Source organism: Chlorocebus sabaeus, chromosome 23 (genome assembly GCF_047675955.1).
Source record: "Chlorocebus sabaeus isolate Y175 chromosome 23, mChlSab1.0.hap1, whole genome shotgun sequence".
NCBI lineage: Eukaryota > Metazoa > Chordata > Mammalia > Primates > Cercopithecidae > Chlorocebus > Chlorocebus sabaeus.
The window spans coordinates 26,640,745-26,712,833 of record NC_132926.1 but is presented as its reverse complement, the minus strand read 5'-3'; positions in this window follow the sequence as shown (position 1 = coordinate 26,712,833).

Here is a 72,089-nt window from a genome sequence, read left to right as displayed (position 1 = left end):
AAGTACTTAACATGTGTCATTTCATTTTTATCTTCAGAATATCCTGAGATAAGCATCATTATTGTTCCCATTTTATAGGTCAGGAAACAGACGCTTAGAGAGGTGGTGACTTTCCTAGATATTATAGCAACTTAGTGGTAGAACCAAAACTATGCTACACTACCTATCTCTCCCTGTCCACAAACAAAGTAGGTCAGGATTTACTCAAGGTACAGAATATATGGAACATATAGCAGCTCCATAAATTCACCCATTCATAACATTTGTTGCTTTGTGACAGAGCCATATAACTAATATGTTCCCTGGACATGTCTTCGTGCAAGATCTTTTCCATAGCAGCCTTTTATGATTGAATAGTTACTGGACTAGCTAACTGAGGCATGTTGGATCAGTCACACTTGGAAATAAGACACTGAAGGACTGGATTCAAGGCACTGTCTTGTTTAGAATCTCAAAAATGCTTTGTTTTAGTAATTATGAGAATCTGTTTCTCTCGTCATTTCCCAACTTCTCATAAGCAATATTGTATAAAGAAGAACTAAAAAAAAATACAATTTAGCCAAAGACAATTGGCCAGCAAAACGGGAGGCCTTCATAGCACTAAATATATAAATGTATCTACATATTCATTTGTTCATTCATCCATACCACCCATAGCTATTTTCCAGTTTTCAACTATGTGTACCTGTAATGTACCCAGCCTGTGCCTTATTTCTCTTACTTTTGATGGATGTATCATCAAAAAGTATACCATCCTTTCTTTTTCCTTGCCTCCTACAGCCTGGCACTAGGCTGGACATGTGTCTTCAGTGGAAGCTGAGCTCTAGGTATGACCATCAACTATACAGAGAGACTGTCAACTATACAGAGAGTCTGTCCTTGTCAATCTATCTCCAGGTTTATCTCTAGGTATCCTACTGAGCTTGGGGTCCCTTGGAGGCAGTACAGTATAGAGGTTATATGAATGAGCTCTATTATCAGGCAGCCTGGGTTCAAATTCTGGTATGTTTCTAACTTCATGATTTTAGATCTGACCCTTAACTTCTCTGAGTCTCACTGTTTCCATCTGAAAATAAAGGAATAAAATTTGATAGAATTCTTGGGAGAATTAAATGAGGTTATTAATATCAAACCTCCAGCATAGAACCTGGTCCATATTATGTGTACAAGAAAAACATTTGTTTCGATTTTTGCCGGTTTTTTTTTTAAAATTGCTATCCACATACTCAGATTGACATTTTGAATCTAATATTATATTGACTGTATGCAGTTTACTTTGCTGATTTTGCCTTCAATGCATTTGCATATACTTTCTGTCATTCTGTGCCCTCAAGATCTCTTTTACAAAGACTGGCTAGATAATTAATCCTGATTTTATGCATGAAGAAATACCCAAGCAGTGATGACCAGTGCCTCCACAGAAACAACCTAGTGCTTTTTTTTAAAAAGAAATTTTAAATACTGACTTCCCAGCTACAGAATTGCAAAAAGAGATGGGGTAGAAATTGCCTGGGCCTTGTTACAGAGAGTGTTTGTCAACTACAGTTGCGGTATTGGTCAGTCATTTTGGGTGCAAATGTTCTTCCTTCTGATCTACAATACGGTAGAATGATCTTGGTTTAAACATAGAGTGAGTAACCACAGAGGAGGTGACTTCTTCTTTTGCTATGGAAATCATAGTCCACTCTAAGACCACTTGACTCATAATACTTCTTTAACCTCACACTTCCTTGCTCACCACACTGCAATGGATTATCACTGTGTTCAACCCACACTTGTCTTTCCCTAGCTAAGGTTCAAGAAGCTCATCTGCCTATTCTACCTTCCATGTGATTTTAAGTCTCACTGAAGATCATCAGCCTGCCCCGCTAAGCTTTCCCAGCATGCCCTGCTTATCAGGCTTTGGGGGTCTCGGTTTATGGTGTTGCTAAAAGTTGGTGCAAAAGTTGTTGCAGTTTTTGCCATTGCTCTAAGGCACCAACCTAATATCTAGGATGCTCTTCCTCTCTTGCCTCTTCATTATTCAGATTACACATCCTATATATTACATTGAATTAGAGATGTCTAGAAATACTTAGTGGATTGCTGCATACCTTTTCCTTAAGACTCACCTCCTCTTTTCCTAATAAATCCAACTTACATGAATCTCTCCTTCCTTTCATCTCATACAAGAAAATTATTGCAAGTGCTGAATTGTAGATGAAAAGCATTGGTGATGGTTTTTTCTATTCTTTTGTCTCTGTCAAAATTGGAGGCATTCTTGCCTAAGCATAGCACAACTTCTCAACCCTTTCTCAATCCATTCTTTCAACTGCCTCCAGAGTTTACTTTTAAGGAAAATAAGACCCTGTTTTTTCTCTAATTGAAAAACCTTCTATGACTCCACCGCTGCCTACAAGATAAAGTCCAAATGCCTTAGCCCAACATTTAGAGTCTCCCAATGACTGGCTTTCATCTGTCTCTCCAACAGTTTGTCTTCTAAATCCACCATTTGCACTTTCTGTTAAAATCTTACTGGAATAGGCAATGGTCTCTGAATAAGCACCATTTATTGTTTTTTATTGTCTTACCATCTCTTTCTTTTTTAGTTATGTTATTCTTTTACTTGAATGTCTTCTTCATTCCATCACTTTTCTCCTCATCAGGATCATATTCACTTTAAGGATGCAAATATATTTTACTTTTTCATGAACCTTTCTAATCTCACAGAGTTACCACTTCTTTTGCCCATTCTTTGATTACACTGTGTACCTCGTTGTAGTCTTTTGCTCACGCATTAGATTGGAAACATCTTTAGGATCTCGACTCTGTCTTATTTCTATTTGTGTTACTTAAAGCACTAGGATAATCCTTGATTAAGTTTCTAGTGGTAGGAGAACTCTTGAAGGAAGGAAATTCCTACAATCGATGCCATTCAGACTGTGAACAGTGAACAGACATGAGATGTGGGTAGCTACCGATTAGATCCGCAAGCAACAGGCTACATGGGCCCTTTTATGTCTCCATAGAAATACGCATTTGTTAACCGTGCCCTTCAAAAAAGTGTAAACTTCAGAGAGTTCTCAGTGAATATTTACAAGACACACACCAGAACCCAGAGGAGTTACTTAAATCCTCTGCTACTTTTCTCTCACCTATCCTCTTCCCCCTCCCGGCTGCCTGCTGCACCCCAACCTCCCCAACCCATGGGGCAGCCATGGGCAGGCAGGAGACATCAAAAACCTGATGAATCAAGTAGTTTTTCAGCTCTTGTTAGGGAAGATCCTGGAGGGAAGTGTTTTGTGTTACAAACAATTAGAACGTTCATGTAGCCTTGCAAATTAGCACAGGCTGGCCTCAGCTAAATCTGGTCTTGAAGTAGTTGGGCAGAAAATGGATGAAGAAAGAGCCATGAAAATGAAAAATGAATCTTCTTATCTAATCACCATGTGGAGCCCAGCAGGAAAACTCACAGTTGTTGTAGAAGTCTTTTATATAGATTGATATTTACAACAAAGAATAGTGGAAAAGTTTAGGATGTGGGCAGGATGACATATTTGTAACCTGTTGTTACGGTGGATAATTTGAAGTGTTTTCCCAGAGCATAAGTCAATGACCTGTGGTTGTTTGTATCTGGGAACTGTTCCTTCTTCTGATCAATATGAGAGAGGTCCAAATCCATGTTGGTGAGTTCCTAGCAGTCATTTTGTACCATATGACCATCCGCCTCCCATCCCCTGCCCTGGCAGAGTTGAAAGGACTCAGAGTGGGCATCTGATTCAAGTTAGACCAGTCAGAATTCATTCTCCTGGTAAGCTGACATCAAGATTTAGCTAGAGTCAATCCCTCTAGGGGCTAACCATAGAATGTGAAGGGCATTAATGGCTATAAGCTTCGGTGTGGCCTAAGGACCAGAGGAAGATATTCTACAGCAAGAGAAGGATGAAGATGACACTCAGAGAGGGGCAAAAATGAGGGAGAAGCGCTTCCTAGAGCGTCCTGATACTCTTACTTCCTTCCCCAAGTTTTGCCTATGGTTTGACTGCAATTGTGATGAATATTTCCACCACTGGTGGCTCCTTGTTTAACATTCAAGCTAGAATCCTTTTTCAATAAGGTCACATATTTTCCACCTCATTTTGTCTAACATTAAAGAAATTACAGTGATCAGAAGAAAGTTATGTAGCCATTTAAAAAGATGCTTACAAAAGTTTTCTAATATCTGGAGAATACTTACGTTATAATGTCAAATAAAAATATTCAGACAAAACATTGTATATTTATAGTATGAACTTAACCACATTAAACCTTCCATAAAATTGTGTGTAAAAATGCTTACAAAAATAACCTCCAAATATTAACACGGGCTGTCTCCCTGTTCTTTTATACTTTTCGAAATTTTTTCCAGTAAGTTTATGTTTCTTTTTACAATAGAAAAGCCCAATTTTATTTGGAGACATATTTTTATAGTGTCTTGCTTTATGCATTATCAGCTAAGCTTGGAATTTAAAACAAAATTAACTAGAAGATCACAGAATGCTAATATTGTAAGAAATATTAGGAATTCTTGTCTAGGGTTTAAAAATATTTATTTGGGGTCACAGATCTTTTGAGAATATGATAGAAACTCTGACCTTCTTTTCAGAAAAAAATACACGTATATGTGTATATATGTCTCTTTGGATGCTTGGTTGTAAGATACAGAGAAACCTGTGTACAGGCTCAAACTATAAAGGAAATTTATTGATTCAAGTAATCAAAAAGTCCAGGAGGATCTGACTCCAGGTGAGGGTTGATCAGGTAACTCAACAATGTCACAGAGGCTCAGGTATTTCTTCTCCATTTCTGTTTTTCTTTCCCCAAGTTTAACTTCATTCTAAGGCTGATTCACCTTTGAGTCTCAGGATGGTTTTCATAAGCTCCTGGAATTTTGCGCTTACTCATTTATACCCAGCAGAAAAGAAGAGTCTTTGTTTCAGCAACCCCAGTAAATATTGTCTGATTCTCAACCTGACTGGTCAAGCTGAGGTTAAGGCCCATCACTGTGACTAGAAAACAGAAAGTGCTTAGCGTAGATCATGCATTCCACCCAGCTTCCCCACCCCAGATTCATCCCCTGAATCTGTAGAAACTGGGCTTAGTGTCAAGGTGTTCTAGTTCATGCCGCGCTGGGATCTCAGGCTAGATTTTTGTCTATTCTAAGGACAATGGAAAGGCACGGAAGATTTGTAATCCTTCTAAATCACTCCCAGTGACACCCAGGTGGATGGATGAATGGAGTTCTCAAAGTTTTGTGAAATGATTTTTGTGACCGTGAAAAATGAGCTCTGCTGAAGGTTAAGGACAGCAAAACCTTAGCAAGAAGCTCACCTCTGATGTTCTGGCTCCTAAAACCATTTATCTGGATGAAGCTCTGATTTGTCATCAAGCCAACCCCATTGTCTGCCAATATGTTCACATGTACATCTTCTGAAGAGATGGAGCCCCTAATTTTTTAAATACATAAAAATAGCAACAAACATCTTAACAATGTTGATAGTGATGATGACGATGATGATGATGATAAATGTATTAGCTCGGGCTGCTTTGACTCTAGTAACAGAAACCCTGCTCAAACTTGCTTAAGAAGAAAATCAGATGTATTGGCTCAGTTATCTGCAAAGTCCAGTTATAGCCAGCCCCAAGGTTCTGCATTTTTAGCTCTCCTATGGCTCTACACACAGACGATGCATGATTATCATCAGCAGGTCAAAATTCATGCTTCTAACTTAATTACCTCTGTGAACGGTGGAACTGTTCACAGGGATAGAGGACCCGGTTTGGGTAGATGATCATGAATTTAAATTTGCACATATTAACTTAGTGATGCCTTAGAGACCTCAGGGAAAGCTTAATGTCTCTCCAAGGAAGAGATATTTAAGACAATATTTGAAAGACGAGCTGACCAAGTGCAGGAGCAGCCAGGGGAGTAGGAGAAGGCAAAGGCCTCAGTCAAGAAAGGACTTATGACACCTGAGGACCTGAAAGAAGGCCTGTGTAGCTAGAGGACAGGGGACAAGGAGGAGAGTGGCACAAATTGACATAGCAGGGGTCAGCAGGACCCAGTTTCTGCAGAAACATTTAGGACTTCACAGCCACTGTAGAAAGAGAACCTCTTCCCTGGAAGCTCGAGTGGACAGTGATAAAAGAAAAACTACAGGCAAATTAAATTTAACAGAGTTTAATGGAACAAAAAATGATCCATAGGTCAGGCAGCCCCTGAGCCAGAGTTGTCTGAGAGAGACTCCAGCAAGGCCATGTGGTAGAAGAAGATTTATGGACAGAAAAGGGAAAGTGACATACCAGAAATGGAAGTGAGGTACAGAAACAGCTGGATTGGTTATAGCTCAGCATTTGCCTTATTTGAATGCTGTTTGAACAGTTGCTCCCTGCTACTTGATTGGCCCAAACTAGGTGATTGGCATAAGAGTAGCTTACAGTCTGTTACACGTCCACTTAGGTTACAGTTCAACATGTACGGTAACACCTTTAGGACAAACTTAAAATATGTAAGGAGGCAGCCGAAGGTTAAACTTAATTTAAAAAGAGGATGACCATAGTTAGCCCCATCAGGACATGTCACTATCCCTGATGATACAGGAAATGGAAGCTTTTTTTTTTTTAAATTTATTTATTATTATTAAACTTCAAGTTGTAGGGTACATGTGCACAACGTGCAGGTTTGCTACATATGTATACTTGTGCCATGTTGGTGTGCTGCACCCATCAACTCGTCATTTACATCAGGTATAACTCCCAATGCAATCCCTCCCCCCACCCCCCTTCCCATGATAGGCCCCAGTGTGTGATGTTCCCCTTCCCGAGTCCAAGTGATCTCATTGTTCAGTTCCCACCTACGAGTGAGAACATGCGGTGTTTGGTTTTCTGTTCTTGTGATAGTTTGCTAAGAATGATGGTTTCCAGCTGCATCCATGTCCCTACAAAGGACACAAACTCATCCTTTTTTATGGCTGCATAGTATTCCATGGTGTATATGTGCCACATTTTCTTAATCCAATCTGTCACTGATGGACATTTGGGTTGATTCCAAGTCTTTGCTATTGTGAATAGTGCTGCAATAAACATACGTGTGCATGTGTCCTTATAGCAGCATAATTTATAATCCTTTGGGTATATACCCAGTAATGGGATGGCTGGGTCATATGGTACATCTAGTTCTAGATCCTTGAGGAATCGCCATACTGTTTTCCATAATGGTTGAACTAGTTTACAATCCCACCAACAGTGTAAAAGTGTTCCTATTTCTCCACATCCTCTCCAGCACCTGTTGTTTCCTGACTTTTGAATGATCGCCATTCTAACTGGTGTGAGATGGTATCTCATTGTGGTTTTGATTTGCATTTCTCTGATGGCCAGTGATGATGAGCATTTTTTCATGTGTCTGTTGGCTGTATGAATGTCTTCTTTTGAGAAATGTCTGTTCATATCCTTTGCCCACTTTTGGATGGGGTTGTTTGTTTTTTTCTTGTAAATTTGTTTGAGTTCTTTGTAGGTTCTGGATATTAGCCCTTTGTCAGATGAGTAGATTGCAAAAATTTTCTCCCATTCTGTAGGTTGCCTGCTCACTCTGATGGTAGTTTCTTTTGCTGTGCAGAAGCTCTTTAGTTTGATGAGATCCCATTTGTCAATTTTGGCTTTTGTTGCCGTTGCTTTTGGTGTTTTAGACATGAAGTCTTTGCCCATGCCTATGTCCTGAATGGTACTACCTAGGTTTTCCTCTAGGATTTTTATGGTATTAGGTCTAACATTTAAGTCTCTAATCCATCTTGAATTAATTTTCGTATAAGGAGTAAGGAAAGGATCCAGTTTCAGCTTTCTACTTATGGCTAGCCAGTTTTCCCAGCACCATTTATTAAATAGGGAATCCTTTCCCCATTTCTTGTTTCTCTCAGGTTTGTCAAAGATCAGATGGCTGTAGATGTGTGGTATTATTTCTGAGGACTCTGTTCTGTTCCATTGGTCTATATCTCTGTTTTGGTACCAGTACCATGCTGTTTTGGTTACTGTAGCCTTGTAGTATAGTTTGAAGTCAGGTAGCGTGATGCCTCCAGCTTTGTTCTTTTGACTTAGGATTGTCTTGGAGATGCGGGCTCTTTTTTGGTTCCATATGAACTTTAAAGCAGTTTTTTCCAATTCTGTGAAGAAGCTCATTGGTAGCTTGATGGGGATGGCATTGAATCTATAAATTACCTTGGGCAGTATGGCCATTTTCACGATCTTGATTCTTCCTATCCATGAGCATGGTATGTTCTTCCATTTGTTTGTGTCCTCTTTGATTTCACTGAGCAGTGGTTTGTAGTTCTCCTTGAAGAGGTCCTTTACATCCCTTGTAAGTTGGATTCCTAGGAAAAGAAGAAGTCAAATTGTCCCTGTTTGCAGACGACATGATTGTATATTTAGAAAACCCCATTGTCTCAGCCCAAAATCTCCTTAAGCTGATCAGCAACTTCAGCAAAGTCTCAGGATACAAAATTAATGTGCAAAAATCACAAGCATTCTTATACACCAGTGACAGTCAAACAGAGAGCCAAATCAGGAATGAACTTCCATTCACAATTGCTTCAAAGAGAAGGAAATGGAAGCTTTTAATGAGCTATCTCTAAGATTTGCAGCTATCCCAGGGATGGGCAGGTGGTGAGGGACTCATCACCACTCTGCAGGAAAGACTAGCTTCATTATTTAAAAAAGGGAGGAGGGGAGCTAAGCAATGTGGGTCTGGCAAAACAACCTAAGTAAACCTCGAAAGTGATAATATCATTAATAATTAATAATATCAATTGATAATATCAATAATAATGATAATGGTATAATAGCCATGCATCATAGTTTTTTGTTTGATAGTATGTGCCAGAAACTATGCTGAGTGCTTTTCTTACATTATTTTATTTAAAACCACAGTGACCTTTTGAGGTAGGTGTTGTTATCCCCATTATACAAAAGAATAAACTGAGGTCCAAAGAGTTTTATTAGCTGCTTGAGATTACACAGTTGGTAAGTAACAGAGGAAGAACTAACACTCATGTCTAGTCTATTGATTTAGATTAGCCTCTGATTTTGGAGGCTAGGCTCTTAACCACTATGTATATGGTAACTTTCTTAGAAAGATTCCAAAATCTTTATAGCTTAACTTTCAGCAAGACATTAATGATATAAGCAAGACTAGATGTGGAAGCAGTGAAAAGGTACCTCTCCTTTCTCTGTTTCTCTCAGCTGCCATGTTCTGAAAGCCATCACTACATTAGAGCTAAAGTCATACTTCCCATGTGCTGCTCCCAGCCAATGACTGAACTTGGCAAAAACACTAAGACCAGCCTATTCCTGGGAGATGTGGGACTTGTCTTATGGGTTCAAGAACTTTGTTTCAAGGACCTCCTTTCAGATTTGCTAAGCTTTCTTAGAATTAGAGTGCAATCAAAGACTCTCCCACTTAAATTTCCTTCCTTTTCTGGTTCATAAAGGACAGACCTGCATGGAACTCTGATGGGATTCCCATCCTCCTTTGATGCCAGCCCCATTTTTCGACACAGGTGTCTTCTCTAATTAATCTCTTGCCGGTCTAATCCACTGAATTACCTTCTTAGGGCTGCTTTAAAAACTACCACAAACTGCGTGGCTTAAACAAAAAGAAATGTATTGCTTGCAATTCTGAAGGCTAGAAGTTCAAGATCTAGGTGTCTGCAGGCTTGGGTCCTTCTGAGGGCTGTTTCATGCCTCTCTTCTAGTTTCCATAGCCTTAGATGTTTCTTAGATTGTAGGTGATGTTCTCCTTCTGTCTTTACATCATCTGCCCTTTGTATGTGTTTGTCTCTGTGTCCAGATTTCCCCTTTTTATAAGGGCACAGTCACATTGAATTAGGGCTTACTTTAATGACCTCATGTTAACTTGATCATCTGCAAAAAATCCTACTTGCAGATTAGATCACATTCACAAGTACTGAAGGATTAGGACTTCAACAGTTTTTCTGGGGATACAATTCAACCCACACTATCCATTTTAATGTGTCTTTCTTAGAGGACCTGAGCTAACATACAGGGGAATTCAGGGATTTCAATAAGTCTATTTATATTTTAAACAGGGATTACCTCTAAAGTCACCATTTGGTCCAGGTGTATATATGTATTTGACATATATATATTTGCACTGTGTCACCCAGGCTGAAGTAGGATCACAGCTCACTGCAGCCTTGTCCTCCCAGGCTCAATCAGTTCTCTCAACTCAGCCCCCATGAGTAGTTGGGACTACAGGTACATGCCACTACACCTGGCTAAGTTTTGTATTTGTGGTAGAGATGAAGTTTTGTCATGGTGCCAAGGTTGGTCTCAAACTCCAGGTCTCAAGCAATTCTTCTGCTTTGTTCTCTCAAAGTGCTGGGATTACAAGCATGAGCCACTGTGCCCAGTCTGGCCCAGGTATATTTTTGAGGATGAAAAATTCCATATTCATTCTAGAAATGCTAGACATATTTAAATTGATCTAATTGAACATTATTATGCCAATTGCTACATTTAATAATTTCATCAGAAATATTCCCACAACTTTTTTTGATTTTTAATTTTTATGTGTACATAGTAGGTATATATATTTATGGGTTATATGAAATATTTTGATACAGGCATGCAATGCATAATAATCACATCAGGGTAAGTGGAGTATCCATCATCTCAAACATTTATCCTTTGTGTTGCAAACAATTCAATTATACTCTTTTACTTATTTTAAAATGTATAATTAAAGTATTTTGACTGTAGTCATGCTGTTGTGCAAGCAAATATGAGGTTTTATTCATTCTATTTTTTTGTACCCATTCACCATTCCCACTTCCCTCCCATCCACACCCACTATCCTTCCCAGCTTTTGATAACCATCCTTCTACTCTCTATCTCCATGAGATTAAAAATTAAAAATTGTTTTAATTTTTAGCTCTCACAAATAAGTGAGAACATGCTTAGTTTGTCTTTCTGTGCCTGGCTTATTTCATTTAACATAATGATCTCCAGTTCCATCCATGTTGCAAATGACAGGATCTCATTCTTTTTATGACTGAATAGTACCCCATTGTGTATATATACCACATTTTCTTTATCCATTCATCTGTTGATGGATGCATACGTTGCTTCCAAATCTTTACTATTGTGAATAGTGCTGCAATAAACATGGAAATGCAGATATCTCTTCAATATACCAATTTTCTTTCTTTTTGGATACATACCTAGAAGTAGGATTGCTGGACCGTATGGTACCTCTATTTTTTAAAATTTTGAGGAATCTCCAAACTGCTCTCCATAGTGGTTGTAGTTACACTAATTTATATTCCCACTAACAGTATATGAGAGTTTCCTTTTCTCCACATTCTTGACAGCATTTGTTATTGCCTGTGTTTTGGATAAAAGCCATTTTAATGTGAGTCAGATGATATCTCATTGTAGTTTTGATTCGCATTTCTCTGACGATCAAAGATGTTGAGATATTTTGATACAGGCATGCAATGCATAATGATCACATCAGGGTAAGTGGAGTATCCATCATCTCAAGCATTTATCCTTTGGGTTGCAAACAGTTCAATTATACTCTTTTACTTATTTTAAAATGTACAGTTAAACTATTTTTGACTATAGTCATTTCATTTAACATAATGATCTCCAGTTCCATCCATGTTTTCATATACCTGTTTGTCATTGTATGTCTTCTTTTATGAAATGTCTATTCAGATATTTTGCCCATTTTAAAATCAGATTTTAGATGTTTTCCTGTAGAGTTGTTTGAGCTCCTTATATATACTGATTATTAATCTCTTGTCAGTGGGTAGTTCACAAATATTTTTTCCCATTCTATCAGTTGTCTCTTCACTTTGTTGATAGTTTCCTTTGCTGTGCAGAAGCTTTTTAACTTGATGTGATCCCATTTGTCCATTTTTGCTTTAGTTGCCTTTGCTTGTAGGGTGTTACTCAAGACATCTTTGCCCACTCTAATTTCCTGGGGGAGTTTCCCCGATGCTTTCTTTTAGTAGTTTCATAGTTTGAGGTCTTAGATTTAAGTCTTTATTTTGATTTGATTTTTGCATATGGCAAGAGGTAGGGGTCTACTTTAATTTTTCTGCATATCGAGATCCAATTTTCCCTGCACCATTTATTGAAGAGACTGTCCTTTCCCCAATGCATGTTCTTGGTACCTTTGTCAAAAATAAGTTCATTGTAGATGAGTGGATTTATCTCTGGGTTCTCTATTCTGTTCTACTGATCTATGTGTCTGTTTGCATGCCAATACCATGCCATTTTGGTTACTATAGAACTTTAGTAAAATTTAAAGTCAGGTAATGTGATTTATCCTGCTTTGTTCTTTTGGTTTAGGATAGTTTTGGCTATTCTGGGTCTTTTGTGGTTCCATATAAATTTTAGGAATTTTTTTTTGTATTTCTGTGAAGAATGTCATTGGTATTTTTGTAGAGATTACATTAAATCTGTAGATTTGCTCTGGGTAGTATGGACATTTTAACAATATTCATTCTTCCAAGCCATGAACATGAAATATTTTTCTATTTTTTGGTGTCTTCTTCAATTTTTTGCATCAATGTTTTATAGTTTTCATTGTAAAGATCTTTCACTTCTTTGGTTAATTCCTAGGTATTTTATTTTATTTGTAGCTATTGTAAATGAGATTACTTTCTTGATTTCTTTTTTTAGATTATTTGCTGTTGGCATATAGAAATGCTACTGATCTTTGCATGTTGATTTAGTATCCTGTACCTTTACTGAATTAATCAGTTCCAATAGTTTTTTTGGTGGAATCTTTAGATTTTTCCAAATATAAGATCATATCATCTGCAAACAAGGATAATTTGACTTCTTCCTTTACAATTTGGATGCCTTTTATTTCTTTCTTGTGTCTCATATATGGCTTTTATTGTGTTGAGTATGATCCTTCAAAACCCAATTTTTTGAGAGTTTTTATTATGAAGGGATGTTGAATTTTATCAAATTCTTTTTCAGCATCAATTGAAATGATCATATGGTTTTTGTCCTTCATTCTGTTGATATGATGTACCACAAGGATTGATTTGTGTATGTTGAACCATCCTTGCATCCTTGCATCCTTGGAATAAATCCTACTTGGTCATGATGAATGATCTTTCTGTGCTGCTGAATTCTGTTTGATAGTATTTTGTTTAGGATTTTTGCATAAATATTCATCAGGGACATTGGTCTATAGTTTTCTTTTTATTTTGATGCGTTTTGGTCTGGTTTTCATATAAGAGTAATATTGGCTTGGTGGAACGAGTTTAAAAGTATTCCCTCCTCCTTTATTTTTTGGAATACTTTGAGTAGGATTCATATTAGTTCTTTAAATGTTTGGTAAAATTCAGCAGTAAAGTCATCAGGTCATGGGTTTTTCTCTAGTGGGAACACTTTTTATTATAGCTTTGATCTCATTACTTGTTATTTGTCTGCTCAGCTTTTGGGTGTCTTCATGGCTCAATCTTGGTAGGATGTATGTCTAGGAATTTATTCATTTCTTCTAGATTTTCCAATGTATTGGCGTATAGTTGCTCATAGTAACCACTAATGATCCTTAGAATTTCTGCCATGTAGTTTATAATGTCTCCTTTTTTATCTCTGATTTTATTTATTTGGGACTTCTCTCTTTTTTTCTTAGTTTATCTGGCTAAAGGTTTGTCAACTTTATCTTTTCAAAAAACCAACTTTTTGTTTTGTTGATTTTTAGTATTGTTTTCTTTGTTTTAATTTCACTTAATGTCTCCTCTGTTTCTTCTACTAATTTTGGGTTTGGTGTGCTCTTGCCTTTCTAGTTCTTTAAGATGTATTAAGTAGTTTAAAGGTTTTCTTTTTTGATGAGGCATTTACAGCTATAAACTTCCATCTTAGTACTGCTTTCACTGTATCCTATAGGTTTTGGTATGCTGTGTTTCCATTATCATTTATTTCAAGAAATTTTTCAGTTTCTCTCTTAAATTCTTCATTGACCCACTGGTCATTCAGGAGCATATTGTTTAATTTCCATGTATTTTTATAGTTTCCCAAATTCCTGTTGTTATTGATTTCTAGTTTTATTCTGTTGAGATCAGAGAAGATGCTTGGTATTATTTAAATTTTTTGAATGTTTTAAGACCTATTTTGTGACCCAACATATGGTCTATCCTTGAAAATGATCCATGTGCTGAGGAAAAGAATGAATATTCTGCAGTCATTGGATGAAATATTCTGTAAATATCTATTAGATTCATTTGGTCTATAATGCAGATTAAGTCTGATGTTTCTTTGTTGATTTTCTGTCTGGAATATCTTTCGTGCTAAAAGTGGGTTGTTGAAATCTCTAGATATTTTTGTATTGGAGTCCCTCTCTTTAGCTCTAATATTTATCTTATATATCTGGGTGCTCCAGTGTTGAATGCATATATATTTACAATGGTTATATTCTCTCCTGAATTGACCCCAATATCATTATATAATAGCCTTCCCTGTCTCTTCTTAGAGTTTTTGTCTTGAAATCTATTTTGTCTCAGAAAGTGTAGCCACTCCTGCTCTTTTTTGTTTCCATTTGCATGGAATATCTTTTTCAATCCTTCTATTTTCACTCTATGGGTGTCTTGACAGGTGAAGTATGTCTCTTATAAGCAGCAGATCAATGATTCTTTTTTTTTTTTTTTTAAATCCATTCACCCACTGTATGTCTTTCTATTGAAGTGTTTAGTCCACTTACATTTGATGTTATTATTGATAAGCAAGGACTTACTCCTACCATTTTGTTATTTGTTTTCTTGTAGTTTTGTGTTCTTCAATTCCTTCTTTCCTTCCTTCCTGTCTTCTTTTTAGTGAAGGTCATTTTCTCTGGTGATATGATTTAATTTCTTGCTTTTTATTTTTTGTGTATCTGTCATATATGATTTTGGTTTGAGGTCATCATGAGGCTTGCAAATACTATCTAAAAACCCATTATTTTAAGCTGATAACAAATTAACACTGTTTGCATAAACAAAAGAGCAAAAAGAAAACTAATAAAAACTGTACACTTTAACTTCATTCCCACAATTTTTAACTTTTTGTTGTTTCTATTTTTATCTTATAAACAGGTCTTGGGTAATATGCAGAATTCTCTAGATTACCAGGCAGAGACTTTTGTTCTGTTCTCTTCTTTTACTTCCAAAAAAATGGAGTCTCTCTCTGTGTGCTGAGCCACCTGGAGCTGCAGATAGGGTGACACAAGCACCCCTGTGACCACCACCTCTTATACTGTTCTGGGTTAGACCTGAAGCCAACTGGACTGGATCTTATCCAAGGGCCACTGTAACCCCTATCTGGCTACCACCTGTTTGCTCAAGGCTCAAGGGCTCTACAATCAGCAGGTGGTGAAATCAGCCAGACTTGTATCCTTCCCTTCAGGGCAGTGAGTTCCCCCCAGGCCTCCGGCTGGTCCAGAGGTGCTGTCCAGGAGCCAGGGAATAGAGTAAAAAAAAATAATAAAACCTTAGAAATGTACATGGTGTTCCATTATACTACGGTTGAGCTGGCATTTGAACCATAAAACAGTTCTTTCCACTCTTGCTTCCCTTTTCTGCAGGCAGATGAGACTCATCCCTTGGCCACCACCACAGGCCCACAGGGAGTACCTCCAGACTACAACCAATGTTCACTTAAGGCCAAGGACTCTTCAGTCAGCTTGTGGTGAATGCTGACAGGTCAGGGACTCATCCTTCAGGTGTGTAGGTTCCCCTTTGGGCCAGGGCAGGTCCAGAAATGCCATCCAAGAGCTGAGGCCTGTAATCAGGGATTGTAAGAGCCTTCTTGGTACTCTGTCCACTGTGGCCAAGCTGATGCCTGAAGCCAGCATGTCTCAGAGTCTCACCCAAGGCCCATGACCTACTACCTGGGCAGCACTGATGGTTATTCAGGGCCCAAGAGCTCTTTAATCTGCAGGTGATGGATTCTGGCAGAACTAGATCTTTACAGTGGGTTCCCTTCTGGCCCAGATGCATCTAGAAATGTTATCTGGGAGCTAGGGCCTGAGATGGGCCCTCACAACTCTGACTGATACCCTATCCTACTGTGGCTGAGCTGGTATCCAAGATGTAAGACAAAGTCCTCTTTACTCTTCCCTCTCCTCTCCTCAAGTGAAAGGAAGAGGTCTCTTTTAGAGCCATGAGCTGTGCTTCCTGAGATTGGTGGAGGGTTGGTGCAAGCACTCCCTTAGCCACCTTGGCTGGTGTCCCTGTAGGTTGGATGCTTCCCAAGTCCACTGGCTCTGGGCTTAGTTCAGCACTAGGATTCAACCTAGGAGTTCCAGTCTTTGTGGTTTAGACTGCCTTTTGAGTTAATTTAGGGCCCCATGGTACTTTATCCCATGGTGATGAGGCTTGCTGGAACTGGGATAGGTGGTTCCCCTATGGATAGGGCTTGTCTAATTGCTCCCTCAGTGGGCATGCATCAAATGAGTGCAGGTTGATTTTGCTTTCCACTGTGACAGGGCAACATTGAGTTGAATGCAAAGTCTCACAGTCACTGTGCCATCTCCCTCCCAAGCGCACAGGTTCTCCCTCTGTGCCACTTGGCCACTGCTGGGGGAAGGGGGAGGACTTGCATTGCATTGGCGATTCAAGACTTTTTCCTACCCTCTTCAGTGCCTCTTTCAGTGATATTAAGTTAAAACCAGGTAATGTGAGTGCTCACCTGATTTTTGGTTCTTAAGAAGGTGATTTCTTGTGTAGATAGTTGTTAAATTCAGGGTTCCTGTGGAGGGGAATGATCAGTGGCGCTTCCTATTCAGCTATCTTGCTCTGCCTCTCTCTACCCCTGACAATATTAATTTTAATGCACAGCTATTCTAAGATAGGCCAGAAATAATATAATTTAAATTTTCTTTTCTTTTGAGTAATATTGAGACTTTATTTGGTTTAGTTTTGCTTTTCACAAACTGTTTTCTGTGGAATACAAACTTTCCTTGACCTATAATAGATATTTCTAAGAGTGTCTTGTATGGCCAGATTTCTTTAGAACATGCTAGGTCTACTTGGAGATTCATTCATTTATTTGATACATTTCCCGGGCATCTGTAGTTGTTGGAGATTGTGTTAAGTAAAGAGTACTTAGCACTGAGTAAGATATGCACTGTCTGGCTGGGCATGGTGGCTCAAGCCTGTAATCCCAGCACTTTGGGAGGACGAGGGAGGTGGATCACCTGAGGTCAGGAGTTCAAGACTAGCCTGGGCAACATGGTGAAACTCCATCTCTACTAAAAATAAGAAAATTAGCCAGGTGTGGTGGCAGACGCCTGTAATCCCAGCTACCCAGAAGGCTGAGGCAGGAGAATTGCTGGAACCCGGAAGGCAGAGGCTGCAGTGAGCTGAGATCATGCCACTGCACTCCAGCCTGGGCAACAGAACAAGATTCTGTCTGAAAAAAAAAGATAGGCACTGTCCTTGTCCTTCTGGGGTAATATGTTAAGGACAACTGGGATGGGCAAGATGTGATTTAGATGGGGAGGTGAGGATGGCTTGATGAAGGAATTGACATTTCAGTTGAGGCCTGACAGGTGAAAGGCAGGAGTCAGTCATGGGAAGAGCTGAGCGAACAGGGAGCTGCAAGGGCTGAGACAGACTCTGAGGCAGTGAAGTCTGGCTGAGGGGAAGAAATGAAGATGGGGTGTCTGGTTAGAGCATGGGATTAGATGTGAGTGTCATGGTTTGAATATGGAAAGGAGGCAGAAGCCAGGTGATGCGTCTGGTAAATGCTGGAGTTTGCATTTTACTTTAAGGGCAACCCGTATTGGCATATCTGAGGCTCTGTGGGGTGCCATAGTAGAGCAACCTGTTTGCCCTGGCTTGTCTTCAAGTTTCTAAAACATAATTGATCAAATTGCTTGTCAATAAATACCTGACAGAAGAATGGCATTTCATGGAAGACAGATTTCCATGGAGCTAACTGGGTGAATTTAAGCTAGTTGCCACTTAGAGACACCAGTGTCTCATGAAAGTGAGTCAGTGGGACACCATTGGGTGCAATAAAGGTGGATTCAAAAACTGTTTACATTCACTGTCTTTGAAGTCAGAGTTCACATCTCAACTCCCCTATTTAATAATTGTTTCTGGGCAAAGTGTGGTGCCTCACACCTGTAATCCCAGCACTTTGGGAGGCTGAGGCGGACGGACTGCTTGAGCTCAGGGGTTTGAGACCAGCCTAGGCAACCTGGCAGAATCCCATCTCCACAAAAAATACAAAATATTATCTAGGCATGGTGGTGCATGCCTGTAGTCCCAACTACTTGTGAAGCTGAGGTGAGAGAATCACCTGAGCATAGGAGGTCGAGGCTGCAGTGAGCCACGATTGTGTCATTGCACCCCAGCCTGGGTGACAGAGTGAGACCCTGTCTCAAAAAATAAAATTATATTCTTATAGGTAAAATACTTAATCTGTCTGTGCCTCAGTTTTCCTACGTTTAAATGGAAGACAATATTCATTATTTCAAATGGTTGTTAGGAAGATTGGGAAAATACATGTGAAGTTCATTGAACATGATAAATACTCAATAAATATTATTGTTATTTAGCACTATTAACCTAAAATAGTCACTATTTTCCCCCCAGGGTTTTCAGGCATTATTTCTTGATATTAATGAGCTCATACAGAAGAAATAAAATGTGTGGGGATGAGTTTCTTATTGAGCAAGCTTATAAAAACAAACACATGTATGTACAACATTAACAGAATAATGTCTCATTCACACTCTAGAGTAAAATGAGTAAATGTCATTTAATAATCAATTTCTGGATTCCCTACCTCTGTTTTCCTTTTCCTTGCAAAACTATCAAACTTAAAACCTAACCAAATTAGGAAGTTATTTGCTCATTCAACACTCATTTGCCAATCAGTAATCAAGTGTCAACCCTGTTCTGGGAATGGATACAGGGGTTTTTCTTTTTTTCTTTTTTTTTTGAGATAGAGTCTCGCTCTGTCGCCCAGGCTGGAGTGCAGTGGTGTGATCTTGGCTCAGTGCAACCTCTGCCTCCTGGGTTCAAGCAATTCTCCTGCCTCAACCTCCCTAGTAGCTGGGATTACAGATGCCTGCCACCATGCCCGGCTAATTTTTGCATTTTTAGTAGACGCAGGGTTTCAGTATGTTGGCCAGACTGGTCTCAAACTCCTGACCTTGTGATCTGCTTGCCTCGGCCTCCCAAAGTGCTGGGATTACAGGCGTGAGTCACCATGCCCGGTCACGGATGCTTTTCTTTAAGAGACTTTTTGAAACCCTGATTGTTCTGCTATCAGCAATTGCTAGCAAGCATGTTCTCTTTATTGATCCCTTATGGAGGATGTTTAGGACTTCTGAGCTCTGCCCTTTGGCGCTGATTGGCTGCACTGAACTAAACGAGCCCCACTTGAGAGAAGGTAGGACCTAACCTGGCTGATGGCATAGGTAAGAAAACCTCCAAAGTATATGAAAATGAAAGGAAAATTAGTCAAATAACCATGATTTCTGTTTTTAAACTGAAGCTGAGAATTATTGACATGATACTGGCCCATTAAAGTTTTTCTGTTTTTAAAACCTGCCTTGCCTAAGTGGATTTAATATGTTTTGGTGTTTTATTCCTCCTGACACCAGCTTGGGAAAAAAGAAAACTTAATTGCTACATTTATGCATAACTTCTGGGTGCTGAATGCTTGAGGAATTTTTACTTTCCAGACACATCAAAACAGCAACAAAATCATATCATAATCAACACTTCTGGATGAAATGAGAGATCCTCTCCAACATCCTGTGGGTGGGCACTTTGGATTTAATTGCTTTGCCACTTCATTTGTCATTTTCTAAAATAGGCCTCCAGAGAAATTATGTTCAAACAAGACTCTTCCATAGTCAGAGGTATATGGTGCATGAGTCGAAGGAATAAAATCAATCTCTAATCCAATCTTGTGTGCCACATAACGGTTTGTGTCTTGCTCTCAAAAAGCTTACATTTGGGGAATAAGACTATTAATGCATTTGAAATACCTGTGGAATGATACAAGAGATTTGAGATGGTTGAGTGTTTCCTAATGTAGCAAAAACTCTAGGTATTCATTGATTTCTAAAGAAGGATTTCTAATAGAGCTGAAGTAAATGGATTGGGAAATAGTATGCTCCACATAACTGTAGTTTTCAGTTAGGATTCATTATCATAGCATGGCTGAGATGATAGAAGACAGGATCCAGGCTGGTGGTCCATGGTCCTGACAGGGTTCTATCAGCCAACAGTTTGGCTGTTGTGTGTGTGTGTGTGTGTGTGTGTGTGTGTAATATTTCAGAAAACACGAAAACTCAGCGAGTCCTACATTCAATATGTACTTTAGCCCCATTTTTTTCCTCACCATACCTCTCATGCATTTATATGAATTTCGGGTGTCAGGCAGGCACTTACGTTTACAGTGGCTAAAAACATAAACTACAGATTGGTAGGAAGAGGACTACTATTGGACTAAATAACTTGAAACCATCTTCCTTGGTATTCTGTGCTCTGAAAACTCAGAAGGAGGAAGTAAGTGTATATTGAGATAGTAAGGAGGACTTTGCAGGGTAGGTAGGACTTAAAATGGATGCTGGGAGGGAGGTGAGATTGAGATAGGTGCAGAAGAATCTCCCAGTAGGTAGAACAGCAAGATTTGAGATAGCTGGTAGAGATTAGTTCAAGGGGAAGTGGATACTGGTATGGCAAAGGTGATGAGAGTGTGTTGATGATCAGGAAATAAGCTGAGATCACTACTCTGGGGCCAAACCTGGGGATACCTTCAAGGTCACAATCCCAATCCCACACGGCAATAGTTAACAGAGCTGAGACTGGATTTCAGAGCTTAGCTTAGCTTTCTTTGACATTGGTCATTCTTTGATACCACTCTGCCTTTTTTTTTTTTTTTTTTTTTTTTTTTTTTTTTAGACGTAGTCTTGCTGTGTCACCAGGCTGGAGTGCAGTGGCATGATCTCAGCTCACTGCAATCCCTACCTCCTGGGTTCAAGCGATTCCCCCTGCCTCAGCCTCCTGAGTTCCTGTAGCTGGGACTACAGGCATGCACTACCATGCCCAGCTTATTATTATTATTATTATTATTATTTTGTATTTAGTACAAAATAATTTAGTATTAGTAGAGACAGGATTTCACCATGTTGGCCAGGGTGATCTCGATCTCCTGACCTCGTGATCCGCCCACCTGGGCCTCCCAAAGTGCTGGGATTACAGGCATGAGCTACTACACCCGGCCACCACTCTACTTTTATGAAGCTAACAGGTAATAAAGTTTCCAAGTTAAGAGCCCAACAAATAAAATCACATCCAGTTTTAGACTCAGGTTATTTGAATAATAGAACAGGTGTGTAGAACTACGTATAAAAAAGCATCATTCTTAAATTATTTCTCTCTTTGCTAAAAAAGCAAATGGTTTTCTTAAAGGGTAGGATAATTCACATTTATTCTCTTCTTTGTCTCATCATGCAAGTCATTCCTACCCAGGCATATCATATTATAATGGGAACAGAAAGAATTATTTATTCTGGGAATCCTGGCCATTTGGGGGAGTTTAAATCATTTTAATTTCATTGCTTGATTCATGTGCTTGTGTAAGTAGAGGGTCCTGACTGTTCATTCCCAGAAGCCTCTCCTTTTTCTAGGGTCCTGATCCTTTTTCTCCCATGATGTGAAGATAAACTAGATTGTGGAAACCACCACCAGAAGCCCTGAATTTTTCTCTCCATCCTTTGCCAACAGCTTGACATCTGAGTTTTCATAATGATCAAATGGATTTATGAACACAGTATTAGGATACTTCTGGTTGCAAGTGACAGAAGCACAAACACATTTACACACACACAAAATCTCTGGCTTGCATAGCTAATATGCCCCAGGCATAGCCAGGCTCAATTTCAGCAGGAATTGGTCTTGTCTCATCACTTGGCTCCGATTTCCTCTGTGTGGGCTTTGTTCTCAACAAGCTCTACCCATGTAGTGGCCAGAAGGCCCAGAGCAGATCCAGAGCATCCTCCTCTCAGCTTCAAGTCCAGACAAAGAACTTCTCTTTCCCAATTACCGATAATGGGACTCTATAGTTGAGTCCCATTGGTCAAACCTGGTTCACAGGTTTTGCATAGAGCCAGGAATGGGGTCCATCCTGAATCACCAGAAGTGAGAGTGTGATGAGGTGTGGTTCCCTAGAGGGAAATCACGGTGCTACCACCAGAAGGAGGAGGATGCTGGGCAGGGTAAGGTGTGATGTTGACTTGAGAAGGATGAATCAGGATTCTAGGTGTGGGCCTTAGCCCTTTTGGGAGAGAGAGCTGAATCCAACATTTCTTTGAATCCTCATCATGTTTTACCTTAAAAATGCATGTGACTTCTGTTTCATCAACTCCATCTGATTAATTTTAACGTAAAAATAATGTTTTTAATTACCAATTACTCCTAAGTCATTGACTGGGTTTAAGATTCCAAGAAGGGACATAATTATAAACGCTATGGCTTCTCCCAGGTACTTCCCCATGTTTCAGAGCTTGCTTTGTGAGAAGCTCAAATTTATGCAACTATCAAATAATAATGTATCCATTATTAGATTTCTCTGCTGTTTCAAATGAATTGCTTAAGCCTAGAGGAAATAACAATAGGAAAAACTGGCATACAGAATGGCCATTAAGAGAGCAGGTTTTTGGTCAGATGGCATTAGGCTGGAATCCTGCTTCACCCCTGATAATCTGTATGGTCTTTGATAAATTACTTGACCTCATGGAGCCATCATTTTCTCAGTGGTTAACATGACTCACCCTTATACATTGTGAGGACTAAATGAGCTAATGCTTGTGAAACAAGGATAGAGCCTGGCACGTAGTGATTCTTGGGAATTGTTAGTTATCATTATATTTTCATAAATACCATTATTAATATTTTATATGTATTATAGATGTAATAAAACTTTTAAAGTGACTTACTTCTACCAATAATGACTTCATATTGCAGTTTCAAATGCAAGTAAAAGATGGATGATAATTTCTTTTTTGTTTTTCATGACCTGCAGTCAATTGAAAAGGGCTCTAAATATAAAGCAAGGAGGCAGAGGAGATTGCCTTGAGAGTGGAGAGTTTTTATTTTCATGCCATTAGCTTAGACTCACTGTAATATTTTCCTGCTCTTTAATTCCTCCACAGTTGTCACTAATTGCACACTTATCTTGCCGTTTAACAGTAGCTCTTATTTCCTAAACAACTCTTGCACAAAGCGATTAGCCAAAATACCATCTTCCTTTTGTTTTCAACAGAAAATCCACCTTATGCATTTTTCACAATTTTGAATAAAAACAATCAAAAGAAAGCATCAGGAAATGGATTCACTGGCACAAATTATCAGATGATTATTGGTGTCTTTTAATTCCAAGGGTTGATTATCATTGCTAGCTTAAGAAAAATGCCTACCACATTTGAGAAGATGATAGCTACCATTAAAATGAAGGTTGCAGAACATGAAATGGTAAAAATAAAAGACTCCATAGGATTCCTTTCATTTGTGCTTTGGAAACTCTAATCTTTTCTAATTTTAATGTGTATCTTTTAAGTTGACTATCATACTTTTAATAGCTACATCCACTTCTTTTTTCATATAGTGTGTATGCACACAAATGCAATTATACACTGGGTATATGCTCCATTTTTATATTTTAAATATAAAATATTTTTTATATTTTAAAAGTTTTAAAATGTCATCTATGAGGGTGCTTATAGACAAAGTCAATTTGAACATATGGAAAGTTCCACATCATTCATTTGATGAAATCTTTTCCTAACTCCTACTCAGTCTATCTGATGATAATATGAACAACCCAACTCAGAAAAGGAGTAATCCTCATGGAACACTTTGTATTATAGATATGTTGCCCTTGAAATTTAGATTACTTAGAGCTTCTCCTGAGGAAGATAGGTGGTTTTAAAGTTCCAAAATGCATCCCGTTAACCACTACCCCTTCCTATGAAGAAGGGTTATGGAGTAATAGTTAATAACTCAGAGTCTGAAGCCAGATTACCTGAGTCCAAGTCTCAGGTGTGCCAATGCCTTGCTGTATGGCTCTGGGCAAGTTACCTACCAGCTCATACTTCACTTTTCCCGCTTGTACTTCATGGGATCATCGTGAGGACTAAATGAGTTAATCTATATACAATGCAAAAACAGTGCCTGGCACATAGTAAGTGATTTTATAGACATTTACAGCTGTTGCTGTTGTTGTTGATTTGCTGCTGTCATCCTAAGAACATGCGTGGTCTTTAAGAGCACAGGCGGGCAAATTCCAACAGGTCTGAGTTTGAACCCCAGACCTGAAACTTCCTAACTGTGTAATCTTGGGCCAGTAAGTTTCTTAATCTTGTTGGGCTTTAGTTTCATCACTGGAACAATGGAGATAATACCAGTTAGTAGGATTTGGTCTGGGTCTGTAGTAAGAAAGAATTGAGGAAAAGTCTAGGCTTGAATCCCCATTGCTCTTTGACCTTGGTCAAACTACTTCGCCTGAGAAATGTGTTTGTTGTCAAGATTAAATGAGCTAATCTGTATAAAAGGTTTAAAATGGTACCTGTAATTTTGTAAGGGCTAAATAAATTGTTAAGTATTACCATTGCTTACTCATCTCACATTAATTTTCACATTTTACGAGTAATAAAGAAAATGGGAGAGATTATCTGTGGCAGACCTGTGACATAATTCCAGGGCTTCACACACTGCTAGGTTGTGGCATATGATGGGGCCTGTGTTATGATTTAGGTTGTTGATATTATGTGGGTATTAATTCATGAGTTCCTTCAGCCCAAAAAGTCCATGTGTCCAGATCCTTTAAAATCCATGTTAAATGCCACACGCCTTTTTTCCTGAAGACTTTCCTGCTTCTCAAAGGCAACTGTCATCTGTGACTGCATTAAACTGTGGCTGCTCTCCCCACTACTCACCTTAAATTATGATTACTGTACGTATCCTTTCTCCTCTAGGAGACTGCAGTTTCTGTGAAGGCATATTCTGTGAAAGATTCATCATCATAATCTCCTCGTTGCTGTAACAATGCATGGAACTTGGGGGAATTTTGTAGATATTTGTTAAATGAATGAATAAATGAGTGAATGAATGAAGCAGCTAATGGCTTGGATGATTGCAGGCAAATTAGCCTGGGAGGGGATAACACTGAGCATTTGAAAATATAAAGTTCATATTTCCCTGTTAGAATATCCAAACCACAGGCTCTGAAAAACCCCTCCAGCTAGGAGGCAGGGCTGTAATTTGAGCCTGTGAACTGGGTGTTTTCGACTTTAAAAGAGAATCATTCATTTGTTCATTCAACAAACACTCATGCAGTACTTGTTATGGGCTTTATTATACGCTTGCTTAGCGTATGGGAGCCTATGTTTGGAAGCTTTACTGTGAAGTCACAGGACATCAGATATGCAAGGGACCAGAGGATCATCTTAGATAGGATTTCTCAGATGGTGTAATGAGAAATAATAGCCTCCAGTGAGTAAGCTCACAAGTCAATGAATAAGACATTTCTATAGATTCCTAAATGTGGAGGATGCTATATTCTATCTCCCTCTCCTTTCCCGATTACTAATAATAATGATAGCCATAATAATGAAAGCTAACATTTATTAAGTTCTGTAGAATTGATTCATTTAATCTTTATAAGAACTTTATGGCATAGGCATTATTATCCCCTTTTAAATATGAGAAAAGAAAGCATATTAGAGCTTCAAAGGAATGGAAAATCCTGGAACAAAGAAACCAATTTGTTTTGCTTAATCCAACATTTTCCAAATTTGATTAATCACAGAAGTGAATTTTTCCTTTTGCATACTACCTAACAGTATCCTGTGAATCTGAGGACTATATCCATTATTTGGGGAAATGTTATTCTAGTCTAACACTTTTATTTTGAAAAAAGTTGAGGCCCAGAAAGCAAAGGACCTCATCTACTTCTGTCCCTAGCAGGTTGCAGAGCAGGGGCTAGAATTTGGCTTCCTGATGCTTACTGAATTCATTTCCTTTTGTTTTCCTGATGCTTTTTGCTTGCTCCCTTGTCTGTTCTCTCCTGCTTCCTTCCCTCCTCCTCTCTTCTGTTATGCTTTTCTGTACCCTAGCAGTAGGTTTTGGGTAGGTTTTGCTGATGGGCCCCTCAGTTCATCTTCCTAGTAATCACTACCAATCAAACAGTTAAAAGTCTCTTAACAACAAAACTTTATGTTGCTGTAGCAGCAGGCAGGCTCTTGCTAGGATCACTCCCTGTGTATCTTGTGGGCTGCACAAAGAAGTGAGTTGTCTGTTGAAGAGTCATAGTAATACTGCCTAATTAAATGAAGACCTTTAGCTCTCCTCTACATTTCTCTCTTTCTCTAACAATATTTTTTCAAGCAACAGCTTGGAGAAGTAAGGCCCATTCTATACTTCTTGCTGATTTATCTGTTTATTCTCTTAAAAGCCTCTCTGTGATAGTTTTAAATTATTTATAGAAAAAAGATGTCTTCTGGTCTCTTCCAGAATCTGAAATTCATATTCTCCAGACTTTTGTTCATTCATTTAACACACATATCTTTTTGAGTCCCTTCTCTTCTAAGTCCTGATGCCAGGCTCAATGAAGGATGGCACAGTGGTGGCAGAGACAAATTTTCTGTCCTCAAGGGTCTCAAAGCCTGAGAGACAAATGTGTAAATATTAATAGACAATGGCTCTCCAAGTGGTTTCCCAGGAATTTGTAAAGTTTTGTACTAAATTATGTAAAATGTGCTTTTGCTTAATTTAGTTACTCATTATCGTATTGAAATTAGGACTACATGTGTTTAGAAGATTCTAAATAGTATTCAGTGAAACCTTTCCTGTGCAGAAGTCTGTCCTCATCTATAGGAAGCGGTGATATATAAACTGTAAACACAGCAACTGACAGAAAGCATAGTGAGCACTTAATAAATTAGAGTTGTGCTGCCCATTATTAGCAATAGTAGTAAGAGTAGCAGCAGCATTCCATTACTGAGATTTAAATGAGACATTTTTAAACTTACTAGCTGTGTGACATAGAGTGAAGAGCATAATTTCTTTGAGTGTCAGTTTGGGAGGACTGAAATCAAAGGAAGTTATTAGTCAAGTTTTAAAGTGCTTCACAAGTGCTTTATGGTTTAAACACTGTAAAATGTCATCCCTTTGCCTTGAACTGTACCTTTCAACATGCCAGGAAAATCTATCCTTTTGGTCAGATCATATGTGGAATGTTGTGCTTACATCATATTTACGATTGCCAGATGAAATGCAGGCTGCCCCAGTAAGTTAGAATTTCAGGAAAACAACAAATATTTTTTAAACAGTATGTCCCATATATTAATAGTAAAAAATTATTTGTTGTTTATCTAAAATTCAAATTTAGTGGGGCATCTTGTATTGTTATTTCCTAAATCTGCTAACCCTAATTATATTTTAAGGGAGAAGTTTACAAACTGGAGCACAATTCCTTGATTTATCATTATTGGTATTGTTTTAGTGATGAGGAAACTGACTAAATGACCTCTATCATTCATTTCAAACTTGAGGATTTTAGAACTGCAATAAGAAAAGAAAGAATATGGAATCAGACTCCTTCCTACCTATGTGAATTTGGTTGTTAGCCTTGGTAAGCTTTAACTGTTATTATTATATACAATTTTCTTTTTTGTAGGTCAGTTACAGTTGGCCTCTTGCATCCATGGGTTCTGCATCCATGGATTCAACCAACAGTGGATGGAAAATACTTGTAAAAAATTGTGTCTGTACTGAATTTATACAGACTTTTTTCTTGTTGTTATTTCCTATACAATATGGTAATAAAAGCTATTTACATAGCATTTACATTGTATTAGATATTATAAGAAATCTAGAAATGATTTAAAGGACATCAAGGGATATACACAGTAGGCTCTATGTAAATACTGTGCCATTTTATATTAGGGACTTGTGCATCCTTAGATTTTGGGATCCGAAGGAGGTCCTAGAACCACTCCCCCATGGATACTTTTAGTGCTTGTTTCTGAACCATATTATCAAATTTTAATTTTCTTTCTGCAAACAGAACAAATGCAGCATTCTAGTTCTTGACCTTTATGGCTTAGACTAAGTTATTTTTCTTGAAAGATTCCTCCTTTTCTTATTTACACTCTATGAGATACCAACAGGAACTCCAGGCTGCCCAGTCACACTAGAGAATTTCATGCTGGTACAAGGAGAGGTCTCAAAGTCTTAGTGTATTTCATTGTCAACCTGGAGGCTGTGGAAGGCTCTGGATTCTGACCATACACTTGTTGCTGTCTGAGGAAGACTGAAAGCTAGGTGTTCTCTAAGTCATTGAAGGATCCGATTTAAAAGAAAGAAGGGGCCAGGCGTGGTGATGCATATCTGTAATCTCAGCACTTTTGGAGGCCGAGGTAGGCAGATCATGAGGTCAGGATTTCGAGACCAGCCTGGCCAATATGGTGAAACCCTGTCTCTACTAAAAATACAAAAATCAGCCGGGTGTGGTGGCACGTGCCTGTAGTCCCAGCTACTCGGGAGGCTGAGGCAGAAGAATCGCTTGAGCCCAGGAGGTGGAGGTTGCAGTGAGCTGAGATCATGCCACTGTACTACAGCCTGGGTGAGAGAGTGAGACTGCATAAAAAAAATAATAATAATAAAAAGAAAGAAAGAATTTGGGAATTCGAAATTAATATCTTTTCCTTCCCTCCTCTCTGGGAGTGGGAGAGGGACTTGGTCTGAGCCTGGGTGCAAACAGTTCTTATTCATTGAGCACCTCTAGATAGTATGAGCACCTCTAGTTCCAGATAGTATGCTAGGCATCTCATCCTCACATAGCCGTGGGAAATGGATACACGTTATCTTTGTTTTAATAGCTAAGGAAAACTTCCCATATGACTAGAGTAGCCCAAAAATCCGTATCTGCCTGATTCCTAGGTCATTAGAGGAACGTCTGTCTGGCCACTGGAATTGCTGGTTAGTGCATAACTTGTTAGTAGTCCCCAGCTAGCCTATTTGTTTCTCCTGAGGCATAGATGTTTTTATCCCAGAGACATGATCCATCAGGGTTTGATGGCATGTTTAGCACATTCTTTTCTTTTCCAGTAGGAGGTGGCTTTCTATAAGTCACCAGGTCACCAAGATGGACTGAGTTGTTATTTTAAAATAATTTGGAAAACATACTAATAGAAAATTAAGTTTGGGCCACTATGAGGGAATAGCACAGACTAGGTGGCTTAAATAACAGAAATATATTTCTCACAGTTCTGGGACTGGGAAGCCCAAGATCAAGGCACTGGCAGATTTGGTGTCTTGTCAGAGTTCTCTTCTTGGTTTGCAGATAGCTATTTTCTCATTGTATGTTAACATTGCAGAGAGAGAGAGAGAGAGAGAGAGGAAGAGAAAGATACAGAGGAAGAGAGAGAGCATACATGCCCTCTGCTCTCTTCATCCCCTTGTAAAGGCACTAATCTCACTCATGAGGGTTACACCCTCATGATCTAATTACCACCCAAAGGCCTGCCTTTTAATACCATCACATTGGGAGTTGGAACTTTAGCATATGAATTAGGAGAGACACATTGAGTCTATAGTAACATTTCATTGTTTAAGTTAGAACACAAAGCTACATTAAAAACCACACAAAGCATGATCTACCTCCTCCTAGTAAGACATTGTTAACCTTCTGATGTAATCTCTTATAGATAGATAGAAACATGTTGGTAAAATATAAATGTAAGATGTAGCTGTTGTTTTACAGAAACAGAGTCGCATGGAACAAAAACTATTTTGGAATCAACTATTTTTTTTTTCACTCAACACTAGGCCTTCCTAAAATATATACCTCAAAAAGAACTTACATGTTTTGGGGGAGATGGTCAATATGTATATGATGATTTTAAGAGGATTATATTAAAACAAATTATGTGGTACAGATTTTATATTTTTAGACTATTATAGTCTACTATATTATATTATAGACTAGTATAGTCTTTTCTGGAAATACTAGTTATGATTGACAGTAAATCATATTCCATTTTTATTTAACTACATAAATCTTCCTAAAGAAACAAAACAGAAGAAAAAGTGGCATTGATAATGGCAGTTCTTTAGTCCTTATGAAGAGGATCCACAGCATTTTCTAACTGCCTATCTCTAGATGACTAGTTTTTGGTATGATTTTCTGACTTAAACTTGCCTTGAAAGGTTTCTTGGGTCTGTTAAAAGACAGAATCAGCCCTTATGCTATGAAAGACACCAAAGCTATATGTCTTGACAGTTTCACAGAATGAAACAAATAATTTAGACCTCAAAAATTAAATTCCAGAAGAACATGTCACACCCACCTACCAGACCAACATACTTCTTTTTTTTTTCTTCTAGACACCAGAACCATATTGCTGGAAAAATGTCCAGATGCTGTAATTCTCCTAGTGACGGGTAGTCCAAGTTAAACTGATGGCTTTACTGTAATGTACATATCAGTGTTTGCTCTGGGGATAAATTCCACAGAGATCTGTCTTGTTGAGGTCAGTTAGGGGAGCAGAGGAAATCATACCTGCTTGGCGATAAGAACTTTTCGCTCACTAGGTGGTCCATAAATACATATTGCTGGTTATGTGAAATGACAAGACTTTTCAGCTTCCTCCACCCAATTTTTTGCTGGTGGGAAGATTCATTTTGCAGTAGGTGGCAATGGTAAAAATAGGTAGATGCATGTCCTGCTGCAGCAAATGTAGTGTAGTAGAAGTAGCAATGAACATGACTTGAAAGACTTGAATGTGAGCCCAACTTTGCTGCACACTGACCCATTAACCCTGGGCAAGTTATTAGGCCTTCGTTTCTTCATCTATAAAGTAAAAATAATGATCCTTGGTTTCCTCAGTGGATTCCTGTGAAAATAATGCATAAGAAATGCTTTGCACACTATAAATCACTCATAATAAAGAGAGCACTGATGTTTCTTGATAAAGTGTACTCAGAAAAACCAGACACTGTGCTGAACACTTTGTATGCATTGTTTCTAATACTCAAACTCCCTAGGCAGTAGACACCATTGCTCTTCTCATTTTACAGATAAGACAACTAATGCTTAGAGGTGTTAAGTAATTTGCCAAGGCCACAAAGCTTGAAGTTAGAAGAGCAGAATGGAACATTGTATAATATTGATTATACAATATTTTCTATGTTAGCTACACTATTGTTGCATATATGATACCTTAGGAGCACAAGGACCTTTTTTAAAAAATAGGAAATTTATTTATTTCAACATTAGGAAAAATATATATGTAGCATATCAAACTCCTGATTTTAGGGCTGTGACTCCTTACGATGAGTGTAAAGTTCTAAATGTTCGATTTAAAGAAATAAGATAATGTGAAGATGAATGTGAAATAATAGAACAGATGATATGCACATATCATAAACTCAGAGGTGTAGTAGAAATGACTAAAGTCTGTGATACATTGGCCTATGTCATTAAGATGTAGTTAAATATAGTATTATACATAGCATTTACAAATGCTATATGTAAAAATATTTTGGTGTTTTGTACACATGGGCCACAGAAGGGTGTAAAAATTCAAACGAGGATTTATTTAAAACCAGCCTGAAGTATTTACCCCCAAAGCAATGACAATAATATTAATAATAATAGCTATCATTTACTGGAGCTTCCCATGTTTTAGGCATTATGCTAAGCACTTTACACTTATAGCCCAATTTAAATCTCAGATTTTATTTGCACTCGAAGAAGCTTCTCTGTGAGAAATGCCAAGAAGTTCTAGATCTGCAATGTCCAGTACAGTATCCCCTGGTTATGTGTGGCTCTTGAGTAGATGAAACGTGATGTGTCCAAATTGAGATGTGCTGTAAGTGTAAAATATACCCTGGAATTTGAAGATTTCATATGAAAAAGGAATATAAATATCTCAGTAATTTTTATGTTGATTACATGTTGAGATGATAATATTTTACATGTATTAGGCTAAATATAACTTAAAAATAATTTTGCCTGTTTATTTTTGTAACGTACTGGAACTTTTAAAATCACATATGTGGCTCTTAACGTTGGCTCACATTATATTTCTCTTGGACAGTGCTGTTCTCAATGAGATACACAATGTACTATTGACTTGTGTCTGAGCTGAGTGAGCCCCCAGGTTAGAAGGTTTTCAGCAGGGAAGCTGAGATTTTTGTTTGGTTTAATTAGCAGGTGCAAATGCAAACGTAGCCAAGGTTCAACTACTCTGATTTTGCATTTGCATTTTCCTACAGAGGCTACCAGCTGCTGTAAAGCCAGAGAGGGATAAAGAAGTCTGCTTCTTGCTGCTTTAGAGCCATTAAACTCTTTAAGGCAGGACATTGCCCCTTGATTCAGTGTGCAAATAATAGAGTAGTATAATTAGCATTCGTGTAGTTACACTGATGTAATCTCATGGGGTCAGGGCAAATTACTGTATTCTGGGGCTCAAGTGCATTCATGATGGGTAATTTATTCATAGGTGAGGTATAGCAGTTTCCTAAGAAGTCTCTCAGAGTGAGTTCTCAGAGTGAGCTGTGGAGGGTAACTATTATTGCAGCAATAGATGTTGTGAGAAGAGGTAAACACAGAGATGGAGAATGCAACTTGACCTCACTCTAGTACAAACACAAGTTTAAGCAGCTTTGAACCCAAGGGAAAAAAAAAAAAAACTTTTCTTGTGGCAAATGACTATAGTCTTTTCCCATTTTTGCTTTCTACTTAGTCAAATGGCCTCAGCAAGAGTGTCTGTATGAAAATGAACAAGCAAAAGAAAACCACACACAAGTTGTGAAAGACAGATTCAAAATCTAAACACTTAAGATTGAATAGGCAAAACCAATGCCAGTGTTTCCCACACGCTCAGTCACTTTCCACAGTTTCTTATTCCTCCTTGTGGTCAGCTTTCTGGAGATGGGAGAAAGAGTACTGGACTCAAAAGAAGACATTCAAGTTCAAGTGCTATTAAATAAATTTCATAGCTTTCTGCCTTAGAAAACTCACTTGACTATTTCAAGCTGCAGATTCCTAATCACCAAATTCCAAGTATACTAAGGAATTTGAAAAACTCTGTGCTGTGGGCAATTGTGAGGCAATTTTATGGCTAAAACCTTTCCAGGTCTTGTGTCTTAGCTTTTGGCTTCTTATTATACTTTATCTTTGTAATGATAATGAGTTAAAATTTAATGAAAGCCTCTGTGGGTCATGACTATGCTGCCTCCCTCTCGTTCTTTTAAAGTTTTTCTACTATGAAATACTGCACACTTAGTAGAAAACACACACACACACAGCTTAATGGATTACAGTAGTCTTCCCTTATTGGTTTCATTACCCATGCTTTCCCACAGTTACCGGTGATCCACTGTGGTCTGAAATATTAAATGGGAAATTACAAAAATAATCAATTCAGAAGTCTTAAATTGCACACCATTCTCAGTAATGTGATGAAATCTCACATGACAAAATCGATAGGGACAGGAGGCAGATAAATTCCGGGCCAAAGAGGGCAGGTGCCTGGCGAGGGACCCACCCTCAAGCTGAAATGACTGGAATCATGGCCCAAAGTGAGAACTTATATCCCTGTTTTCTTGCTTGAATATTGTTTTTCCAAAACCACCCGTAGCCCACCTCACCCCCTCATCCTGTGTCCATGAAAACCCCAGAATTCAACTGGCAGACAGGAGGAGCTGCTGGATGTCAGAGACTACAAGACTACGGTTGGACATCAGAGAGAAATGGCTTGACTTCAGAGGGACAGCTTCATGGCGTAGCTTTGGAGAGGAGTCCGGCTGGGGATGGCTGGATTTCAGGGAAAGATTACCTTCCAGCTCCATCCCCTTTTCAGCTCCCCTTCCTGCTGAGAACCACTTTCATTGGCAATAAAATCACCCACATTTACCATCTTCAATTCATTCACGTGACCTCATTCCTCCTGAACGCTGGACAAGAACTCAGGTGCCACGAGTGTGGGTGCAAAAGACTGTCACACTGACCCTCCACTGAACTTCGCTCCTGCCAGTGCCCAAAAGTGCTCACCCTGGCTCCTGCACTTGCTCACCTGCCCTCCCTGTCCCGTGACGGGTGGAGGAGCGAGTGAGTGGAGTTCCCCTCTGGCCTGCACCAAATCAGCCAGCTAGTTTCATCTCCCAAGTACTCCAGTTCCTGCCAGTGAAGGGGTCAGGAAAATATCTGGCTTCAAATCATCCCTTTGTTCAGCATCTCCATGTGTTTTTCACTACCAACCCATTACCAACTGAGTAGCCATCTCAGTTATCAGGTTGACAGATCACAAGAAGGGTGAGTATAGTATAAGAAGTTATTTTCATAAAGAGAAAGAGAGACCACATTCACATAACCTTGATGACAGTATGTTGTTAGAATTATTTTATTAGTAGTTATTGTTGTTCTCTTACTGTGCCTGATTTACAAATTAAACTTTATCATAATTATGCATGCATAGGAAAAAAGGTAGTGTATGTGTGCATATATATATATATATATATGATTCAGTACTCTCTGAGGTTTTAGGCAGCCACTGGAGCCCTTGGAATATATCCCCCAGGGATAGGAAGGGACTGTTGTACTATAAAGTGAATATCTGTGTAACCATAATCCAGATCAAGAAACAGCATTGCCAGCACCCATGAACCCTCAAAATGATCTGATTCAGAGATAACTCCTTTTGTCCCCTTAAAGGTAACCATTATTCTCACTTGATGACAATTACTTTCTTGCTTTTCTTTGCATTTTTTTTTAACACCAGGGTATATAACTGTAAACAGTACGATTTGGTTTTGGGTGTTTGGAAATTTTAAATGACTGGACATATCCTGACCCTTGTGTCTTACTTCTTGTATAGCATCATGTTTGTGACAATCACTCATGCTATTGTATATAGCTGTAGTGCTTTCATTTTTATTGCTATTTTCCATTGTGTGAATACACAGTGATTGATTTGTCTCACCTATTGTTGATAAACTTTTGGGCTGTTTCTGATTTTGGCTTGTTAAACTAATGCATGAACATTCCTGTTCATTTCCTTTGAGGCATATGAATATGCATTTCTGATGGGTATACTTCTAGGAGTGGAATTGCTAGGTCACAGGTTATGCATATTATTCAATTTAAGTATATACTGCCCAATTTTCCAAAGGGTTTGTGTCAATTTATATCCCCATCAGCAGAATTTTGAGAGTTCCCTTGTTCTACATCCTTGCCAGCAGTTGGAATTCTCAGTTTAAGAAATCTAGCCAGTTTGGTGGTATGTATAGTGGTATATTTTTGTGGTTTTCATTGTCATTCCCCTGGTGGCTAATGAACTCGTTTTCATATGTCTGGTAGCATTTGGATATCTATTTTGGTAAAGTGACTGCTCAACTCTCTTCCTGATTTTACTAGTAGGTTTTCTGTGTTTTTGTATTCTTATTGATTTATAGGACTTATTTTATATTCTAGACACAAGCTCTTTATTGGTTATAGGTGTTGCAAATATCTTGTCATACTCTGTGACTTGCATTTTCCTTCTCTTAATGATGTCTTTTGATAAATGAATGCTTTTAATTTTGATTTAGTCAAATTTATCAAACTTTTGTTTTATGGCAGTGATGTGCTGCTCTCTTTAAAAAGTCTTCTCTACCCTGAGGTCATGTGTACATTGTCTTCTCAAGGTTTTATTATGTTGCCTCTCACATTTAGATCTACAATTCATCTAAAATTGATTTTTTTAGATGAGGTATAAGTTGAGGTCAAATTTCATTATTTCTATATGGATATCCAATTGTTTCAGAACCATATATTGCAAAAGCCTTCATTACCCTCTTGCTCAACAATGCCACTGTCTTAACCTTAGTTTTCCTGAAAGCAGAGCCCTGAGGCAAAGGCTTGCCCACAGGTTATTTGGCAACATGTTTCCAAGTAGCAGAAGTATAAGACCAGTAATGAAATAAGGAAACAGAGAAAAAGCCAATACAAAGATATGTAATCAAACTGGCTACTGCTATAGGTCACTTGTGTTCAAATTTTTTAAGGAACTGCACAAAATTCAAATCAGAACTCTCCACCTGGGGATGAAAGGAAAAAACATTTTTCCATTTAATCTCCCACTAGCCAAGTCTGGCTCTAGGAGTGTTAATTCCGTTATACATCCAGGTTATACATGTTTGAGTGCTAAGCGTGGACAATCTATGTCCTGGCATTAGAGAAGCCCCTGGGCAGGAGAAAGAGGTATGCAGTTTGGATCTACAGCTAGATGTACTGTGGTTGCACATGTGTGATGCTGGTCAAGGCCAACATGGCTGTTGCTGTAGCAGGCTGAAGTAAAAGATGGCTCTGAGAGGATTTTGATGTGGTTTATAAGACATTATTTTAGTTCATTACTCTAATTATCTATGTTTGAGCCAATACCGTACTTTATCGAAAATTATAGCTCCATACTAAGTTTTTATACCCAGTGGTGCAAGTTTTTTGACTTTGCCCTTTTTCAAGGCTAATGTTAGTCCTTTGCATTTCTATGTACATTCTAGAGTCAGCTTATCAAATCTCACAAAACCTTTCAGATTTTGATTAAAATTACTTTGAATCTATAAATAAATTTAGTGAAAAGTGCTATCTTTACAATCTTGAGATTTTCATGAACATAGTTTATCCTTCTTTAAATGTTCTAAGTAATGTTCTCTAACTTTTCTGCAGAGAAGTCTTGCATATTCTTGTTAGATATATTTTTAGATATTTATTTTTGTTTTAAAAAATTTTCTAACTTTTACCTGGTGTATAGAAAAAATTGATATATTAATATCCATTAGTATTGCAAAACTCACTGTTTCTTGTAACAACTTATGTATAGATAATTTTAAATTTCCTACATACATAAATACAGCATTCAAGAATAATGACAGTCTCGTTTCCTCCTTTCTAATCTCTGCATGATTTATATCTCTTTCTTACCTTGCTATACTGGCTAGGATCACCTGCACAAACTAGAATAGAAGGATGACAGCTTGCATTCTTGCTGTACTCTCAGTCTCAATGGAAGAGTTTTAATGTTTTACCTTTAAGTTGATATGAGACTTCATAAGGATATTCTTTCTTAGATAAAGGAAGTTACAATTCTATTCTTAATTTGCTAGAATTTTTAAAAACAATGAATAAATTTAGAATTTTATTAAATCTCTTTTCCACAAGTATTAAAATATTTACATATTTTCTCCATCCTGTTAATTGATAAATTATATATATTTTTTGCTTTGTACTTTAGAATAATTTTAGATTTACAGAAGAGTTGAAAAGATGGTTCAGAATGTTCCCATATGCCTTCACCAGCTTCCTGTAATGTTAACATTTTACAAAAATCCTGGTATATTTATCAGAATTAAAATTAGATATTTAAAAAAAATTAAACCCAACTTGTGTTACTGAAATAGACCTCAAAATTTGATCATAACTTTTACCCTTTTTATATATTTCTTAGCATGTAGTTTAAAAATACATTTATATTTGTATTTATGAGTAAGATAAATATAAATATTGTTTTAATTTACCTTTCATATTGTCCTAGCCAGATTTTTGTATTAAGGTATAATCAAATGCACTTGGGGATTTTCCCTTTTTATCTATTTTTTGGAAGGGTTGGTGAAAGATTAGTGTTATATTTCCTCAAATGTTTGTAGAAATCTTTATGAGTAGGTTTTAAAATTCTGGATTCAATCTATTTAATAGTTACAGAACTATTCAAGTTTTTATTTTTTTAAGAATTAGTGTTTTGTAACTCGTATTTTAAAATAATTTATCAATTTTCGGTGAATGTCTATAATTTTATGTTGACGATCTCCTTCTAACTGACCCTATGAGGTATTCTGCTCCCTTTTCTCATGATGTATGAATAACAAACTGCTTCTGTTATTTCATGTGTTTTGCTGAGTTGCCTCCTCTGTGTCACCTGACCGATACAAATGACCTAACTTGTTTCTCAGTCAAGGCTCCCCTGGAGAGTAGCTACTTGGTAGGAATAAACTGGACACAAGTTTGACAAGAACCACAGAGGTATCTGCCAGAATAAACAAGTTTCCTCTGAGAGGGACACCTGGTCATGGATTGAACACTTAGGCTTTAGGCCATGTGCAGACTTTTTGTCTGCTTGTTCTGTCAATTACTGAAAGAGGTGTATTTAAATTTACTCTGTCAATTGGTCTATTTCTCCTTATAATTATAATGACTTTTTTTTTTTTTTTTTTTTGAGACAGAGTTTTGCTCTTGTCCCCCAGGCTGGAGAGCAATGGTGCGATCTCGGCTCACTGCAACCCTTGCCTCCCAGGTTCAAGTGATTCTCATGCCTCAGCCTCTCAAATGGCTGGGATTACAGTAGCCACCACGCCCAGATAATTTTTGTATTTTTAATAAAGACAGGGTTTCACCGTGTCAGCCAGGCTAGTCTCAAACCCCTGACCTCAGGTGATCCACCTGCCTTGGTCTCCCAAAGTGCTGGGATTACAGGTATGAGCCACTGCGCCTGGCCAATTTTTACCTGAAATATTCTGACACCATATTATTAGGTAGGTATTCTTTTTGGGTTACATTTTTTGCCGTTAATGTATGATATTGAACCAATCTAGCCAGAGTGGGGGATCTAGGTTTGGGGTTTGTGGTTGTTATACTTGCCCTCAGTGTACCAAGTCTTAAATTCATCTAGCTAAACCTCGTATTTAGGATAAGAGATAGTTTTCTAGATAAGAGATAGTTTTCCTCAAGGTTCTCTCCACCATTGACTTTAGCTTTCTCTTTTGCACTTTGTCCCAGAGAGGATTTCTTTCTACTCTTTTGCGTCATTTGATCCTCCTCTCTTCCAGGAGTTGCTGTTGTTTCTTGTTACTGGATGCTTATTGGTGAGAGTTAAGTGAGGGGCATTGTCTATTCTGATTAAGCTTCTGTCTTTGGCAGGTACTGTGTCTGTGGTTCTCACAGATGTGGTCTTTCCAGAGCTCCTAACCATTCCACCGTTGTAGTTCAGAGCTCAGCTATATTCTTGCCCCTCCCCGAGGCGTAAAGGAATTTTTTTTCTGTTTTCTTCTCTCAGTTTCACTGGGGTTTCACTTGCATCTTGGTCTTGGTGGGTGGGGGATTGTTTGTCTCCCTCTCCTCCCACCCCAGCTTTGTAGAGGAGAAAAGGAAAAAGGATCTGGGCAGCCTTCATTTCCCTACAGCTATGGCTGCTGTTCTACTTCTCCAAGTCTGCACCAGGAGTGATGCCCTCTCAGGACTCCCACCAATCTTTTCTGGGAAGTCTGTGGGGAGAAAACTACAAGTGGATCATGCAAATTCCCCCTATATTTGCAGCTAGGGCTCTAAACATTCTTGCAAGCCCACACTTGGCCTTTACCAATTTATGAACAATTCCAGCTAAATTAGTTTTATTGGTGTTTGACTGTGTCCGTCCCAGGTAAGCACATATTAGCAGCCTGTCCTCCTATGCACACACCTCTGTCCTTAGATTTTGGACTTGTTTCTGCTTCATGATTTCAGCTCTCTGAAAGTTTAAAGAAAGTTATTAATTTATAGTTTTCGTGACTGTATATCCCAAACAAACCGGAAGTTCACTGGGGTGCTTAAATCTGTAGATTGATCTCTTTCTTCAGTTTTAGAAAATCCTCAACCATTATCTTTTCAAATATTTCTTCTACTTGATATTCTGTTTCTCTGCTTCTTCTGGGACTTCAATAAATATACCACGTTAGGTCTTCTCATATTATTTATACATCTTACACTTTCTTCTGTATTTCAATACTCTTATCTTTCTGTACATAATTCTAAATAATGTCTTCTGACCTATCTATTAACCAATTCTCTATTTGAGAAAATTCTTAAAATTATTTTACTCATTTGCTGTTAAACAGAACCAGTGATGTTTTAATGTCATTGATTGCCTTTTCATTTGTGGATTTTTGGAGGTCAAATTGGAAATTTTGTTAGTAGTTGATAGTTCTTAGACAAAAATTCAAGTTCACATATTTTTCTTCATAAGTATTATCATCATGGGTGTTCACAGTCTGGGTCTGGTAATACTAACTGTCTGGAGTACCTCTAAATGTTTTCTTGTGGGTTATTTGTGTTGGTCGTCATTCTTACTGATATCTCTTTGACTGCCTGGTCTGCTTTTATTGTATGCTGGACATTGCATTTGAAAATATACTAGTAAAATGATATGAGGCTGGGATAATGTTATTTTGCTCCTGAAAGGATTTTCATTTGCTTTGCCAGGTGCCTCTGGTCATCAACAATCTGGAGTCTCCAACTTGTGTCTGGGCTAGAAATTTTCTAGGCCACCTGGACATCTTGAATACAGACTGTGGTCCATGGGGTGCTGCTTTATTTCTGGTTTCCCCTTACTCCTAGGATGTAGCTCTTTGGGGCATATATCCTAAGCATAGATGGCTTACTAGATTCTCCATTCTCGGCAGACTTTGGATCACATTTTTGTACCCCTAATGCCGAAGGGCTGTCAAAAGTGCTGCTCATCCTATCAGCCATCTCTTCAAGGCAGAAAAATGCCACCTGGGCAAGTACAAATGCTGGGCTCAACTTTCTAGATTTCTATCTTCTCTTGAATCTTGGCTTTTTAGAAATAATTCTTTATGATACTGTTGGTTCTTTAGAAGATGTCCTTCAGAACATGTCTTACATATATTTTCCAGTGATTTTAGTAATCTGGACATCTGAGATTACTTTAAATGAGCAAGTCTGTCTTCACTGAATACAGCCATCTGGAATTTTTTCAAAATCTTGGCAAGGTATGTATTACTATCCCTATTTTATAACTAAAGGAATGAATCTCTTGGCCTTCAAAAGTATTCTTTGTAATGTTATGTGATGCTTCCCTATATTCTCCTCCATCTTTGTGTGTCATGTTGAGAAGAGTTTTGGGTCCACCATATCTGAGAAAATGAATGCTCTTTAGGAATTGTTTGGGACTATTTGCCAAAGTAGGTGAGTGGTGCCTAAATAATGTTGTTTTGAAATGCAATTGTTTGGGGTAAGCACATTAAGTAATTTAGGTGCTTTTTACTCAAACATATATTATGTCTCCTATATTCTAGACTAGGTTATTGAGCCCTGGCTCCCTCTTACTCAGTTACGAATTTTTCATATTCTCACATAAGGAGTATATTAATTCCTTATATTCATGTTTATATTTACTTATGTAATACTTTTGAAAGTATATGTCACTTTTGATACTCCTCACAATCCTATGAGAGAAATAGGATGGAATAACCATCTTATCTATGAGAAAAAAATTTCAGAGTGAAAAACCTGGGTTCAGTGCTATATATCTTTAGTCTCAGCTACTTAGGAAGCTGGGGCTGGAGGATAACTTGAGCCCAGGTGTTCAAGTCTAAGTCCAGTCTGGGCATCATGGTGAGACTCTGCCTCTAGAGAGATAAAGAGAAAGAAAACTCAAATAAGTTAATTGCTAAGGGCCACACGGCTAGCAGTGGCAGATTTAAAAACTGGCCCAGTGATATTTTTCTTTTCTGTTAAATGAATGAGTGATGGATGTTCTTTATAACCTGTGTGTTAAGAATGCCATCTTTCCACTAATACATAAATATAATTTCTTTGTGACATGTGGTATTACAGAGATGCTAAGATGTAAGACTTTGAAGATTAATTAACCTATATTTAAATCCCTGCTGTGCCACTAACCAGACACTGGGATTTGGGCAAATTTTATAGCCACACTATGCCTCAGTACCTTTATCTGGAAAGCTGGGATAAAAATGCTTAACCCAGGTTTTGTTATGAGGACTAAATGAAACAATGCATGCAAGATTTTTGTGCAGTCTGGGATGCAGAAAGTACTTAAGTAGTAATTGTTAGTATTGTTACTTTGTTATTAATAAAGATTATGATCTATATTCTGGCATTATGAACAATATTTTGCTTTCGTAATTTAGAATCAAAAGTGGATTCTTTGTTTGGCCTTATTTATAGAATTCCAAAAAGCTAAAAATTTTCTTTGCCCTCTTGTGGAAAATAGTAACCGTGTAAGTACAGATGTCCAGAATGTTGAGCAGTGTTTTTGCTTCCAGGGAATCTCATGCTACATTTGGAACTTGAAGTTAGGACATTTTGGGAACTGTAATTTGGAAGATCTGTAAGAAAGAAAAATAAAGCCTGGAACATTAATAGATTAAGTGGGCTGGTTTATTTCACTTCTCATTAAATATCTTTTCTCTTTTTAATAAATCATCTTAATTTCCAGCTATGCTCTAGTAATGGTGCCGTTAATAGGTTTTAACACTTCAACCCATCTTGGTATCAGGAAGAAAAAAGGAGTAATTCTTGTAGAGAGGAATGGGAAAAACCTTTCTGTTATTTAGGAGTCAAGAAGTTGAATTTGGGAAAGAAAAGGGAAGGCCTATTTTCACTCCTCAAACAGAACCAAAGGTACTATAAAACTTAATAAGGCACATTCTGACATTCTAAACATTCCTATGACCTTAGGTAGTGTCAAAGAATTTCAGTGTGGCAAACAGACTTGAACCTGTGATCCTTATCTCCCAGTGTTCATGCCCTTTCATAATCCCTACCCTTGAGTGTGAGCAGGACCTGTAGGATGCTTCTGAGTAATATCCCAAAGAGGCTGGAATATGTCATGCCTATGATCACATTACCCATATATATGGCTGAGGTGATGGGTTGGCACTCCTATGATTATCTTGTATCATGTGATACTTAATTTTGGCTTCTTTATTACTGGCTGATTTTGGAGAAACAACTTGCCATGAGTCCTACAGCCAAGAAAACTTCCCCAAACCAACAAAATTATTTCCAACAACTTAAATGAGATTTCCAATCCCAGTGTCAAATGACTTTCTCCCATATTTCTTCAAATAGATCTATTTTTTCTTAACATCAGGTCTCTAAATTATCAGGAATTTTTAGTATAATGTCAAATAATTTTGATTTTATGGTTCTTTTTCAAGTGGAAACACAAATCATTTTGCTTTTCCTTCAGATTCGTGGTATCTTGTTTCTTATATTCTAAGTTATCAAATGCTTTATTTAATCTGTTTCTGGATTCTCTGTACTCTTCACTGATGTGTTTGTCTATCCATACATGAATGCCATACACCACATTGTTATTCTATTATAGGAATTTTGTTTGATTTGATTGTAATGGTCTTGAATTTTGCAGATTAATTCAGAGGAAATTTTTACATCTAATATATTTACTGTTCCCAACTACAAATGTGATTATCTCTCCATCATTTGCTTAGGTCTTTTCTGTGACTTTCATTAATATTTCAAAATTTTCTCCACAAAGTACTCAACATGTTTTATTAGATCCATTTTTTGACTTGTATAGTTTTATTATTGTTGTGATGGTAGCAATTTTCCTTTTACGTTAATTCATTAACAATATATAAATATTTATTGATTTTTGTAGTTGACTCTATATCCAATAACCGTGTTGAATCATCTTATATGTTCTGGTAGTTTGATTTTTGTGTGGGGGGATTTTCTATATACATAACTTAATAGCAAATGACAAAACTCTCTAATATTTATATATACCAATTATTTTCCGTATCTTATTCCATTGGCTAAGATCTTCAGTAAAATAATGATAGAAGTTAAAATGGGAGTCTTCATCTTGTATCTATGATGGAAATGCTCCTAAAGTTTCATCATTAAATATTACATTTGCTGTAGGATTTATCAGAAGAAAAAATGTTCTTGCTATTCCTTGTTTGGTTAAAAACTTTTAATAGTAAAATGTGTTATTAAGAATATCGGCTGGGCACGGTGGCTCAAGCCTGTAATCCCAGCAATTTGGGTGGCCGAGGTGGGCGGATCACGAGGTCAGGAGATCGAGACCATCCTGGCCAGCACCGTGAAACCCCGTCTCTACTAAAAGATACAAAAAATTAGCCGGGCGTGGTGGCGGGTGCCTGTAGTCCCAGCTACTCAGGAGGCTGAGGCAGGAGAATGGCGTGAACCCGGGGGACGGAGCCTGCAGTGAGCCGAGATCGCGCCACTGCACTCCAGCCTGGGCAACAGAGCGAGACTCCATCCCAAAAAAAAAAAAAAAAAAAAAAAAGAATATCTAATGATTTTTCTGAGTGCATTGAGATCACCATGTTTTTCACAACTGATTATATATAAGGGTAGCAAATTAGCATGGTGATTTTTTAGACATTATGACTTTAAAACATTGTTGGGATAAACCCTACCTAGACATGATTTATTATATTTAAAATATGGCTGGACTCGACTTATGGGTATTTTACTTGGAAATTCTACATCCATGTTTATAAATTAAATCTGTTAGTAATTCTATTTGCTTATACTATCCCTTTTTAGTTTTGACGTAAAAAAAAAAAAAAGTCCTAGTCTCATAAACTGAGTTGGGTAGTTGCCTTTTTTTCTGTTATTTGGAACAATTTACATAAATTATAGTTTAAATGTTCTTTGAACATTTGTTAAATTTCTTTGTAAAACTGTCTTTGCCTGGAATCTTCATAAGAGAGAAATTTTAAAAATATTTCTAATTGTTTGAGGTTGGAAGGAATAATTTGCTGTGTCAGCTTAGTCTGCTAGTCTGAAAATAAATCCCTTTTTTAAAAAATGTTTTTTTCCATCAAGGGTAAACAAAGATGCCTCTTTGTGAGCCTTTAAAATTTCAAGTTAAAAAAACAGACCCAATCAATAGAGCATGTAGGGGATGATCTGTCTGTATTCAGAGGCCTGTGTTTGATATCAGGAAACTTTACTCTGCCTTCAAAGTGGGTACTGTCATTTGACCCCCACCCAAATGTGTACCATCATTCTTGGCCTGTGTAATAACCAATAATCAGAGCTGTCCCTTTAGTGTGCCTACTTGCTACCCTTATAATCAATAGGAACTTTATGAGAAAATTTTTTTTGTTTATATTTTACACAAAAAGAAAAAAGGTGATTAGAGAAACGACATAAATTGGCTAGGGTTACTTGGCTGAGACAGTGGCAGAGAAGGGTTGTGAAACCATGTGTATCTGATTCATTACATCATGGCTAGCATTTCAGAAATATTTGCTGTTTCCCTTTAATCCTTGCTTTAATGCACAGTTTCCAGCTAAGGACTTATTTGCCAATCCAATTTTCCCTCAAGTTTAATTTGCTTTTATTAACTCCTTTCATAATCTCTTTGGCAAAAGCAATGTTTGCAGTGTTTTGTTTGGGCAAAAACAGTGTTAATATTCTCCATGCGGTTCCTGTTTCTTTTACTTTCTCCCCCAAGTTATCTGTGTAATTTGTTTGGCTGGGTTTATTAATACGGTCTCAACAGATGCATTTAGTTGAACAAAGAATATGAATAATATTTTTCTTTAATCACCATTAACTGATCATACAACTGAATAATGCCTTTTAGTCAAAATGTCAGAACCATCAGAAAAACTTGTTTCATGGTTTCTGTGTTCCAGTAGACCTCTGTTTCACCACATGAGAAAGACAAGATTAGTGGAGGCTTTGAAAAGCACTGTCTTTGTATCAGAATGACTTGATCATGAATCCCAGCTTCACCATTTTTAATGAGAAACAAAGGGAACTTAGCAAATTGCACTATTTGACATACTTCTCCCCCTTTTATATTTTTAGAGTTATAATTCACACACCATGAAATTCACCATTTAAAAAGAACTATTTAATGCTATTCACAAAGTTGTACAACAATCACTACTATCTAATCCCAGAACATTTTTATCACCCCAAAAAGAAATCTGTACCTGTTAGTAGTCACCCCCCATACCTCTCTCCTCTCAACCCCTGGCAACCACCATTCTACTTTCTCTATGAGTCTGACTATCCTAAGTCCCTCATGTCAGTGGGATCACATAGCATTTGTCCTTTCATGACTGGTTTATTTCACTTGGCATAACGTCCTCAAGGTTCATCCATGTTGTATCATATATTAGTACTTCTTTCCTTTGAATGGTTGAATAACATTTCATTGTATGAAGACCACATATTAGTTATCCATGCATCAGTTGATGAACATCTATGTTGCTTCCATTTTTGGCTATTACAAATAATGCTACTGTGAACATTCATGTACAAGTTTTTGTGTAAACATATGTTTTAATTTCTCTTGAGTATATACCTAGGATTGAAATTGCTGTATCATATGGTAACTCTATGTTTAAGTTTGTGGGGAACAGACAGACTGTTTTCCACAGTGGCTGCGTCATTTTATATTTCCATTGGAAATGTAGGAAGGTTAAAATTGCCTCATATCCTCACCAACACTTGCTAGTTTTCTTCTTTTTTTTAGAGATGGAGTCTTACTATGTTGCCCAGGGTAGTCTCAAACTCCTGGCTCAAGTGATCCTCCTGCCTTAACCTCCCAAAGTGCTGGGATTACAGGCATAAGCCACCATGCCTGGGTCTTCTTCTTCTTTCTTCTTTCTTATTCTTCTTCCTCCTCCTCCTCCTCCTCCTCCTCCTCCTCCTCCTCCTCCTCCTCCTCCTCCTCCTCTTCTTCTTCTTCTTCTTCTTCTTCTTCTTCTTCTTCTTCTTCTTCTTCTTCTTCTTCTTCTTTATTATGGCTATCTTAGTGGGTTTTAAGTGGCATCTCATAGTTTTGACTTGCATTTCACTAATGACTAATGATTTTGAGCATCTTTTCTTGAGCTTATTGACCATTTATATATCTTATTTGGAGAAATGTCTATTGAAATCCTTTGCCCATTCTTGAATTGTTTGTCCATTATTGTTATAAGGGTTATTCTATATTCTGGATATTATTTCTTTAACAAATATATGAGTTGCAAATATTTTTTTCCATTTGTGAGTTGAACTTTTACATTCTTGATAACTGATACACTTAGATGCAATCTTATTTAATCTTGTAGTATCTTTATGAAGTAGACAATGTTAGATCCATTTTTAGGCCAAAGAAACACAATCAGAGAGGTTATATGGCTTGCTCAAGATCACACACTAGTAGGAGGCAGAAGCCAGATTTAAGCCTAATATTTGGTTCAATGCCCATGAGCTCGCTAACCGTGCCTACTGCCTCCTTACAAAATAGCAACACAAGTCATGCTCCAAAGCAGTACATGATTCATGACCAACCAAGAGGTAGAGATACAGCTATATGTTCAGACAAATGTATACACGTGTAGAGGCCAAAGGTATCTGAGGAAACTTCAGGGGACCAGAGTTTCAAAAGGCTAGGTAGAGCGTAACATGGAGCATTCTGAGAATATTGTCAGCAAAGGCCCCAAAGTGGGAACACAAAGTTGATTCAAAGAACAATAAATAAACTCCAGGGCTGAAGTGGAGGATATTATAGACAACAGTGAGAGATAAGACTAGAAAAGTAATTTACGTCAGATAATGGAGTATGTAGGTGTTTATTATTATTATTATTGGCTGATGTTAGGCAATGAGAAACCATGGAAGGCTTTCAAAATGTAGAATGTTAGGGCAATTAGTCTGGCAGGTTAGATGAATGGTCAGAAGGACTAGAAGATGACAACACTGTTTGAAATTGAATGCAGATTTTTTATAAAATGTTAAAAGCCTAGTAGATATGGTAGGGGTGAAAAATGAAAAGACACAAGAAATAATCTTTAAGTCGTGATGAGTTGCTACATGTATAAAGGAATCTACATGTGAATTCTACAAGATAAATATGGAGTAATAATAATAAAAATAATGCCAGACATTGAATAGGTATTTTTTATTTGCCAGGGGAAAGAAAAACACCACAAACAATTTTAGTCTCGATGAACAGGTAGAGATTTAGTTGGAGTGGGGACAGTCAAGGTGGAGAAAAGGTTATGCTAAGTGTTTTGAATGTGTTCTTATTTAATCCCCACAACAACTCTTTTTTACAGATGAGAAACATGGAGCTCAGGGAGGTCGAGCAACTTGGTCCAAGTTGAAGAGTTAATAAGATATGAAGTAAGGACTCAAGCCCAGACCTGTTATAATACAGAGCAAAGAATCAAAGAAAGCTTTGAGGTTTTAATCTTGAAAAACTGGGAGTACACTAAAATCTCTAACTGAAATAGAGTTCAGACATTTAAAAGAAACTTGAGGTAGGAAGAAGATGTTTTGTCTTGGACTTCATGTGAAGAAGGCTCATTTACTTGGAAATACTTAAAACAAAGGGAGAAAGGAAAAGGGGGGAAGGCAAGGGCTAAGAGATAAATGCAAAGGGAAGGGAAAGAGAGTCTATAGTATGTGCATAATAGGAAGTTAAAGCCATGAGGTGAATAGTCATCAAGGTAGAATGGGCAGAGTGAAGAAGAAAATGCTGGATATTAAGGAAAGTGGAAGAGAGAAGCAAGAAGAGGAAGAAGATGAATGGTCAGAGAAGTAACAGGAGAACATGAAGGTAGAGTTAAAGGGAGGGTGTGTCAGAAAGTAAAGAACAGCAAAGACTGAGAAAGGCAATGCTGTATGGTGTCTTGTGGTGCTTTTGAAAACCTGCTTCAGAGAGAAGTGATGTAGGTACAGTCCAGGGACTTGAGGTATTAGAAAGTGAATAGAAAAAATGGGCCATGTGGGTGGAGGATTTAATTAAATCAGTTGAGCAGTGTTTGGAAGGAAAGAACACTGAAGTTAGAGGAACACCAGGGTCTAGAGATTAGTCTGGAGCTGATGGAATTCTGTGTATTTTTGAAGACAGAAGGAAGAAATACAGGTGGAGGGATCAAACAAAAGCAGAAAGGAAAGAGATGCATTTCTAATGGTACTCAGGTAGCTACTAGTGGAAAGTTTTTGTTGTTGTTTTTTACAGTCAATAGCTCATGTTTATCTTCAGGCAGTGTAATAGGGTTTTCTCTCAACAGCCCTACTAGGTAAATCATATTTGTGCTTTTTCAAGAGACAGTGAAAATGATCCTTGTTTTGGAAGCCTTGGGCCATTCTTCTATCCCCGAAATCACACAAAGTGGGTGATTACCCATGAGCTTACATTTAAGAGCAGTTCTTTCCGTGAATTTTACTCACAGGAATTTGGGTCACAAAAGTGGAGTAGTATTGTTGCTAATAAAAGTAGCTAACACTTCTGTTTGCCATGTGCCTGGCACTTTTCTAAGTGTTCTATGTGTGTTAATTCATTTAATTCTCTCAGCCACTCTAGACAAAGGTACTAGTGCAGGTGAGGAAACTGAGACTCAGAGAAGTTAAATAACCCAAAATGATGGTGGTGGTGGTGGTGTTAGAAATGAAGTATAGACAAGTGGGTTGCACCAATGTTTGTACTCTTAAGTTCTACACTAGACGGCCTTAGTATTGCATTGTCCTTTAGGATTTCCAAAGCACATATTTTATTTCTTTAATTCACAACTAACCATGTGGGATACGTTTATACTTTTTAGCAAAGTAGAAACTGAGTCACAGGAAAGTTAACATTCTGTTGCCAGTGAGTAAGAGATTGAACATGAAATGATATTCAGGTCTTCTTACTCTTAGATTTGTGTGTTTCTCCCTAGAAGATGACATGGGACAAAGGCAGTCAACTCTGAAAATCAGAGATGTGGTGACCCATCCCAGCTCTGAACTTACTGGCAATGTGATCACAGTCAAGTCCCTCGCCTAATCTAGCTCATGGTTTTCTTCTCTGTCAAATAAAGGGGTGGATTTCACGATACACAACAGTGAGGCCCAGTGTAAACATGATGCCAGCCATGTATGTAATTTCCAGTTTTCCAGTAGCCACATTAAACAGGTAAAATGCTACTAGGTGAAATTAATTTTTATTGTATATATAATTTAACCCAGTTCATCCAGTATATGATTATTTCAACGTGAAATCAATATAAAAATTATCACATTCTGGTTTTAAGTCTTCTAAATTCAGTGTGTATTTTATACACTCAACACGTCTCAGTTTGGACTAGCCACATTTCAAGTGCTCGATAGCCCACATGTGGCTAGTGACTACAGTAGCGGACAGCGCAGATCTATACTTCAAGCAGTAAGAAGCACAGAATCTCTTCCCCAAAGACGGGTAGCTGGAACCATCACAGCCAGCAGCAGGTGCTGCTAAGATATTTGCCTGCCCATCTGCTTAGCTTCAAGTCCTCCTTTTTCTCAGGCTCCCAGGCATCTGCCCGCCGCAACTAAGTAGAGTGGGAAATTATAAATGATGATTCGCTCCATAGCCCAAGCCCCTCAACAGTCAGTTCCTATGAAGCTCACGCAACAAGGGCATCATCTTTCCAGGCTGACAGCCCTGGGACAATGACACTTGTGGTAAATTAAGCAGAATGTTGATGAAAAATGAAGCATGGTCACAATCTAGCAGTACTAGCAGTCGGCAGAGTCTGCTGTGGCCCTTGACAAATGCATTCCCTTTTAGAAGTTTCCATGGCATCTGAGTGCTGGATCGTCTATTATCCTGCATGTTATGTATGAGGAGAGAAATGAAATGAAATGAAACTCACATAATCCTCGTAAAGGCAGATTTACTAGGTACCATCATAGTTTGGGGAGGAAATCCCCTTGCAAGAGGACGTGCCTCTTAAAAACATCTTAACAGTAACAGGCCTTTTTTCATAGTTTACAAGTATGGGTCAATCCTAGAAGAATAGAGGGAGAAGAGAATTTCCCTTTCATTAGTCAAACAGGCTGACTAAACCAGCACATTTATTGAAAACCTAAAGACCAGGAAGTTTTAATAATTATTCCATTTCAGTTCACAGAGGTCCTAGAGATATGCCAGTCTGCTTCTGAGAACACAGGATAGTGCAAAACTGGTCCATGGTTAGAGGCTCTTAGGATAATCTCATAAAAATAAAAGGCCTTAATAGCCACAAATAGCCATCATTACTATTCATAAACAACATTAACACTAGTGAATGCAGTAATAAAATGTTTAAGCGTAGCATAGCATTTCTCTCTGGTCAGGAATTGCTTTTCAAAGTGCACCTATTTGCAATCATGGTGAAGTGATATGAATTTGATGTTGTGTTATAGAGCTGGGAGGAATCTTAATGATCACTTGTTTCATACCAATTAGGAACATGGTAATGCATGCCTCGTATCCATGGCAGACGCTACCAGTGAGTCTTTCTTCCCGTTAAACCTGAACATGGGCTTAACGTTTTTCTCAACAAGGAGTTTCAGGCCACAAATTATAAAACAATCAGTATTACCAAGGTGAGCCTGTTTCCCACCTCTCATCAAGTGCAAAACTCTTACCTTAAACATGGGGGACACAAAGCTGGAGCGTTAAGCTGCTCTCTAGAATCTCATTCACCAAAAACTCCTGGTTGAGGGGAAGACTGGAACCCAGGCATGCCTCCTGGGCTCTAGTTTGTCCTCGTGCAACTAATTTCTACCCATGGAACGTTTGGGCTATAGGAAAGTTCCATATGCTATGTAGAAGTCTGTTTCTTGAGATTATCTATCATTGGTGCCATGTTTGTAGTTCGTGAAGACTAAATCCCATAGGGTCCCCCTAACCAATGAAGCAACTGTTTAGATTCTTCAGAACAACTCTCATGCCCCCATGCAGAGGCCACCATTATACTCACATTCTTCTTATGCTGTTGTTGTTATACCGTTCTCTGTCGCTCTGGATAGGCTAGCATGTGTTTAAATTGCTCCTAAGGAGTGATCTCCAGAAATGAGCACAGTGCTCGCTGTGTGGATGTAGCACTGCAGGGTAGGACACAGGTTCAAGACAGAATATGGATTATTGAAGGGTTTAGAGTAAGAGTTCACAGACCTTGGTCATTTACACACCATCATTGCAATTATGTTTTTGCCTTGCATGCATTTAACCTTTATTACTTTTTATGTAATAATTCTTTAAAACATTTACATTTTTCTTACATAAATATACTTTCAAAAGAAACTTTTATTATCACAAATAAAAAAAAAAATTTGACATAGGGCCAGGCATGGTGGCTCACACCTGTAATCCTAGCACTTTGGAAGGACGAGGCAGGTAAATCACTTGAGGCCAGGAGTTCGAGACCAGCCTGGCCAACATGGTGAAACCCTGTCTCTACTAAAAATATGAAAATTAGCCAGATGCACCTGCAATCCCAGCTACTTGGGAGGCTGAGGCACAAGAATTGCTTGAACCCGGAGGCAGAGGTTGCAGTGATCTAAGATCATGCACTCCAGCCACGTGACAGAGCAAGGCTCTGTCTCAAACAACAACAACAGCAGCAACAAACAAACTTGACATAAATAAAAGGCAGCTATAAAAATGAACACAGCACAGTGAACACAGAATAATGTTGTTCCCTTCTAGTTAAATTCTGTTACCTGCCAGGGCCTCTTTGTTTAAAGGGGAGGTTACAGGTGTCACAGACTTTTTAAAAACATACTAGCATCAAATTAAGACTTTATGATAATCAGAATAATAATAATAAAAAAGATTAAAAGAACAATTATCTCCCTGTGTGATCCAGTGTTCTTTAAAGATGTGCCCACAGAAACCTAAGGAGGCAGGAGAATAGGGTTTGGAGGCAGGAAACAAAAGGCCAACTCATACTGACTGGATATCAGATGCTACTCCCTTTCCAACCACTCCTTTTGCTGTGTGGTAGTTGCTGCGTGGCACTTGCTGCGTGGCGGTTGCTGTGTGGCAGTTGGAAAATGAAAGTATCTCTGATTGGCTCCCTCTCACAACCAACCAGACTGGTTGCAGGCCTACCCTCCCCTCCCTCAATCAATCCGGCTGGTCGTGGGCCACTAGAGTGAATCAATGGGAAACCTCTAGAGGGTATTTAAACACCAAAATTCTGTAACCAATGCTCTTGAGCTGCTTGCTTGGCCCGCTCCCACCCTGTGGAGTGTACTCTCATTTAAAATAAATCTCTGCTTTGGCTGCCTTGCTTATGTGCTTTGTCCAGTTCTTTGTTCAAGACGCCAAGAAGCTGGACAACTACCCTCAACTGGTAACACGAACTCCTATCACTTGTGCTGCCTGGTGCAATCCCATCTACTGCCCCATCTCATCCTGCAGGCAGTCAGAGGTGTGTGCCCCAAGCTCTGGAAAATACGGATCCGGTGTACTTCTATCACTAGATTTCCTCTCAGCTGGCCAAAGAAACAAAGTCTTCTTTCCTATCTGTCTCAGATGTGCTTCTTTCTCCAGGAGCCAATAGTCTTTCCTTTCTGGAGTTCCAGAAGCCTCTTTTTTTTCCCCCAGCTCTGTTCATTTAATTCTGCGCCATAAGTAAGGGTGTTTCCTGGATTCAGTGCAAGCCCTCAGAGTCTCTGTTATCCCTCTGAGTCATGTATTTTTCTCCTTGATGATTTCTAGACCGAAACAAAATTGGGCAAACCTCATGCCTCAAGGAACACATGGGCATCAGCGTCTCCATAGCTGCAGAGAACATATGAACACAGTTGTCTTTTTGAAGTCATTTGAGAGGTGTGCAAGGTCCTCCCTGACAAATGCTTTCCTGTCCTTGTCATCTCCACCATTTGAGATGCAGTTAAGAGCACTGGGGTCTGAAGTTTGAGCCATGGCTTTGCTAATTATCAGCTGTGTAACTCTGAGAAAGTTAATACCTCAGTGCCTCAGTTTACTTCTCTTTAAAATGGAGCTTACCCTCAATGAACTAGGCGTCAGAGGAACATACCTCAAAATAATAAAAGCCATCTATGACAAACCCACAGCCAAAAATCATACTGAATAGGCAAAAGCTGGAAGCATTTCCCTTGAAAACCAGCACAAGATAAGAATGCCCTCTCTCACCACTCCTATTTAACAGAGTACTGGAAGTCCTGGCCGGAGCAATCATGCAGGAGAAAGAAATAAAAGGCATCCAAATAGGAAGAGAGGAAGTCAAACTATCCCTATTTGCAGAGGCATGATTCTATATCTACCCATAGTCTCAGCACAAAAGTTCCTTGATCTGATGAACAATTTCAGCAAACTTTCAGGATACAAATCAACATACAAATCAGTAGCAACGCTATACACTGACAACAGTCAAACTGAGAGCCAAATCAGGAGCACAATCCTACTTACAACAGCCACAAAAATAATAAAATACCTAGGAACACAACTAACCAGGAAGGCTGAAAGTTTCTACAGTAAAAATTACAAAACAACTGCTCAAATAAAATCAGTGATGACACAAACAAATGGAAAACATTCCATCCTCATGGATAGGAAGAATCAATATAACAAAAAATGGCCATACTGCCCAAAGTAATGTACAGATTCAATGTTATTCCTATCAAACTACCAATGACATTCTTGAATTAGAACTAGAAAAATATATTTTAAAATTCATATGAAACCAAAAAAAGAGCCCAAATATCCAAAGCAGTCCTAAACAACAACAACAACAAAACAAAGCCAGAGGCATCATGTTACCCAACCTCAAACTATGCTACAAGGCTACAGTAACCCAAACAGCATGGTACTGGTACAAAAACAGAAACATAAACCAATGAAACAGAATAGAGAGCTTAGAAATAGAGAGCCTACAACCATCTGATCTTTGACAAAACTGATGAAAACAAGCAATGGGGAAAAGACTCCCTATTTAATAAATGGTGTTGGGATAACTGGCTAGCCATATGCAGAAGATTGAACCACCTTACACCACATACAAAAATCAACTCAAGATGGATTAAAGATTTACACTGAAAACCCAAAACTATAAAACTCTGGAAGATAACTTAGGAAATACCATTCTAGGCATAGGACCTGGCAAAGATTTCATGACGAAGAGGCCAAAAACAATAGCAACAAAAAATTGACAAGTGGGACCTAATTAAAGAGCCTCTGCACAGCAAAAGAAACTATCAACAGTGTAAACAAACTACAGAATGGGAGAAAATATTTGCAAACTATGCATCTGACAAAGGTCTAATATCCAACATGTGTAAGAAACTTAAACAAATTTACAAGCAAAAACCAAACAAGCCCATTAAAAATTGGGCAAAGGACATGACAGACGCATTTTTCTTTTTTTATTTTTTGAGACAGGGTCTTACTATGTCACCCAGGCTGCAGTATAGTGGTGCCATCTTGGCTCACTGCAACCTCCACCTCCTTGGCTCAAGGAATCCTTCCACTTCAGCCGCCCAAGTAGCTGGGACTACAGGCAAGCACCATCATGCCTGGCTAAGTTTTTGTACTTTTTGTAGACACGAGGTTTTGCCATGTTGCCCAGGCTAGTCTCAAACTCCTGAGCTCAAGCAATCCATCCACCTCGGCCTCCCAAAGTGCTGGGATTACGAGCGTGAGCCACCGTGACTGGTCTGAACAAACAATTTTCAAAAGAAGACATACATGCAGCCAATAAGAATAAGAAAAAATTATTAACACCACTAAACATTAGAGAAATGCAAATCAAAACCACAATAAGATACCATCTCACACCAGTCAGAATGACCATTAATAAGACATCAAAAAATAACAGATGCTGGCAAAGTTGCAGAGAAAAGGGAACATTTATGAACTCCTGGTGAGAGCATAAATTAGTTCAGCCATTGTGGAAAGTAGTGTGGCAATTCCTCAAAGAACTCAGCATTACCATTCAACCAAACACCCTATTATTGGGTGTATATCCAAAGGAATATAAATCACTCTGCCATAAAGACACATGTACACATATGTTCATCAAAACACTATTCACAATAGCAAACACAGGAAAGCAACCTAAATGCCCATCAATGGTAGCCTGGATAAAGAAAAATATGGCACATATACACCATGGAATACTATGTAGCCATAAAAGAGAGCAAAATCATGTCTGTTGCGGCAACGTGGATGGAGCTGGAGGCCATTATCCTAAGCAAACTAACACAGGAATAGAAAACCAAATACTACATGTTCTCACTGACGAGTGGGAGCTAAACAACCAGAACACGTGAACACTAGGGGAAACAGCAGAAACTAGGGCCTAGTTGACAGTAGAGGTTGGGAGGAGGGAGAGGAGCAGAAAAAATACCTATTGGGTTACGCTCATTACCTGGGTTATGAAATAGTCTGTACACCAAATCCCTATGACATGCAGTTTACCTATATAACAATCCTAATGCACCCCTGAAGCTAAAATAAAAGTTAAAAGAAAAATAAATAAATAAATAAATAGAAATGGGACTTGCACTAGTACCCACCTCACAGGGTTGTAAGATTCAAATGAGTTAATTCACAAAGGCACATAGAAAATAGTGTACAAGCAATGAGTGTGAACAGAAACAATGACCATCCTGCTATATTCTTCAAAGACACATTTCTTGTTTATGTTTTTTTGCTTGGGGTAGAGGAGAAGAGGATAGAAAATATTTTATCCAAGGAAGGAACACAGGAATGAAAAATTTGATTCCTAAATTCCATTCCTATCTATGTGATAAGATGTAGTTTTAGGGCCTTGTGCTTTAGCCTGTCTTGCTATACAAATGAAAAACATATTACTACTCATAACTTTAAATACCTATCAAGTTAATTCTCCCAGCACCTTGTGAGAGGATTCTTAATAATTAGCTCTGTTTTACAGACAAGTATACTGAGATTCAAAAAGATTAAATAGCTTATCCAAGAATTAGCCAGTTTAAAAGATATGGGCTAGGTCATTCAGGATCTTTCTCTCTTTTGCTTATTTCAAAGACGGGGATGTAATAGAGATCTAGAAAATAAATGTTTTTGAAAAATAAAGATGAAAATCTACACCTAAGAGGATGGTGGGAGACAGGGAAATTTTACCCAGTCTCAGAGTATAGTCTACCACTAATATGTTCATGACGTCTAAAGCTGTCTCTCATGTATGTATGTAAGAATGTATGTGTGTGTAATTTCAACTTCTATTTTTGATTCAGGTGGTGTGTGTAGGTTTATTACATGGGTATATTGCATGATGCTGAGATTTGGGTGAAATTGATTCCATCACCCAAGTAATGAGCGCAGTACCAAACAGTTTTTCAACACTTGTCCTCTCCCTCCCTCTCCCCTCTAGTAGTCTCCAGTGTCTATTCTTGCCATCTTTGTGTCCATGAATACCCAATGTTTGGTTCCCACTTATAAGTGAAAATAGGCAGTATTTGGTTTTCTGTTTTTGTGTTAATTCACTTAGGATAATGGCCTCCAGCTCTATCCACGTTGCTGCAAAAGACATGATTTTGTTCTTTTTTATGACTGCATAGTATTCCATGTGTATATGTACCACATTCTGTTTATCCAATTTACCATTGGTGAGCACACAGGTTAATTCCATGTCTTTGCTAGTGTGAATATGCTGTGATGAACATATGAATGCATACGTCTTTTTGGTAGAACAACTTATTTTCTTTTGGATATTCTTGCACTGATATAAAGAAATACCTGAGACTGGGTAATTTATGAAGAAAAGCAGTTTAATTGGCTCACAGTTCCACAGACTGTACAGAAAGCAGGATGCTGGCATCTGCTCAGCTTCTGGTGAGGCCTCAGGGAGCTTATAATCATGGCAGAAGGTAAGGGTGGGGGCAGGCATGTCACATGGTCAGAGCCAGGGCAAGAGGTGGAGAAAGATGCCACACACTTTTAAATGACCAGATCTCATGAGAACTCACTCACTGTCATGAGGACAGCACTAAGGGGATGGTACTGAACAATCCATGAGAAATCTGCTCCCATGACCCAATCACCTCCCACCAGGCCCCACCTGCAACATTAGGGATTACAATTTAACATGAGATTTTGGTGGGAACACAAGATCCAAACCATATCAGATATATACCCAGTAATGGCATTGCTGGGTTGAATTGTAGTTCTGTTTTAAGTTCTTTGAGAGGTTTTGAAAATGCTTTCCACAATGGCTGAACTAATTTACATTCCTACCAACAGTGTATAAGTGTTCTCTTTTCTCTGCAGCCTTGCCAGCATCTGTTTTTGTTTTCTTTTACTTTTTAAAAATAGCCATTCTAACTGGTGTAATGTTTTATTGTGGTTTTGATTTGCATTTCTCTGATGATTAGGAGGTTGAACATTTTTTCATGTTAGTTGACCATGTGTATGTCTTCTTTTGGGAAGTGTCTGTTCATGTCTTTTGTCTACTTTTGTTTTTTTGTTTGTTTGTTTGTTTGTTTGTTTGTTTGTTTTGAGATGGAGTCTCGCTCTGTCGCCCAGGCTGGAGTGCAGTGGCGTGATCTTGGCTCACTGCAACCTCCACCTCTCGGGTGAACGCTATTCTCCTGCCTCAGCCTCCTGAGTCGCTGGGACTACAGGCCCCCACCAAATGCCTGGCTAATTTCTTGTATTTTTAGTTGAGATGAGGTTTCACCATGTTAGCCAGGATGGTCTCGATCTCCTGACCTCGTGATCCGCCCTCCTTGGCCTCCCAAAGTGCTGGGATTACAGGCGTGAGCCACTGCGCCTGGTCATCTTTTGCCTACCTTTTAATGAGGTTGTTTTGCTAAAGCTATATTTCTAAGTCATACCTCACTCCTGAACCTTAGATATTTATTTCCAGCAACCTTTTGCCTTACCACTTGCCTTTTAGTTTGGCAATAAGATTTGCTCTGGTGAATAGAAGGTTAGAAAACATGACACAAGCAGGGTCTTGAAATATGCTTTCTCTACTGCCATTGCCATGAGAAGAACATGCCCAGCTAGCCTGCTGACCCAAGGAAGGTAAGAGACACCTGGAGCAGACCTAGACCCACAGAACTGCACCTGAAGCAGTGCTGCCTGTGTTGACCCAGTTTGGTAACAATCAATGTGAGTATTTTAAGCCACAGAGATTTTATAGTTATTTTTATGCAGCACTTTTGTGGTGATAGATGACTGCTACAAGATTACAACATGTATTCTTTACTTGCTAACTCTAATGTTAATTGGTACTTAGACAAAGCAAGCAAGCATCCTGGAACTTTTTGTCAACATTTAAATCCCACTTAAATTATAGACTATTGTTGATGTTTATTTTTATTCTCTATTCAATTCAGTCAGTGTTGACGTAGATTTAAACATGTTTACCATTTTCATTTTCCCTTGAATCTTCAATCTTCTTTTCCTTTTCCCTAAAGAATGCCCTTTAATAGTTTCATTGGGAGTCTGCTGGTGACACATTCTTTCAGGTTTTTGTTGTTGTCTTCTAAAACTATTTTGCTTTCATTTTTAAAGACATATTGGCAGGGTATAGAATTCTTGTTTTGATTTGTTTTCATTTTTAGCACATTGAGGGTAATATTTCATTGCATTCTGGATTCTTTTGTTCCTGTGTTCTTGGTGAAAATCACCTGTCTTTCTTATTCTTCCTTTTTTTTTTTTTTTTTTTTGAGACAGAGTCTCTACCGCCTAGGATGGAGTGCAGTGGTGTGGTCTTGGCTCACTGCAACCTCTGTTTCCTGAACTCAAGTGATTCTCTCCTGCCCCAGCCTCCCAAGTAGCTGGGATTATGGGCGTGCACCATCACACCTGGCTACATTTTTTTTTTTTTTTTTTTTGGTATTTTTGGTAGAGACAAGGTTTCACCATGTTGGCCAGGGTGTTCTGGAACTCCTGACCTCAAATGATCTGCCTGCCTTGGCCTCCCAAAGTGTTATTCTTGGTTTCTGAAGGTATCTTGTGGGTTTTTCCATCTGACTGTAAGAGTTTTCTCTTCCACTTTGGATTTTAGTAGTTTTTCCTACATGGGGGTTTCTATTCCTTTATCCTGATTGTGATTCTTTGGAATTCTTAAATCTGTGATTTGACATGCTTTATCAGTCTTGGGAAATCCTTAATACTTCTCGTTTCAAATATTTCTTCTGACCCATGTCTTCTCCTGCCTTCCTGAGATTCTCATTCAACCTAGACCTCACCCTCTATCATCTATGCCTTTCACCTGTTCTTTTTCATGTGACTGCTGGAGAATTTTAGATATGCCTTCTGATTTACTATTTTTCTCTTTAGATATCTCTAATATGATATTAACTCCTTTGCTGAGTTATTATAGTTGTATTTTGTTGTGGTTCTAGAATTTCTGTTTGTTTCTAAAAGATGCTAGTCAGTTCTTATAGTTCTCAGCAGAAAATTTCAATCCTCTTCTTCCCTCCCTTCAACATATTAACATAGTTTCTCTAATGTCTGGAGACTCCTGGAGACATGCTTCTATTACTTGTTGTTTCTGCTGGCTCTTTTTCATGTTGTCCTGTTTTCTTTTGTCTTATTGTATTTACTGTATGACTAATACTGAATTTGAAATTATTTTGAAGCCTAGCAGGATGTTATATTCCTTTAGAGAGAAATTTAATTTACCTCTACGTGGTACCTGAATGTACTAGTTATCTGGGGTAACCTTAATCCAGTTGTAGAGCTTGCTATTTTTTGGCCCACCCAGATAATTCAAAGTTAACCTGAAGCCCACGAGAAGGTTCAGTTTCCCTCTGTTTTCAGGCATGCAATTTGATTTGGAATCTCAGTCAAAAATGAAGTTGGGGGATTGACCAGAGTGCTTACACTTGGTAGGTACTGTACCCCAACTCTTGCTCCAATCCCCAGGAGGCTGTCAAAAGTGGTGCTTGGCATCACGTCTATTCTAGTTTTGCAAATGCCTTGAAATCAAAGGTCGCTCCAAATGTCTGACTCATATCTTTGGATTTTCTTTTCCAGTATATTGGTCCAGTAGTTTCTCATAGCTTTACTATCTCTGCTGCCTTTAAGCAGACATTTTTATATCTTGTCCAAAGTTTCTGACTGTCCTCAGCAGGAGGATTTGTTTGAATTATTTTGCTGGTAATACCAGGATGACCCTCCTTGCCATAAGTGGGAGCCAAAGTCGCCTACATTTTCTCTCTAACCTAATCTTTATTTCCTTCTTGCGTACTGTTCTATTTCATTCCCCACACCAATCATAGTGGATAGAACATTTTTCATCTTCTTTAAAACACGTGTTAGAAGATCTCAGTGGGCAGAATATAGAAGGGATGTAACAAAGGTGGTGAAGACTAACTATCCACAATTTTGGCCGATGTTAGTGCTAGAAATATTGTAACCAAATGCATTTTTCAAATGATTACTTCTGCCTCAGTATGTAATGTTTTGTTTACAACATTCATTAGACATGGTTCTTGAGCAATTCAAATAAAAAAAGCCTCAGATATCACTTCTATAAAATACAGGAGGGAGGAAGATTAATTTGGTAACATCTAGCTCTAAATTGTAAGCACCACAATGTAAGAATAAAAGTCTCCTAGAGGACTTTGTGTGATTCTCTTTACATGGTGATGCCCTAATAAGTATTTGTTGAGTAAGGAATAAACGTCATAACATCTAAGTGAATTTTTCTGGTTTATTATTCTCTTTAAGAACAGGCAGTAACTCCTGGGCTGCCTACCTGAGATTGCTAACAGAATTGTTTACAATCGTCCCTTCATAATAACAATGGGAATTGTAATAAGTAAAGGCATGCATTGCAAGGGGATAGTAAAGAAGGAATTTCTTATTATTTTTTAGAATTTAAGGTCATGTTGCATGCCAGTGTTTTTGCAGTCCAATTTTGTTTGCACTAACTGGAAATATGATGTGAGATTCATTGTGTCTAAACATACATACCAATTACATTACTAAGTGCTTAAAGTGCTTAATAGCCTGAAATGGACACTTGGTAATAAAAACTCTTTAATGAGAAGGTGAAGATAGTGTTGTAGGAAGGAGAAACAACTCTAATTAGAGTGAATCAAGTCACACATACATATGCTCACACAGATACACTCTGCAAAAGAAATCATTGATTGGCTTCAGGTCTCATCTTCAACATTTAGTGTAAGCTTGTAACAAATCCCAGGAGGGAAATGCCAATCCAGGAATTCATTTGTTCAAGAGTCTTCTAAGACCACATATCCACAGCATTATTTGGCTAAAATTGGTTTAAGAGGGTGGCTGGAAAATGAGAATGAATCCAATCTACAAGTGAAGGTTTGGCCCCAGATTTGCTAATATTAATTTTGAGATTTCACTTCTCCAACTATTTGTGTCTACAGTGATTTTAGAGGCTGTGGAACTCAATGAGGTGACCAGAGTAGACAATCACCTTTCATTCTAATGAAGGGACAGGCTCACATCTGCCCCCTTGTGTAAGGATGAAATCCTTCATTGCTCCACAGAGGAGAGGTCTGCCTCAGCTCTTAGGGTTGTTATTTGAAAAACTGATTGGTGAAAATGGCCAAGTAGGAACAGCTCCAACCTCCAGCTCCCAGTGTGAGTGACACAGAAGATGGGTGATTTCTGCATTTTCAACTAAGGTACCAGGTTCATCTCACTGGGGCGTGTTGGACAGTCAGTGCTGGTCAGTGGGTGCAGCCCAACCAGTGAGAGCTGAAGCAGGGTGAGGCATTACCTCACCTGGGAAATGCAAGGGGGAAGGGAATTCCTTTTCCTAGCCAAGGGAAACTGAGACACACAACACCCGGAAAATCGGGTATCTCCCACCCTAATACTGCACTTTACCAAGGGTCTTAGCAAATGGCACACCAGGAGATTATATCCCACGCCTGGCCTGGAGGGTCCCATGTGCATGGAGCCTCCCTCATTGCTAGCACAGCAGTCTGAGATCTAACTGCAAGGTGGCAGCGAGGCTGGGGGAGGGGCACCTGCCATTGCTGAGGCTTAAGTAGGTAAACAAAGCCACCAGGAAGCTCGAACTGGGTGGAGCCCACCTCAGCTCAAGGTGGCCTGCCTGTCTCTGTAGACTCCACCTCTGGGGACAGGGCATAGCTAAACAAAAAGCAGCAGAAACCTCTGCAGATGTAAACGTCCCTGTCTGACAGCTTTGAAGAGAGCAGTGGTTCTCCGAGGTGGAGGTTGAGATGTGAGAATGGACAGAATGCCTGCTCAAGTGAGTCCCTGACCCCTGAGTAGCCTAACTGGGAGACATCCCCCACTAGGTGCAGAATGACACCTCACACCTCATACGGCTGGGTACACCTCTGTGACGAAGCTTCCAGAGCAAGAATCAGACAGCAACACTTGCTGTTCAGCAATATTATATCTTCTGCAGCCTCTGCTGCTGATGCCCAGGCAAACAGGGTCTGAAGTGGACCTCAAGCAAACTCCAACAGACCTGCAGCTGAGGGTCCTGACTGCTAGAAAGAAAAGTAACAAACAGAAAGGACACCCACACCAAAACCCCATCAGTACGTCACCATCATCAAAGACCAAAGGCAGATAAAACCACAAAGATGGGGAAAAAGCAATGCAGAAAAGCTGGAAACTCAAAAATTCAGAGTGCATCTCCCCCTCCCAAGGAACACAGCTCATCGCCAGCAACAGAACAAAGCTGGATGGAGAATGACTTTGACGAACTGAGAGAAGAAGGCTTCAGTTGATCAGACTGCTCAGAGCTAAAGGAGGAACTACGTAACCAGCACAAAGAAACTAAAAACCTTGAAAAAAGAATGGATAACCAGAATAACCAATGCAGAGAAGTCCATAAACGAACTGATAGAGATGAAAACCATGACACGAGAACTACATGACTAATGCAGAAGTTTCAGTAACCAATTTGATTAACTGGAAGAAAGAGTATCAGTGATTGAAGATCAAATGAATGAAATGAAGTGAGAAGAGAAGTTTCAAGGAAAAAGAGTAAAAAGAAAAGAACAAAGCCTCCAAGAAATATGGGATTATGTGAAAAGACCAAATCTACGTCTGATTGGTGTGCCTGAAAGTGATGGGGAAAATGGAACCAAGTTGGAAAACACTCTGCAGGATATCATCCAGGAGAACTTCCCCAACCTAGCAAGGCAGGCCAACATTCAAATTCAGGAAATACAGAGAATGTCACAAAGATACTCCTCGAGAAGAGCAACTCCAAGACACATAATTGTCAGATTCACCAAAGTTGAAATGAAGGAAAAAATGTTAAGGGCACCCAGAGAGAAAGGTCGGGTTACCCACAAAGGGAAGCCCATCAGACTAACAGCAGATCTCTTGGCAGAAACTCTACAAGCCAGAAGAGAGTGGGGGCCAATATTCAACATTCTTAAAGAAAAGAATTTTCAACCCAGAATTTCAAATCCAGCCAAACTAAGTTTCATAAGTGAAGGAGAAATAAAATCATTTACAGACAAGCAAATGCTTAGAGATTTTGTCACCACCAGGGCTGCCCAAAGAGATCCTGAAGGAAGCACTAAACATGGAAAGGAACAACTGGTACCAGCCATTGCAAAAACATGCCAAAATATAAAGCCATTGATGCTAAGAAGAAACTGCATCAACTAATGAGCAAAATAACCAACTAATATCATAATGATAGGATCAAGTTCACACATAACAATATTAACCTTAAATGTAAATGGATTAAATGGTCCAATTAAGAGACACAGACTGGCAAATTGGATAAAGAGCCAAGACCCATCAGCTTGCTGTATTCAGGAGACCCATCTCACATGCAGAGACACGTGTAGGCTCAAAATAAAGGGATGGAGGAAGATCTACCGAGCAAATGGAAAACAAAAAAAGGCAGGGGTTGCAATCCTAGTCTCTGATAAAACAGGCTTTAAACCAACAAAGATCAAAAGACACAAACAAAGCCATTACATAATGGTAAAGGGATCGATTCAACAAGAAGAGCTAACTATCCTAAATATATATGAACCCAATACAGGAGCACCCAGATTCATAAAGCAAGTCCTTAGAGACTTATAAAGAGACTTAGACTCCCATACAATAATAATGGGAGACTTTAACACCCCACTGTCAACATTAGACAGATCAATGAGACAGAAAGTTAACAAATATATCCAGGAATTGAACTCAACTCAGCACCAAGCAGAACTAATAGACATCTACAGAAGTCGCCACCCCAGATCAACAGAATATACATTCTTCTTGGCACCACATCACACTTATTCCAAAATTGACCACATAATTGGAAGTAAAGCACTCCTCAGCAAATGTACAAGAACAGAAATTATAACAAACTGTCTCTCAGACCACAGTGCAATCAGGACTAAGAAACTCAATAAAAACCACTCAACTACATGGAAACTGAACAACTTGCTCCTGAATGACTACTGGGTACATAACGAAATGAAGGCAGAAATAAAGATGTTCTTTGAAAACAATGAGAACAAAGATACAACATACCAGAATCTCTGGGACACATTTAAAGCAGTGTGTAGAGGGAAATTTATAGCACTAAATGCCCACAACAGAAAGCAGGAAAGATCTAAAATTGACACCCTAACATCAAAATTAAAAGAACTAGAGAAGCAAAAGCAAACACATTTAAAAGCTAGCAGAAGGCAAAAAATAACTAAGATCAGAGCAGAACTGAAGGAGATAGAGACACAAGAAACCCTTCAAAAAATCAAGGAATCCAGGAGCTGGTTTTTTGAAAAGATCAACAAAATTAATAGACTACTAGCAAGACTAATAAAGAATAAAAGAGAGAAGAATCACATAGATGTAATAAAAAAAGATAAAGGTGATATCACCACCGTCCCCACAGTAATATAAACTACCATCAGAGAATACTATAAACACCTCTACGCAAATAAACTAGAAAACCTAGAAGAAATGGATAAATCCCTGGACACATACACTCTTCCAAGACTAAACCAGGAAGAAGTTGAATCCCTGAATAGACCAATAGTAGGCTCTGAAATTGAGACAATAATTAATATCTTACCAACCAAAAAAAGTCCAGGACCGGACAGATTCACAGTTGAATTCTACCAGAGGTACAAGGAGGAGCTGGTACCATTCCTTCTGAAACTATTCCAATCAATAGAAAAAGAGGGAATCCTCCCTAACTCATTTTATGAGGCCAACATCATCCTGATACCAAAGCCTGGCAGAGACACAACAAAAAAAGAGAATTTTAGACCAGTATCCCTGATGAACATCGATGCAAAAATCCTCAGTAAAATACCAGCAAACTGAATCCAGCAGCACATCAAAAAGCTTATCCACCATGATCAAGTGGGCTTCATCCCTGGGATGCAAGGCTGGTTCAACATACGCAAATCAATAAACGTAATCCAGCATGTAAACAGAACCAAAGACAAAAACCACATGATTGTCTCAATAGATGCAGAAAAGGCCTTTGACAAAATTCAGCAGCCCTTCATGCTAAAAACTCTCAATAAATTCGGTATTGATGGAAAGTATCTCAAAATAATAAGAGCTATTTATGACAAACCCACAGCCAATATCATACTGAATGGGCAAAAACTGGAAGCATTCCCTTTGAAAACTGACAGGGATGCCCTCTCTCACCACTCCTATTCAACATACTGTTGGAAGTTCTGGCTAGGACAATCAAGCAAGAGAAAGAAATAAAGGGTATTCAATTAGGAAAAGAAGAAGTCAAATTGTCCCTTTTTGCTGATGACATGATTGTACATTGAGAAAACCTCATCGTGTCAGCCCAAAATCTCCTTAAGCTGATAAGCAACTTCAGCAAAGTCTCAGGACACAAAATCAATGTGCAAAAATCACAAGCATTCTTATACACCAGTAACAAACAGAGAGCCAAATAATGAGTGAACTCTCATTCACAATAGCTTCAAAGAGAATAAGATACCTAGGAATCCAACTTACAAGGGATATGAAGGATCTCTTCAAGGAGAACTACAAATCACTGCTCAGTGAAATAAAAGAGGACACAAACAAATGGAAGAACATACCATCCTTATGGATAGGAAGAATCAATATCGTGAAAATGGCCATACTGCCCTAGGTAATTTATAGATTCAATGCCATTCCCATTAAGTTACCAATGAGTTTCTTCACAGATTTGGAAAAAAACCGCTTTAAAGTTCATATGGAACCAAAAAAGAGCCCGCATTGCCAAGACAATCCTAAGCCAAAAGAACAAAGCTGGAGGCATCACGCTACCTGACTTCAAACTATACTACAAGGCCACTATAATCAAAACAGCATGATACTGATACCAAAACAGATATATAGACCAATGGAACAGAACAGAGCCCTCAGAAAGAATACCACACATCTACAGCCATCTGATCTTTGACAAACCTGAGAAAAACAAGAAATGGGGAAAGGATTCCCTATTTAATAAATGGTGCTGGGAAAATTGGCTAGCCATAAGTAGAAAGCTGAAACTGGATCCTTTCCTTACTCCTTATACGAAAATTAATTCAAGATGGATTAGAGACTTAAATGTTAGACCTAAAGTGACAAAAACCCTAGAAGAAAACCTAGATAATAACAATTAGGACATAGGCATGGGCAAGGACTTCATGTCTAAAACACCAAAAGCAATGGCAACAAAAGCCAAAATTGACAAATAGGATCTAATTAAACTAAAGAGCTTCTGCACAGCAAAAGAAACTACCATCAGAGTGAACAGGCAACCTACAGAATAGGAGAAAATTTTTGCAATCTCCTCATCTGACAAAGGGCTAATATCCAGAACCTACAAAGAACCCAAACAAATTTACAAGAAAAAAACAACCCCATCAAAACGTGGGCAAAGGATATGAATAGACACTTCTCAAAAGAAGACATTTATACAGCCAACAGACACATGAAAAAATGCTTGTCATCACCGGCCATCAGAGAAATGCAAATCAAAACCACAATGAGATACCATCTCACACCAGTTAGAATAGCAATCATTAAAAAGTCAGGAAACAACAGGTGCTGGAGAGGATGTGGAGAAATAGAAACACTTTTACACTGTTGGTGGGACTGTAAACTAGTTCAACCATCGTGGAAAACAGTGTGGCAATTCTTCAAGGATCTAGAACTAGAAATACCATTTGACCCAGCCATCCCATTACTGGGTATATACCCAAAGGATTATAAATCATGCTGCTATAAAGACACATGCACACATATGTTTATTGTGGCACTATTTGCAATAGCAAAGACTTGGAATGAACCCAAATGTCCATCAGTGACAGACTGGATTAAGAAAATGTGGCACATATACACCATGGAATACTATGCAGACATAAAAAAGGATGAGTTTGTGTCCTTTGTAGGGACATGGATGCAGCTGGAAACCATCATTCTCAGCAAACTATCACAAGAATAGAAAACCAAGCACCGCATGTTCTCGCTCATAGGTGGGAATTGAACAATGAGATCACTTGGACACAGGAAGGGGAACATCACACACTGGGGCCTATTGTGGGGAGGGGGGAGGGGGGAGGGCTAACATTAGGAGATATACCTAATGTAAATGACGAGTTAATGGGTGCAGCACACCAACATGGCACATGTATACCTATGTGATGAACCTGCATGTTGTGCACATGTACCCTAGAACTTAAAGCATAATAAAAAAAAAAGAAAAGAAGAAAAACTGATTGGTGAGGTTGTCTTTTCAATTCAGTTCAAGAGACATAAGTAAAGTTTAATTCTCGCCTTTGGTTCACAGTCTTTTGGGGCGGCAGACACAGCCACAGCAACTAAAAGTGCTCAAATGGGGGTATAAAATGGCATAAGCAAAAGGGGACAGGGAAGATGAACTCCAGCTAGGTGGGATTAAGAAAAATATCTTTGCCAGGTGCGGTGCCTTATGTCTGTAATCCTAGCCTTTTGGGAATCTGAGGCAGGTGGATCACCTGATGTCAGGAGTTTGAGACCAGCCTGGCCAACATTACAAAACCCTGTCTCTACTAAAAAGCAAACAAACGAACCAAAAAAAAAAAAAAGAAAAGAAAAGAAAAGAAAGAAAAAGAAAAAGAAAAATTAGCTTGGTGTGGTGGCAGGCACCTGTAATCCCAGCTACGTGGGATGTTGAGGCATGAGAATTGATGGAACCCGGGAGGTGGAGGTTGCAGTGAGCTAAGATTGTGCCATTGCACTCCAGTCTGAGTGACAGAGCAAGACTCTGTCTCAAAAAAAGAAAGAAATGTATCTTCAAGGTGTGTGTTCTAACTTCATTATTAATATGACTGAGTATGCTCTTAAAATGGGAGAAATTGATTCAATTTCGTGAACTTTTGGTTCATTGTTGCCATATGTCAATAGGATTACTCTTACTCCTAAGGGAGATCTGAATTCTTGCACCTCGCTCCCTCTCTCTCTATACCTAACCAAAGCTTCACGTCTCTACTTGAGTGTTGGACACTCTTTCTTGGGACACAATCTTCTTATTTCATTATTCGAGAAGACTGAGGAAGAAACACCATAAAATTTTCACCACAAGATACATACTCATTGATTATCACTGAGTCACAAGCATTGACGCGTGACTCATAAAACTAGAAAAGGGGCATGGTTGTCTGTAGAGAGATGTGCTCCAGATCTTTGTATTTGGTGGAGTATATTAATCTTTATAAAACTTTCTATAACTATTCAAGACCACATTGTTCTTTCCTTTCTAGAAAAGGCTATTGTATAAATTTCAGTGTGAAAACTAGTATAGAGTACACATAAATGGAGAGCCATGTAAATACAGAAAAAGAAACAATTTAATTCTTTCGGGAGCATTTACAAAACAATTCTTAGGGCACTTGGGCCTTAAAGGATGAATTGGATTTTCCCAGGATGGAAGGAAAGAAGGTTACCTTATACAGGAGAAGCAATGAATGTAATCTCCATGGTTTCTCTGCGTGTGTCCTAAATCTCATGACCTTTTGAGTTCTTTACCATTCCTTACGATCATGCTTGGGGCCTCAATGCTTGAGGGCTCAGAATAAATAAACCACTAATTTAAAGTGATTGTCCATGCTCACAATTGGTTTTACATAGATGGGCACACCTTGTCTCACCAGTTACTGTCCCTTGGACTGTCTGCTAGAAGAGCAGGGCCATCTGCTCTGCCAGACATTACTCAGATAACGTCAGAGATGCCAAAGTGTTTTTCTTTCTCCTCTGACCTACTTAGTCTTCCACAAACCAAGATTTTCTCCCCTTCCTTACTTTCTTGTACTAAGCACTCATTGTTTTCTCTCCTCCTCCCTTTCTGTCCTGCAGTGTTTCCTTTGCTTTTAGGAAAGCACTTAGTTGTGGAGCTGATTTCTGAGTTATTGTGCTCCTAAGTCCTCCTGTTTATTAAACAGATGATTAATAAGCAATCATCTGTTTATTAAGGTTAAATGAGTTCAACTGATATTATAAAATCTTGATTAATGTGAACATATGAGTAATGCTTCTGGTTAATTGAATCTTCACGTTAACTGAGGGTTAAATGAGAGATTTAATAAAATTGCCAAAGCACTTATGTTTCTCTGTTTTATGGCACTGATCACATTCTATCTTGCCTGGGCACTTGTGAAGTTCATGTCTCATCTTTCCTAATAGACGGAGAACTTTCTGAGGGTAGAATCTGGCCATATACTAGTCTGTAATTCACTGTGGCCCAAGGGATCATATTTTTTAAGACAACGATGTAATGTCCATCATTATCATCATCACTGTCATTGCGTTATGGCTAATAGCATGGACTGTAACCAGACAGCCTGAGTTTGAATGCCTCTGCCATTTGGTGGTTCTATGGGCTTGGATAAGTTATTTACCCTCTTAGTGCCTCAGTTTCATCATCCAATGCAATGGGAATAATAATAGTGATTACTGTACAAAGCTGTTATGAGGATTGAGTCACTATTTACAAAGTGCTTAATAATAAGGGCACCTTACTAATTACTCAATGTGTATATTCCCATCTGACTTCAAAGGAAGATGCTATCAATCACCCCATTTTACACATGAGGAAAGTAGAATGTGGAGAAGTTAAACTTACTCAAGGTCACACAGCTAATAAGAAGTACAGCCAGGTTTGGCTCAAGAAGGATTAACTTGACAACCTACACTCTTAGCATCATGCTCTTCTAAAATCATATTTTTGCATCTACATAACACTCGTATTCTTAGATCTGCTGAATTTGGGGGAAAATATGTACTTCTAATATTACATACACATCCATCAAGGTTGGTCGAGGGTAATGCCCATCTTAGTAACTGAGCAAGCTAGGTGGACAAGGGCTTCATCATGAGCCTGACCTGTGGTTCCAAGACTGTTGCAATAGTGGAATGGGACCACAGTGAATCACCCGTTAGCCCTTCAAAATAAGCACATCACTTCCATTCAAATTTCATTGACTAAAACAAGTTACATGGCCATACCTAACTTCAAAGGGAGTAGGAAAGTGCAGCCTTACTATGACTCAAGAGGCAGAGAGCTGGAAATGCTCCATGAATATCAATAGCTCAAAAATTAGTGGGCAAATCCTGTGCACTATGGTGTTATATGGGCAGGTGTACAATGTAGAGAAAGTTAAGTTCTTACTCTAGAAAAGGGTCTCTCAATCTTGGCACTCTTCACACATTGAACCAGATAATTATTTCCTGTGGGATTCTGTCCTCTGCATGGTAGGTTATTTGGCAGCATCCCTGACCTTGTTCATTAAATGTCAGTAGCACCTTTCCTCCCCTACTTGTTACAATTGAAAATGTCTCCAGTCTTTGCCAAATGCCTCCTGGAAGACAAAATCACCCCCAGTTGAGAACCACTAATTTAAAGTGACCTCGTTTGTATCCACAGACTATTCAGTCTTAGGGAGATTCTGGCTAAACTATGACCACATTGTGTAACGAGGAACTTGTGGAAGATTTTGCAGATTAGAAAACAGCTTCAGAGGGTCAGTGGCTTGCAGAAAGCCATGGGTTTTGAGTTGGCACAAGAACTTACATCCTTGGAATTTCAGTATTCTTTTTGCTATACTATATTTTCCAAACTCTTTTTTTTTTTTTAGGTTTTCTACAGTGACTTTTTACTCTCCAAAGTTCTTCAGTGAGTCTACCTCAAATTGTCAGCCCCTGTAATTTTCAGCCTATTCATTTTTCTTGGTCCTCTGTGAAAGTAGGGAACAGCTGGTCATCATGTTCCATGTAATAACTTTTCATACATTTGAAGACTGTTATTAAACCATCCCCAAGCTTCTCTTTGCTGAGTAATTGTTATGCTCAAACATGCGCCAAAAATTGCACAAAGTCTGGGAGAAAATAGAGTCTTCAAACTAATATTTGTGTATTAAAATGGAAGAAAAACACTTTTTGATGAAAATATCAACTGAGAAATGAGGCTAAAATTTGAGACTGTGTGGTTTGGTTTTCAGAATTTTTCTTTCTTTCTCCCTTTTTTTGGGTTTATTATGGT